The following is a 72089-nucleotide window of genomic DNA, read 5'->3' on the forward strand; positions in this document are numbered from 1 at the left end:
CGAGCAACGGGAGCTCACTCTGTTGCAGGGATTCAAACCACCAACCTTCCAATCAGCAAGCCCTAGGCTCAGTGGTTTACACCACAGTGCCACCCGCGTCCCCTCTTTATTTTTTACATATGTGCTTATCAGGAATGTGGATAATATACTGTAAACACCAGTTTCAGCTTGAGGCCAGCATGTAATACAATGAGCTTTGGACCAAATGTGGCCAAGGGCTGTCCAATCTCTAAAAATTGCCCAAGTATTCCAGTAACTGACCATCAGTCTTATTCAGTATCTAATGACTGATGATTCTGTCAAGCCCATTTTTGTGTCTTGTTCCAGACAACACACATGGGCCCTTTCAATGTATTTCCATGCATCCAATCAGTTTTCTAATTGATTAAACATGTGTCTAGACTGAGATACAACACCTCTTGAGGAATGTAGCACATTGTGCACTGCAAACCATTACATGCTGTTGAGTAGTCATTTGGAACTATGCTGACCTGTTCGTGAGATCCTTTCAACATAGGCAAAACCACTGAAAAGATCAAAACACGTCAAAGATGGTCCTAACTTTTTACCTCTTCTACTGTAACTAAGAAAGCCCTAGCAAAAGAGGATATGGCAAAGAATGACGTCAGCTCTTCATATAGTTCGAAGAATTCAAACCATATGACTTCAAACGCCACAGTCTCTTGTGGCATTGTCAGGCAAGAAAAGCAGAATCTAATTTGCGTGTTCTGTTTATTTTACAATTTAACAGACACAAAAGAACCTTAATTAGCACATCTCAGAGGTATAATGAACTGCAGAAGTGATGGTTCAGTTTGCCAACATACCATTCAGAAAGCGATTTTGCAGGTTCAGATGAGTAAAAGTAATAAACACCAAATCTGTCTGTCTTGATCATGCAGTGAAATATAGAAGAATCCTACTAGAATTCTCTATCGGTTACATCATGCTATTCATGTATCGTATATAAGAGTTGATGACTTTTTAAAAATGTAATCGTAGAAATTTATTTTCCCTTGGTATAAGAAAAAGACTGCAGCAGTCTGCTATACTGACACTTTCTGGGACTTGGGTTATACACTTTTTAAGGGTGGGGGAAAAACACAGTGCAGTAAGACCTACAAGTTCTACATGGAAATGTAGCTTCTTATTCTCAGTATGTATAATACATTGCTTTATAGAGTCACCAGATTGCCAGCAGTGGATGGGAAGGGAGGGTATGTACTTGCCAAACATAACAGGTGAAGTATGGGGAATATTTTCTAGATTATACTGTGGGACTTAAATGCTTTCTGACCATGGCAGGTGGGTGTCAAGGATAAAAGCACTTAGATAACTTCCTGATGAACAAACTAGTTCTGATCACAATTATGCTGGTAGTAACTGAGGCAGCAAAGGATCTAAAATTGTCTTGCCCCAGCTACACACAAAAAGCCTGAGGTCAATGCTCCTACCATCATCTAACTTATGTTGACTTGGGTAGAAATTTGTTTTATAGTTTAATGAGACCATTTCACCACTAGGAACATAATGTTTATATGAGCCCATTATGTGGCTGGTGGAGTGGGGTGAGGGAATGTTATGAGCCCAATGGCTGGGCCTACTTGTTTAATCAAAATCAATGAACCCTTGTCTTAAAGTAAGAGACAATGCCCTAATAAATTGGAATGGGTTCTATTATTCTAAGTAACTCCCAGATGCAGGGAACGCAGGTGGCGCTGTGGGTTAAACCACAGAGCCTAGGACTTGCCAATCAGAAGGTCGGCGGTTTGAATCCCCGCGATGGGGTGGGCTCGCGTTGCTCGGTCCCTGCTCCTGCCCACCTAGCAGTTCGAAAGCACATCAAAGTGCAAGTAGTTAAATAGGTACCACTCCGGCGGGAAGGTAAACGGTGTTTCCGTGCGCTGCTCTGGTTCACCAGAAGCAGCTTAGTCATGCTGGCCACATGACCCAGAAGCTATACGCCAGCTCCCTCGGCCAATAAAGCGAGATGAGCACCGCAACCCCAGAGTCGGTCACGATTGGACCTAATGGTCAGGGGTCCCTTTACCTTTAACTCCCAGATGCCCCCAGCAGCAGATGCTGAAAGGCAATGGTGGCAACCTTCCTTAGCTCTCCAGCTATTCTCTTCAGCAGCCTTTGCTCAGGTTTAGCAAAGGGTGCTATCTCATCACTAGGGTGGAAATAAGACTGTCCAGTCAGGCAGTGGGGCATCATCATGCTCTTTGCCTCAGGCTTCAAAATGCCTTAGGCCAGCCCATGAAAGCACCATTACATAAAGAAAGAGAGACTCAATATTACTACCTGGTTAACCATTAAACCATTAAACAATGGATTGGTTACGAAAAATGTAGCACATTTTATGAAAACACAGCTGATTAAGAGGGCAGTGAAGGAATAGTTCTAATATTCTTTGTCTTCCCAGTTCTTTTATAAGGAACTTTTACAAACCTCCTAAACGGGCGTCTCTGTGATTTCTCTTCCTTATGATCAGCATCTTTTCCCAATTATCTGCTTAACCATAATCTACAAAATCAGCCTTGTTAAATTAAACCATATGTTTTCCAAATTCAAAGATAGGACTTAGACTGCATGTGTCGACTGTACAGACACACACACACACACACACACACACACACACACACACACACAGGGTTCCTGTGGCTAGCTGAAGTTGTTCTCAATGTAAGGCCCAAGGGTGAAGAGAAGGAGATGGCTGGCTGCCATTTTTCCACTCTCGGAGCCTGGACCAGCCTTAGAAAGTCTAACATGATGATGTAATGGAGCAAAGGAAAGAGCTCTGCATTAAACATCTCAGTGTCCAAAAAAATAATTAAATAAATAGACACTTGGCACCCCAAAGCTCAAACACATTGAGGTTAAAAAGGGTCCAGACTTACACTATAAACACACCGTGAAGGAAGGTTGCTTGGAAATTAGTGCAATTTTTTCCTAACATATAGGTGCCAGAGACATGGCACTTGAGACAGTACGGGTGGGCCCCCAAAATCAAAATGGCACTGTTAAATGACACACACACATTGCTAAGAACAGGGCAGGCGTCACCCCTGGCATCCATGAGTCATTGGCAGGGTCAATCCTAATGCCTGTCCTCAGTCCCTAATAATAATAATAATAATAATAATAATAATAATAATAATAATAATAATGTGATCTTGCATTTTAAGTAGTGCTGGATAGACAGCTGGGTAGAGCTGACATTTTTAATTTTACATAGTGCTCCTGGTGTAGCATCACTCTGAGGCGTTGTGGAATATGAGAATGGTAGCCAGATCCAACCATCCAGTGCTGCTTGGATAACTGCTTCTGCCACCAGAAAATCCTGCTGGGACCCACTGATAGAGAGGAGCTAAAACCATAAAGCACTTTGCCCAGGAGCCTTGCAATCTGGATCCAGGCATGGCTCAGTGACAAAACGAGTGCCTCCTCCAAATTATCATTATTTTGCAGGAGGGATTCAAGCCCATACCGGAACATTAAAGCGATCAAAATGTTCTGTTGGCCTAGTGTAACATATACACTTAAAAACAAAGTCTTTTGGTGGGTTTAGAATAGGTATAGGCAAACTCGGCCCTCCAGATGTTTTGGGACTACAATTCCCATTATCCCTGACCACTGGTCCTGTTAGCTAGGGATCATGGGAATTGTAGTCCCAGAACATCTGGAGGGCTGAGTTTGCCTATGCCTGGCTTAGAAAGTGATGGGGGAATGCACTGAAAAGTGTAGAATGGCTGAATGGCCAATGAGAATATGTGCAGGTACCCTGTAAGGAAAGTAGTACAGATGCAGGATGAATTCTGGTGGTCCTATAACTGCCCCAGAATCCAATCATAAGGAAAGCTTGATAAAGGCTGGACCACTGCATGAGTGTTGTGCAAGCAAATGGGGGCACATGCTGAACAAACAGGTTGTCTGGAAGACCCCTAAGTCTTTCATTGCCAGATGGTGAGAGCAAACATCTAAAACAGTTGACAGCAAAGCAGTACTTTAAGACAGAAGTCCAGGGCCTGCTCAGCTGAATGAACAGGGGTTGGGAGGAGGGAATGCAACAGGGCTGGCTTACGGGATTAAATGAAGTAATGCATGCTATCATCTAACTCCTTCTACATCAGACATTTAAAGCACATGACCAAAGAATCATGGGAACTGTAGCTTGTTAAGAGTGTTGAGAATTGTAGCTTCTTTGGGGGAAGCTATGTCCTTTAAATGTGCTTTAAATATATGGTGTAGGGTGTGACCATTAAGACCATTATTAAGTCCAGAATCTCGATTTACCTCACCGCACCACTGCATGTACATTGATGAATAAATAGTAGTTTAAAATGCATTGAGGACCTCTAAACCTTATGGAGGAGCAGGCATTTAAAGCTGCAACCCCACTCTTCTGCAGCATCCAGTTCCAGCCTGAGGTAAGAAAAACTGTTGCCGAAGTCTGGGATGACAGACTCTATAGAGACTCCAGAATGCTTGAATACGTGGACAGCTCTGAAGTGCATCTCTGCTGCAATGTAACATTGTTCAGATGGTCTCCATGGAATCGTTCTTGTCCAAGCTGTGACAAATGTCATTTACTTCCCCCACTCTGACCATCCCTGCTAGTGAAAAAAATGAATTCAGATTTGAAAGCAAACCCTCCTAAAAGTGAGAGGCAAAATAGTGCAACACCGGGAAGCAGCCTTTTTTTTGCTATACGTATTACAAAATGGCTAACAGCCAAAAACTGTGGCCGATTACCGCACTAACATTAGGCACCCATAAAACATTGACATCAGTGGACGCAAAGCAGAAACATGTTATCTGTTTCAAACTTTGCCTGATCAGCTCCAGATATGGCTTCTTTCCAGGGCTGACCTAGAATGTTCCATAGCTAGTGCTGGAGATTATTATCATCTGGCGGCAACTGAGGGTATACATGTTGCCTTCCCCCGTCCCCCTTAAAATTTAGAAAGGTATATTAAAGAAGGGGGGATAGAAGAAAGCCACCAGTACTCTGAATTTGACATTTTTACAGTGCTCATAGTAAGCTCGCTGCCTTGCAGAACTCAGAGATGACAGGTCCACACCCATACAAAGACTAAGGACAGGGCCCAACGATGAGCATTCAGATAGTAAGTTACAATGCTCAGAGCACCACAGTCCCTCAGTAACCCTCACAACAACCCTCTCAGGCAAGGTTGAGGAGCTCATGGCTTTCCAGATGTTGTTGGGTTCCAGCTCCCATCACCACAGGACCCTATCTTTGCTTTAAGATATGCCATATTTCAGGTAGGAGACTGAAGCTGAGAGGTAATGGGTTGTATCCAATGCTGTTGCTGTTGTTGTTGTTTAGTCGTTTAGTCGTGTCCGACTCTTCGTGACCCCATGGTCCAGAGCACGCCAGGCACTTCTGTCTTCCACTGCCTCCCACAGTTTGGTCAAACTCATGCTGGTAGCTTCGAGAACACTATCCAACCTTCTCGTCCTCTGTCATCCCCTTCTCCTTGTGTCCTCCATCTTTCCCAACATCAGGGTCTTTTCCAGGGAGTCTTCTCTTCTCATGAGGTGGCCAAAGTATTGGAGCCTCAGCATCACAATCTGTCCTTCCAGTGAGCACTCAGGGCTGATTTCCTTCAGAATGGATAGGTTTGATCTTCTTGCAGTCCATGGGACTCTCAAGAGTCTCCTCCAGCACCATAATTCAAAAGCATCAGTTCTTCGGCGATCAGCCCATACATCACTCCTGGGGAAACCATAGCTTTTACTATACGGACCTTTGTTGGCAAGGTGATGTCTCTACTTTTTAAGATGCTGTTGCTAGAGACATTCATTTACACAATGGACCTTCCCGCCTCTTCTCCTCTCCCCTGCAGTGTTGGGCTGGGGGTCCTCCCAGAACAGATTGTGGAGCACACAGAGAGAGCAAAGGAAGGGAAAGTCTTGTTGAGGCTGCCTTTAGTATTCTACCTCAGGACTTCCAGACCTCCATGATGACCATGGGGCTGTCTTAACACACAGGGCAGGGCAGGTTCTTGCTCCAGATCAAAGAAGGGATGTCTGGAAATAGGTGTGATGGATATCACAATGAATTTATGACACTGATTCCGCTCTTGCAGGGGTAGTGGACCAATCTGGAAGCTCAACCACAGAGACAAATGGAATCTGATGGTTTCTTGAACTACCTAGGGGTACTTTTCAAATGGATAGAGCAGACAACTATGTTGAAGCATGTGTTGCAATGAGGAATAGTTAGGTATGGTAATCCCTGAGCATCTTGACATGTTACTTCCCTGAGCATCTTCCCCAGAGCCTATTCTGCACCTTGGTGTGCCACAGTTCTATATTCCCCAGGCTCATTGTCTGGATCATACAAGTGCCCATGTGACTCTCATTTTGTATTGCTGGTTGATTTGTGCTTATTTTCAATGTGCCCTTTTGAGGTAAAGGGAGCAGGGAAGGAGGAGAGGAGAAGCATGGAGAATGTGTGTTCTCTCTCACAATTCACTGAACGTTCTTTAGCACTGACCGCTAACAAGCAACCAAAACCATACCTGTCTCATCACATCAGACCAGTCAGCCTTCACATCTAGGTAGATCTTCAGCTTCTGCCAGAACTTTGCAACCAGTTATTGTTTTGCCAGATAGTACACACACACACACACACACAATCTTTTTGGGAGCTATGACCACCCACGTTGAAGCTGACATGCTAAGGAAACCTACCCATGAATCATCTTAAACTAGCAACAGCTGCTCTTTCTTTCTTTTCACAATAAAAAGTTCAGCTTGAAAAGTCTAGCTGCATCTTTCCAGCTCATATAAGCCTGGCAGAACAGTCTTACCAAAGTGTGTTCTCTATGATGGCATTGTAAGTGGTAAAGAAGAACTACCTGACTACGTCTAGCAGCACAACACACATCTCACAGGCGAAGGAGAACATGCAGATGGAGCTACTTTAAACATTTTTAATGCAGGTGCTCACTCAACTGAAGTTTTCAAGGGAAACGGTTTCAATGGAAAAGCCAATTATTCTGTGGGATAGAGAAAGCTGTTTTCTCTTTGGATTCAGCTGGGTGATCAGCTGTCACAATCTACCACCCAACAACACATTGACTTCCAGAAGTGCGCTCTTCTTCCCCGTCAGAATTATGACATTTTTGAATTGCAGCTGAAGAGATTTTGTCTACACTCCTTTGTGCGCTTGCTAGGAAGAAAGCTCCTTGTGCAATTGTCATCAGCACCCAGCAAGCATGAAAGAGCCTTTTCTGGTGGCTTAACTTCCAAGGGCTTGATGTTGAACACACTTAAAAGCCTATCTGCTATGAGGAACCTGTGTTATTAGGGTTCATGATTAAATAAATGTGTTTTGAAGGTCCCTTGAGATCTTTGATGTCAGACAGGAAGCTACCAAGGTAGCACATCAGCATCTGCCTTTGGAACTCCCTGTCTGGAGAAGGTAGACCATCTCCCTCCTTGTTGTCCTTCTGCCAGCAGGTCAAGACCTGCTTGGGGAGGACTGCTTTTAATGAAAGGGCTGGTGCCATGGTGTTTTTATTGTAATTATCTGTATCTTTTTAATAGATCTTAGAGGGAAAGAGAAATAGAGTTTTAAATCTATTCATGTTTAAGTGTTTTTAATGACTCCTCCCTATGTTTTTAGCTGTTCGTATTTTTTCTGTAAACCATCCTGAGTCCCTGTCATGGAAAAAGGTGGGATATAAATAAATGAAAAGTTTTAGTATGGTCACTAATTTATGTTGGGTGGGATTTAGCTAAGTTGTTGCATGCGTGGCATGAGGTCCACTCACTCAACAGGACCTTCCCTCCCTCTCCTCCTCCCCCCACATGATGTCAGTCTGACATCAATACCAGGGAAGATTCTGGAGCAGATCATTAAGCAAACAGTCTGTGAGCACCTAGAAAGGAATGCTGTGATCACCAATAGTCAGCATGGATTTCTGAAAAATAAGTCATGTCAGACTAACCTGATCTCGTTTTTTGACAGAATTACAAGCCTGGTAGATGAAGGGAACACAGTGGATATGGCCTACCTTGATCTCAGCAAGGCATTTGACAAGGTGCCCCATGATATTCTTGTAAAGAAGCTGGTAAAATGCAATCTTGTCTATGCTACCAGTGGATTTGTAACTGGCTGACTGACCGAACCCAAAGGGTGCTCATCAATGGTTCCTCTTCATCCTGGAGAAGAGTGACTAGTGGGGTGCCACAGGGTTCTGTCTTGGGCCCGGTCTTATTCAACATCTTTATCAACGACTTGGATGATGGACTCAAGGGCATCCTGATCAAATTTGCAGATGACACCAAACTGGGAGGGGTGGCTAACACCCCAGAGGACAGGATCACACTTCAAAACGACCTTGACAGATTAGAGAACTGGGCCAAAACAAACAAGATGAACTTTAACAGGGAGAAATGTAAAGTATTGCACTTGGGCAAAAAAAAAAAAAATGAGAGGCACAAATACAAGATGGGGGACACCTGGCTTGAGAGCAGTACATGTGAAAAGGATCTAGGAGTCTTGGTTGACCACAAACTTGACATGAGCCAACAGTGTGACGTGGCAGCTAAAAAAGCCAATGCAATTCTGGGCTGCATCAATAGGAGTATAGCATCTAGATCAAGGGAAGTAATAGTGCCACTGTATTCTGCTCTGGTCAGACCTCACCTGGAGTACTGTGTCCAGTTCTGGGCACCACAATTCAAGAAGGACACTGACAAACTGGAACGTGTCCAGAGGAGGGCAACCAAAATGGTCAAAGGCCTGGAAATGATGCCTTATGAGGAACAGTTAAGGGAGCTGGGCATGTTTAGCCTGGAGAAGAGGAGGTTAAGGGGTGATATGATAGCCATGTTCAAATATATAAAAGGATGTCACATAGAGGAGGGAGAAAGGTTGTTTTCTGCTGCTCCAGAGAAGCGGACGCGGAGCAATGGATCCAAACTACAAGAAAGAAGATTCCACCTAAACATTAGGAAGAACTTCCTGACAGTAAGAGCTGTTCGACAGTGGAATTTGCTGCCAAGGAGTGTGGTGGAGTCTCCTACTTTGGAGGTCTTTAAGCAGAGGCTTGACAACCATATGTCAGGAGTGCTCTGATGGTGTTTCCTGCTTGGCAGGGGGTTGGACTCGATGGCCCTTGTGGTCTCTTCCAACTCTATGATTCTATCATTCTATGCCCCTGCGTTGCTGCCTAAATCTGCTCCGAAAGGTTGAGGGGAAACCCTAAAACAGGTTTGGGAGCTGTAAGGTGCTATTTACATGGAATTTTTACTTGATGGGATATTCGCTTGTTGCTTTCTTACACTTGCTGGTGGTGGATTGTTGTTACACCAAAGGCATCACACATGAAATCTGATTCTGAAGATTAGAATCCAAGTTCTCTATGTAGCTCATGGTTAAGAGGTATCACATCAGAATTATCTGGTGCCCATGATGGAGAACACTTGAATGCGGTAGCCCAGAGGCCAAAAATGTCTAAGAAAGCTCCATGAGCCTGAAAAGGACAAGGTGTTACAAAACCTGGGTAAGCCCGAAAGACCATGCAGGTGTACCTCATCTGATGGCCAGAAACCACAAGGAGAAAACTTTCTTACCAGAAGTGAAAACTGAAACAAAAATAAGCATACTTTGTGGAGGATAAAAATAGAAGATAAAATATTTTGTGATAATCACTGTGATTGGACATACTTCATTACTCCTGGGCACTCTTTATATCCATTCATGTTTTCTACTTTATTTTAGTGTTGTTGATTTCAAATTCAGTGGTGACTACTACTCTGCTCTCCCCATTTGCAGAAACCCATGAAAAAGGTCCTAGTTATTCTCCCTAAATGGCTACCAACTGTGAGGCTGTCCTACGCAGTTCACATAACAAGAACAGCAGTATGCCTGAGCAAAATGTTCAGTCATTTGCTCTTCATATTTTGCTTACGAAAGGAAAAAAGAGGGAGTGCTTTCCAAATAATAAAGCTTTGTCATCACTAAAGGCTTCTTCTGTTTGGCCCCGTGATACCTTTGGGAGAAATTAGCTTCCTGACTTCTACTGGAACAGCTGCCATTTCTTGGCTGCTTCTTGGTTTGAAAATGTGTATAAAAGCATTTTTGTGTCTGCGTGTGAATAGTCATTATTTCCAGCATATTCAAGAACTTGGGACAACGAAAAAGGTATTCCCAAATGATCATGCATAAAACAATCATTTGGTGTTCATACTCCTAGATACCAATTGCCAATTGCAATAGAAAATTTTAAAATGTTAGTCAACATTGCTCACCCATATTTCATGTTCCTTCCCTTTGTCTTGAGGCAGGAATGGCCACTTCTCTTGGGATCTAGTATATCCACTGCCACCTATGCTGAATTCCCCACTAACAATTATAAGTGGAGGCAGTAGAGGTGAATGTTCAGGAGCATAGCTCAGTCGGTAGAGCATGAGACTCTTAATCTCATGGTTGTTTTCGAGCCCCATTTTGGGCAAAAGGGGTCTAGAGTAGATGACCCTCTACAATTCTAAATCAAGCTGCTTCGACAAGTAGGAAGCAGAACACTGCTTGACTAAAGTCTACTACTGAGGCTTTGGTGAAGTCAAAAACTGTTTGTAAGTTGTGTGTGTGTGTGTGTGTGTGTGTGTGTGTGTGTGTGTAGTCTACCAGATCACCCTTGTTGACATGCAGATGTACTGCTAAGCACAAAGTAAGCATTACAGAAATTGTGAATGGTGCATGTGACTGTATCTTTTGCAAACTGTTTTCCAGTCTTTTATTGTGCTGATGGTCCCACAAGAACTTCATCATGAGACAGGTCTCACTCTCACTCTCATCTCATAGACGGAGAACTTAAGACTGAATTGCCCAAAAGAATGCCTGGTTCACAGGACAAGCCTAGCCTTGGTTTAGTGAGACTGCACAATTGTATAGACTCAGGACAAGGAAGCCAAAGCCTTGATTACACCTTGTGATTAAGAGACAGCTGAACCATGAGTTCCTGTTTGCGAGAGTTGCAAGAGTTCAGCAGGACGTTATGGGGCATGCACAGACTGGAAACGAAGCAGATGTCTACCTAAAAACTTTTGCAAGCACACAGCATTGAAGGTGGGATTGCATGGAGCCACCCAGATATCATCCTGAGCAGAAGTCATCATGGGGAGGGAGGGAGGAGGGGCTCCCTGTCCTACTCTTCAAAAGCACAGTGGATTAGTAAATGGACCCCAACATTTTTTTAAAAAAAATATTTATTTGCTTTTTCAGATTAAAATTTTAGTCATATATCAACATAAAAACAAGATTCCAAAGAATCTCTTGGACTTCTCTCCTCCCCCCTGTGGGTCCTATTGTTAGTCATTTCCACCTGCATCTTTTATGATAATCCAAATCGTTTACATCTCCATTGTGTCCAAAGCTCACCATTCAGCTACAAGTGATATTCCAAACCTACTAACGATGTTAACTTTTAACAATGGTTTTTAAGATAGGTTATAAATTTTCCCCATTCCCTTATTAAAATTTTGGTCTTCCTGATTTCTGACTCTTCTGGTCATTTTAGCCATTTTGGCATAATCCATCAACTTGATCTGCCATTTCTTCTTTGGTAGGGACTTTACCTTCTTTCCATCTCTGGGCCAAAAACATCCCCGGTCCCATACAGAGTCTTTTCTGCACACACACACTCTTCAGCCCTTGGCTGAATGGGAGGGGTCTCCTCTGTCTTTCATCCCAGGGGGACAAACGACGGCGGGGTTCCGACGCCTCCTCCCTGTGGAGGGCTTCCCATGGGGCAGTCATTCAAAGGCCCAAAAGCAAAGCAAAAGTGTTCAGGGTCCGCTTCCTATCCGCAAACGGGTGCCGTTAACCCGAAGTGGAACAAATGGTGGCGGCAGGTAGCGGGTGTGCAAGGGAGGTAGCAAGGGACCGGAGATTTCTACCAGACCCCGGCAGGCCGAGCGGAAAACTTGCTCTGGAGTTTGAAGGAAGGCTGGAGGGGCCGACGGAGAGAGCCGCGAGGGCAGCTTCAGGTGACCCCACCCGCCTCCCGGCCTTTCCGCCCCCTGGCCTGCCGCCGCCCCACCCCCGAGCTCCGTCCCGCCGGAGGGGCCTGTCTCCGCCCCCTCGCTCCTCACGCCCTTATTTAACTCCGCCGCGCAACAGGGGGAGCGGCTCACTCTGCCGTCCCGCCGCTCGTCTCCTCGCGCCGCATCGGGTCTTCCCCCTCCGTCACGATGCGCTCGGGACTGCTGCTGCCTTTGGCCCTGGCTCTGTGGGTCAGCGTCTCTTGGGCTGCCACTCGGACCCCTTACCAGCAGATCTTGCATCACAGCCGGCTCCGGGGCAGGCATCAAGGGTAAGTCTCTGAGCTTAAATTGGGGGGTGGGGTGGAGGGAGCGATCTGGTGATCCACCCAACCCGCGGGACCCGGTGCCTCTTGCACGCTGGCGGCGACGCGCGTGTGCCTGGCTCGGGCAAAAGGCGGGAGACGGTTTCCACACGTTCGCCTTAGAACGGATGTGCGAAGGTTTGGGGAACGCGAAGCAGCGGCCACATGATGGGCCGTAGGTGTTTCGCTGCCGCCCTGCTGCCTCTCGAGTTTAGATTAATTTTTAAGATCTCTGTTTAGATTTTGGATTCCACAGAAATGGCTCTTGGTCCAAAAACGCGTCTCCTGTTCCGGTGTAATTCGTTTAAGGGATGGTCGGAGGGGCAAGCATTTAGAAAACGAAGAGAAAATCCCAATCCATGGAATTAAAAAGCAAGTTTTAAAAAGATGGGGGATCCACTTGGATTATGGTCAATGGGGATTAAATGGCTTGTGGAGATGAGCTGTCCTTCCCAAAAGAGTGAGGCTCTTTCTCTTGCCAGTTATTTATTCTCCATTAGGTAGGTCTGAAAAAATAGGAGGCAAGATTGTATCTTTTTGGTTTTGCATTTATTGCAATGGATGGTTCAGGTAGTCTGTTTTCAAGTTACATAGAACTCTTCGTGCATGGAGAAGAGTGCTGTATGAATTGAAGGTTGGCTACCCTTGAGGCACAGTATACTGGCACTAACCCTACACCCACCTTTTATAGACTGGCTGCACCTCTGACTCTCTCTCTTTAAGGAATGCATCCAATATTGTGTTCAGATGACTGAAAGTCAATCCAGTTTTGCCAACATTTGCCTTACATTTAAATGCACAAAAGTTCAGTTAGCCAAGTGTTTGTGAAATTGTTGATTTGTGCTCACCTTTCCAAACTTACCCCCACCAAGCCAGTTCTACAGATAAAGTGAAATAAGGCAGAACAATAAATGTGGTTGCTTCTCTCCCCCCCCCCCGAACAATTAAAATTAAGGTGCTCAGTGTCCAGGCCAGCTATGTTAGTTTGGCACCTGAGGCAGAAAACCCCACTAATGACTCTTTCCCCTTCCTAGCAGTAAAAATGCAAGCAATAATAAATTAAATGACACTCAAAATCAACTACCTGAGGTAGTCACCTCATTCTGACTAACAGTAGAGCTGGTTAATATTTCTGTCCTAAATGGCATGAACACGTATAAGCTCTTTAAGCACAGCTGCTGAAATAGCACATTTTAGGCTCATGCCACTAGTGAATTTAATAAGGCTGATGGCATTAAGGGGAACTTCAGGCATACTGAAACCAAAGAAATGTGAATCAAGCCAAGCTGATACATGCAGGAATGGAAAACCTCCTGGAAGGCTTTGAGTATGAAGGAAACAAATCACTTTAGTCATTTGGGGGTCAAATTCTAAAACACCTATTTGGGGACGTGGATGGTGCTGTGGACTAAACCACAGAGCCTAGGGCTTGCCGATCAGAAGGTCAGCGGTTTGAATCCCTGCGACTGGTTGATCTCCCGTTGTTCGGTCCCTGCGCCTGCCAACCTAGCAGTTCGAAAGCACGTCAAAGTGCAAGTAGATAAATAGGTACCGCTGTGGTGCGAAGGTAAACGGCATTTCCGTGCACTGCTTTGGTTAGCCAGAAGTGGCTTAGCCATGCTGGCCACATGACCCGGAAGCTGTACACCGGCTCCCTCGGCCAATAAAGCGAAATGAGCGCCACAATCCCAGAGTCGTCCACGACTGGACCTAAGAGTCAGGGGTCCCTTTACCTTTTTAAGTATTTATATAGCTTTTGCTGCACTACAGATCCCATCCTCCATGACGGTTGGCTATGCTAGCTGAAGTTCAAGACGTTTGGAGGGACAGATTGAGAAAGGCAGTACTACAATAGGAGCTGATAAGTCAGAGGGATCCGAGTGTTTATAGAATGCAGTTCTCTAGATTCTCTTTTCATTGGTGTGTAAACAGTCACAAGTGTGGTCCTTTTAGGGGCATTCAATTCAGAGAATTCTGGTGCAAGTAGGGAAGCAACAGGCAGGCACATGCTTAGCTGTGAATGGGCTCTGGGATTCCTTCTCTCGGGGACCTTTAGATAGATCATAATACTTATTAACCCATCAATGGTAATGCCCACTAGCATTTTTTAAAAAAACAACAACACCCACCCACAAATTAACTTAAAAACAAGGAAACAACTGGATGAAATTAAATACACAACTATCAAGGGCAAGTAGCTCTGATAGCCAGAAATGCTGCTTCTGTTTGGAATTGACATTGCTCGTTTCCTGCCTTTCTTCAAAGGAGTTTAGGGGAGCATATTATCCTCCTAACAGCTTGGTGGTGTAGGCTAGGCTGAGAGATGACTGCCCAAAGCCAACAAGTAAGATTGTAGCTAAGTGAAGATTTCAATATGGTCTTCCCACATCCTATTCCAGCACTGTATCATTGTTAACACAGGGACTAGATTCTGTATCTTGGTTAGATCCTGCATTAGCCACTGTTTTATCATCACCTTTCCTCACTCACAGTCACCCACACACTCACTCGCTCACTCACTCACTCGGTAGTATAAGATTCATTTCTCTTTGTTGTTGTCCCATCGTGTTGTGTGTGAATATCCCAAACAGATGGGTGGAACTGGTCACTTGCATGCTGACTTTTTAATATGAAATACCAATGCAGTCAGCTCAGTCCACATCATTGCTTCAGTTTTGCTCTTTCCTTCTTTCTCACACATGTCACTATGAGATTCCTATCACAGGGTGAAGGGGAAAGAAAAGCACTCCTCATGCAAGTAGCTCATCCTTCTATTGTTTGCCCACTGTGGTTACTTGAAGGAAAGGCCCTTTTCTCATTACTCAGTGTTTTTCATCGTTATCATGTCAGCTTATTCACAAGCAATGCTAAGCCAAAACCATAGCGTCGTGCAAATGCGTGAGTGTGCAGGATCCCACAGAAAGCTGCTTTGCTCCTCTGGTCCTGCTGATGTGATGTAAAGCCATGGTGTGTTATCTGAGCCAAGGTTTATGGTTTGTCGCATTCCCCACAAACCATGGGCTGTTGCCAGGATTTTCCTTTGAGTTTACAGAGGCCAAGATCTCCTCTCTGGGACCCTTCACACTTGTGCATTTGCGTCAAGCCACACAGAAGCCTTCTCCACCCCCAGTCTGTCTCTGTCTCTGTGTGTAAACTGTTCCCCATGAGCGTCCTTCTATCCATGATGAACTTTGATGCAGGAAGGTAGCAGGCAGGCTCTCTTCCAAGCCCCTGTCAATCAGCTGTCCTCCATATCCTTTTCCTCATCAAAACTGAAGTAGGGTTAATTTAAATTGGATGAAAATTTCTTCCTAAGTTATAACTCACATTTGATCACACACTCACTCAGGGGATCACTTGCCCTAGTGGAAATATACAAAGTCCGAATGCATTCAAAGGAAGGGTGCAATAGAGGTGGGGGAAATCTAACCTGGCTTAGTGAAGAGAAAGATCTTTCACATTTCAGCTTCATTTATGATTTATATTCTGATCTCATGGAAATTTAAACTGTGGGAGTAATGATTCCTTCTTTATAAATACAGTGCTTCTTTTAGGACTTATTATTTACAAGACGTCTTTGAATGCCAGAGTATGTATAGGGAACTCAGTATATATATTTTTCTCTCCTTTACCTGTAGTCCCAATGTGTGTGCTGTGCTGAAGCTCATGGGAACAAACCAGAAATACTTGCCAAACTGCAAAATGTGGTACCATAGGAAAATCTGCGGCAAATCAACGTAAGTACTAGAGTGGTTTGAAGAAAATACAATGCTGTGAAGCAGGTGGATCGTTGTTGGTTTTGGGGTGCTGTGTGGCAGGTGTCCTGTGTTTCTTGTTACCACCAGGCCAAACATAGTTTGCCAGCTTCGCAGCTTCCCTGTTTTCATAGTTCCAGGCATGCTGTAAAAACAAGAGGTCTATCAAGTCCCTGAGAAGCACAAGACACTTTGGGGTTTCCTTTCTCGGAAATCTGCAGCAAACCATAGTGCCATTTCCAACTCAGGTCTACAAACCAGATTTTGACTTTGGTTTGCTATCCTGCTTGCAGGATAAACCAAGATTGGAGGAAGTCAATCGCACTGCACGAATGGCAGCACATTATCCTAAATTCTCCCTTTCCCCTTGGGAACGGTCATTGCTCAGTAGTAAAATACATGCTTTGCATACAGGAGGTCCCAAGTTCAAATTCCAACTATCTGCCCCTGTCTAGGGAATTGATGCCTGTCAATGTATGCCGTATTGGATTAGAGTGGCCATGCTTCAAGTAAGTCAGTTTCCTAACACTGGTTTACTTCCAGTGTGACTTCTGATCCACCCTTATATAAGAACATAAGAAGAGCCTGCTGGATCAGGCCAGTGTCCCATCTAGTCCAGCAACTTGTTCTCACAGTAGACAACTAGATGCCTCTGAGAAATCCAAAAGCAGGACTTGAGCACAACAACACTCTTATCTTCCTGTGGTTTCCAGCAACTGGTACTGCCTCTGGTGCCCCTAAATCATTGCTTTGCAAGTTTTAGGGACCTTCTTAAAACCTGCTTTGTGTCTTTAAATTGCTGCTCTGACCTGCGTCTCCCTGAAAGATGGTGATTATGTGACTCCTTCTGGCAGAAGAACAGAATTCCAAATTTGCAAATCAATTTGTACGCCTGGTCATTCATCTCCTAAAATAAACAGTCCTTAGATAATGTTGTCTCAATAATGTTCTGTTGACATAAAAATATTTTCTGGGGAAAACATGCAGCCACATATGAGAAGCCTTTCTCAGTGTGGGCACACAAAGCACTACTGGATGTGCAAGGCATCCATTTTTATGTAGCATTTTGAATTCCTGGAGCCCCTTGAGTCTGGAAAGAGCTAGTGAGAATGGGGAATGGATGTGGTTGTTGTCAGAGGCAAGTTAGTGGACTGGATAGATTACTGGGTGACCCAGTCTATTTGCTCTTAACTAAACTTGAGTTTCCTAGTAATTCACAGCACCTCCATGTAAATCAGACACAAGATTTATCATGATAATCCCTTTTCCTGGGATTATTCCTTTTACTGCATAGCACAGTGGTCTCTTCTCTTCTTTTGAATTTATTGATGGTAAACTGAGAGGTGCTTTCTGGGGAGATCATTTCCTTGTAGAGAAAATGATTCACACTGTTATGTATGAAAGACATTTCAAGCCTGTTTTGTCATAATTACATGGGTTTGTGTAGATCAAGCGTATGCAAAACCAACCGGCCTTTGTTTGCAGCCCCTTCAGTCACACGAGGAAGACTTTCAAATCAGCCCGATGCCTGTCCCTGCAGATGTTAGCATTCAATAGACCTTGCATAAAGCACCCTAGGAAAGTGGCCTCAACACGTCCTCTTGGAAGGGGCAGTCTGCACCTAATTATGAATGTGTGCAGTGCTGGCTGGCTGCCAGGCATGAGTTGAAGCCTGCTAGTCTTCCAGGAAAGGTGTAACCTGCACGGGGTCACACAAGCTCCAGGAAAAAATGAAATTTTGGGAGGGTGGGCGGAGTGCGGAATGAAACAGTCTTTTTAAAGTTCATGGAAGACTCCAGACAGCTAAATTCACTTGAATGACTGTTACATTTGTCAGCAGTAACAGTAAGTGTAATTTTCTAGATATGCTTAGACAAATGCAGGAATTACAGCAACAATTTTCCAGGGAAACAGAAGTGGGTCAATGAAAGTTATGTGACCAAGTATCTCCTTTAAAATGACATTGTCTCGCAGCATTTTAAAAACTCAGTATCATATAGTGAAAAGAGTGTTTAGCTAAAATTAAAGGCACAGAGTATTTCTCAGGGAAAGGTTGAAAACTATCCCTCACCCCACCCCGCCCACTTTTTTTAAACTAGGATTTTTACCCCAATGGAGACTTAGGACCAATTTGAACGTTACCATAACAGTGTGCTTGCTATTTCTGCATAGTTGGAAACAGGGCCAGCCTAAAATGGAGCAGAAAATATGGCTGCTCCCTCCATCAGTCAAGGTGCACAGTACCCAAGTCTGGTAAAATTATTTTGAAATCAAATTATGTTGATACAGGAAGCCTCACAAGCCCCTCTCTCCTTCCCTGGCAGTAAAAATACAATAGCAATAAATTAAATAAACTATCCATTTGCTGTCCTTCCATGGAACCTTCAAATCTTCTACGTGAGGTGCTTACCTCACTCTGTCATGTGGTTGGGCCAGTCCCAAAGTTCATTGCTGGTGTGGATATTTAGCTTGCAATCCAGCCAACCTTTGGGGATATTAAATATGCAATTCAGCCAACCACTGTGAAGAGCAGAATCCAGTAACTAGAGTAAGCAAGAAGAAAAAATTCTCTGTGAACGGAAGTGGGAAGGCTATACTTTCAACCAATGACATTAAAATTAAAAACGTAGAGCAATTACAAGCAGGCCAGCCACCAACCTAGAGCTGGACTGAGGAATAGAAAAACAGTCAAGCAGTATGGGAATAGATACAGTGCTAAATCTAGCATAGCATTAGGCATGCATAAGCTCTTCAGTTTCAGTGGACTTAAGCAGACCTAACTTCTTGTTGGGTTTAGGCTGTAGGAAATGATTTCTTGACGGGATTGTCAAGCAGCACAAGGATTCTTATGGTGCTCAAATAGAACTATACTGCTTACAAAAGGAAAGTTGGAATATGTTTGTACTTTTTAAAATTTTGGGGTGATACATAACAGCTCCTCCTCCTGTTCTCTGTACCGTCCTATTATCCATGTCTTGCAATAATCATGACTCTAGGTTGGGCAACATGCTGGATGGAGCGACCTGCAATGGTTCCATCTCCCACTGTATTGAGACACATGCAAGAACTCAGGGACGTGACCTGGCAATGCTTTTCATAGGCCACTATTTCTTATGCATCTGGGAACTCCCATCAACCCAAGATAGCAGCCATATTACTGTTTACATGACCACTGATCCCATAATGATGAACATGTGAGTCAGCCATCCCTTATCTTGCCAGGGACTGTTTTGCTTCTCACATGTATAAACAAATCAGAAATTGGAGTGAGTTTGGAAACTTGATTAAGAAGTCCCTCTCTGAACTTTCCTTTGTTGACTGTTGAGTTGGAAATTCAAAAGGCATAATGTTATGCTTGATAGGATTTCAGTACTGTTTCTTGCAGATGGCCTTCAAAACATGAACTCTTTTACTAAGTAAGCCTTAGGAAGTAGCCCTGAAACTATTAATAAAAAAGGGTTATGGAATGCAACAGGTAGAAACACGACAAAATAAATCTGTTTTTGTGCAGAGTGTATGTTTTCCTTTCTCCCTCAAGCTTTGCCCTTCTCCAAGTTCCCCACACCGTCTGTCTATCTTGCATTTTTGGTGTATCCCTGGTCCTTTAGTCAGCACACTTTGTGGTTTCTCGCTTCCTCTATTAAGCCAGATCGCGGATGGGATCATATGTCCATTTACAGTAAGAGCGAGGTGGGAGGGGGGCTCTAATCTAATGGCTATATATGATATACCCATTATATATATGATATACCGAATAGCACGCAAATAATCATGTAAACAGAACTTTAATATCAGCTACCGTGTGTGTGTGTGTATGTGTGAAAAAAATAGAGAACTTAATTGTTTATTCCAGCAGAATAAACTGGAGATTCTATACTGCGCTTCTTTGTTGATGGGAGAAGAGGAGTAAAAAAGGATGGCTCTGACATGAGCCCTTTGCTTCCATTCAAAACCATAATGCAATTACTCTTTGATCCGAGAAGAATGTGGCTGTCCATACTGTGCAGCTGGAGGGTGTGTCTCTCATCATGTACATATTTTCCTTCAGCACGGATTTGCCAAACGCATTTGTGATGAGCCATTGGGCTAAAAGGGAATTTTATGATCATTCAGCAAAAATGTTGATACTAGAATCATAGCAGTAATTGTCTGTCTAGCATGGACTTGTCCAAGCTTTGATGAATTAGTATATTTAGAGGAGAGTGCCACAATACGAGCAAACCATTTTCGGGGACATTGAGCTGGCTGTAATTTGGGGGATCAGTTGAGCATTTCCATTCTCCACAATACTGATATGCAGGGGGGTGCTACAAGGCATGCTAGTCCTGCACTCATCAGGACCAAATTAGGTTGCACACCCCATATAAAGAGGCTTCCTGCATTTATCCATATCCATATAGACCCACAGGATTCAGACCACATTAGAGCATGCCTGAACAGGAATGTCTTAAAGCACCTTCAACGTGCCAGCAGGCTTGGGTAAATTTCTCAGGGCAGCCTTTCGCGCTTTAGCTGTGTTCTTTGGTACAGATACATGATCATAAAATGCATGTGCTGTGAAGCATACACATATATAAAGGCAACTGCCTTTATATGGAAGGAGCAACTGAGAAATGACTAGGCTTCTGTTTCTGTGTATTTTTAAGGATTGTGATGATTTGTACATTCTTGTACTCACTCATCTGTACTGACATGCTGTTTACATATTTTGCACTTGGGTAGAAAGAATAACCCACCCTGACCCGAACAAAACAAATAATACAACCCCAACAACAAAAGTACATGGCAGAAAAGACCTTCTTCCTAGGTCCCTGCCAAGCTGATCTCCCTAGCGTAGGGGCCCTCTCCTATATCAGGGCTCATATGGGAAGAGATGCTCTTGGGGCATTGGCAGTGGCATGTTGAGAGGTATATAGTGCACCTGCAGCTTGCTGATGTTCTCAGATGTACTTTAAAAGCAAACAAGCCCCTGTATCTCAGTCTCAATTATTTGGGCCATCAAGTCAAGGATATCTGGAATAAGACGTAGTTCAACATTATATAGGAAGCTGCCCTATGCCGTGTCAGACAAATAGTCCATCTAGGTCAGTATTGCTGACACTGATTGGCAGAGGCTTGCCAGGGTTTTAGACTGGGGACATTCCCAGCCCTACCAGGGCATGACAGAAACTGAACCTTGGGGCCTTCTGCATGTAAAACAGATGCTCCACTGCTTAGTTACAGCCCTTCCTGAATATTTGGTTCAACTCTATAAAGAGTTCTGTCTATTGTTGTTGTTGTTTTTTTTAAAAAAACCACTGTATTCCACCCTCCCCTTCTATTTTCAGACAAGAAGCTCATTTCAACACTTGTCTACTGTGGAGTCTCAACAGAGTCTAGCGGTTATGAATCACTGGCACAGACACAGCTAATGTAATTAGAAACATTTGCTTCAACAGGGTTGCCCTCTCTGTGTTTCCCTCTGGATGTCCTATTGCAGCATATTAATTTGGAAGGCATTTAAAATGTCTGCAAAGAAGAGTTGCTGATGATAGGTGTTTTCTCCTTCACACGTGAGGGTGGGAACATCTGCCAGCCCAGAGAATATTAAGCCAGAGGTATAGAATATGGGTTCAGATCCGTGCTCAGCCACAAAGCCACTTTGGTTAAGCCTATCTGGAAGAGCTGCCAAAATAATAAAACAAGTGGCACATTATGACATGCTGTGTGTGAGGTAGCACACCGACAATTCTCACTCCTGTCACCAGGTGCTGTGGGGCTCCACCCCACACCAAGCAATGGCACCATGTGGCACTAGGGCTGTTGGTTGGAACTGTGGACGGTTGCAGCTGAGACATTCACACAACAGAAACTTCATGGCCCTGATGAAGTGTCCCAAAGAGCCAGTCTCATGCCTTTGTCTGATTGGTACATTTTCCCATGTCTTCTGCATTTATTCAGTGTGGGGAACTTATCATTGAGGGAGGTACCATTTTATCTTTCTACCCTGCTGGACATTGGCCTCCAGCCACTTGCTTCCCGGCCTCAAAGTATTTACCCTCCAGCTTTCACATCTGCTACATATAAAGCTCCCTGAATCATGCCTTGTCCATCAAGGTGAGCAACCAAATATGTTTAATTACTGTTCCTACAGGTTTCCTGCAAAGCTGTTTGATGCTCAACCATCATCTTTCTTTCTCTGGTCAACACCACTGGTTTCATTATTCTTGTGCACATCTAAAAGCCCACCCCACATCTCACTTGCGTGAATTCTCCTACCCTCCCAGCCCATTTGATGATATTCACGATGGTCACCAAAGCATTATAACTGTCTCCATTCCTACCAGCCTTCTTGGATGTTACGTTCTGCAGAGGCGGCTTTCTTCATAGTTCCACTACCCTTAGAATAATATTCTAAAATGTATGCATAGTTGTATGCGTTGTGTGGCAAGGTCCCAAACCCTCCTGGGAAATGGAATACGTAAAGAAACATGAAACAGTATTTTAGGTTAATGGGTGAAAAAGGCCACAACTTTATTGGTTACAGAGTGTGAGTGGTACTTTTTTTCCATAACATTTGAAGAACTGCAAAGCTAGAGTATAACAGTGTTTTGATCTATATATTAAACTGGGAAGTGCAAATCAGAAGGGCTTGCTTAAAAAATGTGGGCCATAAAATAAAAAAATCCTTGGGCATCCCCAAAATCAGCTACTTTGAAATATGTAGCTATGTAGCTTCATAAGGCGCAGGACATTCTTTTGGATATTCAGCGTTTTGAATGTGCTCTTATGTTGGAAGTAGATCTGATACAGAAGTTGGTTTGTATAATTGTCAGCCTATGTTTGGATAAGTTCTGGATAAATTGGCCTTAGAGCAGAGGCAGCTTATGTGACATCATAGTGTTTTATTAACTGTACAGTGAAAGCAGAGCTCTGTTTGGTTAATTATGTAACTTTCCAGAGTTGGATACTGCAGGGAAAAAGAAGATCCCCCCCCGCCCCCGCTGATAGATTTATATGTGCTTTATGTTTTGTTTTGCCCGTTCCATAGCCAACCTGGAATTATTTGACAGCCTGTCCCACAAAAATGTAAACAAGCGTAGCTTTGCCACTTGATAATTAGAAATGAGATTTCATAAAACTAGAAGTGGATGGTTTGTCCCTTCTGTCATTAGGGCTACTTCAGACAAGCACCAGTGGTTCCCTCCCCTTCTACAGTCATGCACTTTGGTTCTTGAACATGTACAAAAAATAATCTGCATAATTTTATTTCTGCTTTAGGCATCCTTATACTGCTGCTGTTTCCAGAAGCTCATGGGGCCACCACTGTGCTCACAGGCAAGGCAGGTTCTTGTGTGGACTGCCATGCCTCCATTGGAGGAGTGCAAGAGTGGCTTCCATTATTTACATCCTTGCGGATGTGGCTCCATTGTTCACATCCCAGCCCAGTGGGAGCCCTGTGAGCTTGCAAGGCAACTAATGAACCAGCCCTGCAGCTGCTGCAGCCACAGACATTGTAGCTGCTGTCTCTATGCAAAGCACTTATCGTCATCAGCAAAGCTTCTTTATGTGATCACGTATTCAGGTATGTGGTTGCATGAAGAACACAATGGTTGCTTGTTTGTGTGGGAACCAGCCCTTGGAGTTTCATGATATTAGATCCTTTTTTAAACAAACAAACAAACAATGTGCTTCATTGCTGTTTTCCTGTTACTTTTGAATTTATAGCTTTTGAATTTATAAATTTTTGAATTTATTGAATTTTTAGCCACATGAAAGGATTTTTCCAGCCTTGGGGTGGGTGGTGATGATACTGTTTTTGAAATCAAAATATGTGGATTTTGTTACAACAAACTATTATTACTCATGGATCTTGACCAGGCCAATATGTTTAAGCTTATTTTTATTACTTCAAAATTTCACTTTAAATTACGGTAACTCTGAGATGCTAAGAATAACTGGGAGGGGAAGCAATGGCCAATAAAAGCAAGGATTTTCCACACATTTTGAAGTCAACGTCTGATTTACTAATGGAAAAAGATTTCCCTTAAAACCACCCACCAAATAAGGCAGGAAATGTGGGGTTAGAAGCCATTTGAGTATATAGACTCTCATGGTGTAAGCAGGTACTGATAGGGGAGTTGTTGACTTAGTTATATCTCAGTGGAGCCAAACATTCAAATTATCACTCATTGCTAATCAGACATCATAAGCATATATAAATGCACCACTGTTCACAGAATATACTAGTGATTTGTGCAGCTTGTTGATTCTGAACACTGGGTCCAGTGGTCCTCTAGGAACTGAATTTGGTGCTTTCATTTCATTTAATTGCTGGGGGGAAATGATGTTTCTGTAACCTTAAGAAAGAAAAACCTAACTTTTCTAGCCTCTGTTGGTTTGTATGGAAGCAGAAGAGAGCAAAATCTGTTTAGAATATCCCAGAACAATTGGGTAAATAAAACATAACAATGTTTTTATAGAAAGAATGTGAAGAAAAGAGGCAAATAGTGTGGAGTAATTACAGGTAATTATCACCCTTACATGCATTTTGCCTTGTGTACACACAGAACAATTGTGTGTCCAATCATGGGAGACAATTTGTATTCTTGTATTATTTGAAGTGTTCATTTGAGATTATTTACTTACTTCTGATGTGTATGGGCTTTGGAAGAGTGATGAGTGGCCAAATATGATTGTTATTGTGATTGGTTATGTTGAGCGTGCTCCAACTATAGTTATGCACTGCAAAACCCGCAAAAGGTGATTGATTTTATGATAAATTGGGGGGAGTGTTACTGTTGCTTAGCCTATGACTGAGAGAGGCAGGCTGACCAATTCAAAATAAATAGGGAGTAGAGAAGATCAAAAATATTGCTTTGTTTCTGTTAATGTTTTATTTAATGGTACGTATTTCTGGGAGCCAGGAGTAACCCGGAAACCAGAAGGTCAGTGCTCAGTAACCAGCATATCAGGCTGAGAAAGGAGGCAGGAGCTAAAGCCAAGGAAGGAGGGAAGGGAGTCAGAGGAGATAAGATTCTGACCCTAGTGGTCTGGAAACCATCAAGCTATTACTCAAAAGCAACCTTGCTATGACCCAGGGAACTCAATGCAGCACAGAGTTGGGCTGAGCTGAGAGCACAATATAATCTACAAGAAAGGCTGATTGGAGCCCAAACTCACCACAACTTGAACTGGGAATGTCTGAACAGCTGATCTAAGTGCTTGCCTTGGCTGTGATGATGTGCTGCAGCAGACATAACCAACATCTGTGTGGTCACAGGCTGCTCTCTTTGCAGATAAGGGTTTGGAGGCTGGAAGTACCATATATTTTGCTGCACACACTGGCTTGACCATTGGGTCAGGGAGAAGCTCCTTTAAGAGATGGGCTGGAAGCAGCAAGAAGTGAAGGGGTGTGAGCAGCTGCAGAGAGAGGGAATGAGGTGGGACAGGCTACAGGATCAACCCAAAAGGAAGTCTCCTGCATTAAATCAACAATGAAATGCTTGTCAGCCAGGAGCAACTGGGGGGGGAGGCATCCCCAGAACTCTTGGCAGCAGTATCACTGCTGCATATTGCGGTGGTTGAACAAAATAACACAACACGATGGCCAATAACAATGGCACTAAACACTATTTATAGACTAATGCAAATGAACAGAAATTACAACCAAAGTCTCTAAATCTTCTTCACCAGTTGCGGTAGAATCATACAAAAGTTTGATATATATATAATCTGTCACCAAATATCGCCGGAACAGAAATTATTAATTCTTACAAGTCTGGCTGATGAAGAATTGATCAAGATTGGCTGATAAAGCATTGAATGAAACAGATTGGTTATCCAGAAACTCTGTTCCGGCAATATTTGGTGACAGATTATATATATATCAAACTTTTGTATGATTCTACCCCGACTGGTGAAGATTTAAAGACTTTGGTTGCCATTTCTGTTCATTTGTATTAGTCTATAAATAGTGTTTAGTCCCATTGTTATTGGCCATTGTGTTGTGTTATTTTTTTCCAGCTTGTCTACATTGCAACACAGGCATCTGTTTACGGCATATTGTGGTGGAGCAGGGTGTCAGCAAGGTTGGGGTGCTGCAGGCACTCCCACCAGTATACCCAGACCACCCCAAACTCACTACCATCTGGACCTGCTCTCATAGCATGATGATAAGCTGTTTGCCAACACAGAGGTGGATCAGGATATGGAGCACACATTCACAGACACAGCATTATTCAAACAAATATGTACACCTTAATTTTACGTACCAGATTCAAAAGATATGTGACATAACTGTAGCGGCTTATAAATTGTTGCTCTTAGTTCTTTCAGGCCTCTTGCCAGTTGCTTTGAAGCTGAGGTCACTTCCACCGCTTCCCCTACCCTCTGCAGGGTCTTCCCAAGCAGATCCGTCCACGTTCAGACTGCCCTCCTGAGTTTTGTGTACATTAGGTTCCTGGCCTATTAGCCGCACTTCATTAACCTCCCATCTCTCTATAAATAAGCCTTTGGGAAACGACGTCAGTTCTCGAGAATTCTTTAGGTTAAACTTTGGGTGGACTTGCCTTTAATCATTCCTTTGTGTTTATTCCAGTTTTGAACCAAATTGCTGTCTAGACTTTGAGAGAATATACAATTGGCTCTTTTGTGTCCAAAAAGAACAATTAAGGAATACAAAGTATGTGTGTGTGGTTTTTTTTTCTAAAGAGAAAGTAGGGTAGATGAGATTGAAAAGTTGTACCAGTGGGGTGTTGAGATCTCTAGAAGTCAAAGAAAGCAATTTAGCCGTTTCCCACATGGAATATATAATGTCTAGACAATCAGTCTGGATTTTTTGGTGTAATTTTGCTTGGAAACTATGACACATAATTTATTTGCTTCTATAACTCATGTACAGGTATTTGCTACATGCTAAATCTTAATTACCTTGAAGAACTTTGTTTCATTCAATAGTTTCCCCTGTTCATTTTTATGACATATGAAATAGTTTTACCCTTGACCTTCATCCCCAGAATATATATATATAGAGAGAGAGGGGTGTGTGTGTGTTTTCTTGGGTATACTTCCTTTCAACCAATTTTACAACTCAGGTCAGCAGTCAACACACTATTATTCTTTGCATTTTTGTCACTGGAATTAAATTGTCCAGTCTCTTCTAAATGTTGTAAAGCTAAAAATAATACAACCCTAGGGAAATCATGAACCTGCTTTCCTTATGAATATTAAAGCATGGTCTGTTGCTGCCTTTTTAAAAAAGTGCATTAATGTAGGAAGCATTTTTTGTAAAGTGGAAAAAAAGGTTGGTACATAAATTGTAGCTTAATTAAAGTGTGGTCTACTATGGTGACTTCATTTAATAGCATTCAAGAGCAGAGAAAGAGCAAGCCAAGAGCTATTAAATCTATCAGACAGTTCATTAGTGTGTGCAATTGACCAGCTTCTGTTTTTTCTCCAAAGCCTCTGAACACAACTAATTGGCTTAGCTGCTTGGTTTATATCGCAGAAGAGCATTTGCTTCTTTACTTATCTTTCTGCTCACAACATAATTGATGTGTCCCCTGTGCCCATCCAAATAAGTACAGAGGATAAATGAGGCCATCTACATCAAGGGAATAATTAATTCCTAATGTTTAAGGCTGAGAGCTCTAATTTGATCCAAGAAAGCAAAAAGTCTCAAGGAGAGAAGTATTATTCCAGAACTGGTGGGCCCCATGAGAGAAAACACTAGGTTGCTTCGTTAAGATAATAAACATAATGGAATTACAATGTTATCTAAACAATGATTAAATGTGGTGTACAAGGCCAGTGGTTCCCAAAATATCTTAATGGGCTAACAAAACACAGCACTTGCAACTTCATTCCTTTTAAAGTGGACACAAAAGACTCTTACCAAACACTCTGCTTCTTCTTCAAGAGGCTCTGTACACCACAGCTAAACAAAATAATTGAAATCCACAACCCCATACATTGATTCTTAGAAGTAAGCAACACTGAGTTCAGTAGAACGTAGTCACAGCTAAGCAAGTATAGAACTGCAGCTTTAATACTTTTAAGATTTAAGAAGTAGTAGTGGATTGCTGGAAGCTCCAAGGCAGAGGTGAGGCACCTGTGGCCCTCCATATATTGTTAAACTACAATCCCCATCAGCAGCAGTCAGCGTGACCTAGTCAGGGATGATAGGAGTTGTAGTCCAGAGATATCCCTGCCATAAGGTTATCTCCCTCTTGGACTACTGCAATGCACTTATCCATGAGAATAAGACTGATACTATTACACTGGCCGTAGCAAAATTTCTCTTGGAGGGCTAAAGTTCCTCTGTTGGCCAGTAATGCTGCCCCTACAGCTTAATAACTGCTGATATATACCATCGCTGTACTGTTTATTTTGGGTCTATGGACCGCAATGAAGCCTATGTGTATGTGAATATAGATTGTCTCAGTTTCTGTGTTTATACACCCATGAAGGTGATGGATGGTTGGCGAAGGACCCTGTGTGAGAGGTAGGAAAGTGAAGATCTTCCAGGGTGGGAAACTGGGGGAAGAATGGGAAGCTCCCAGATGAGAGCTGAGAGGGTCCACCTCTTTCTGTGTGAGACAAGGATCAAGATCTACCTTAAAGTGATGACTCTGTGCTTTCTTTTCTCTTTCTGTTTTTGTTTAGATTTTTAAAATTGTATTATATTATGAAAAACCTTAATACAATTTTATGGGGGGAAAGGATTGTGTTTGTCTGTTTTCATGGTGAGGAAGTGGTGTATGAATGGAAAATACATACATACCTCATAGGTTGTTGCTGTGATTGTGGTGTCCCATTCTGGGTGTTGTCATGATGAGAATTGCAAGTAGAAAGGTAATTCCAGTTCAGATAGGTGTGAGCATGATTACATCTCCAGCTGGGAAACTTGACTTGTATGAGCCATCCCTATAATTGCAGGCAAGCATTTGGACCACAATATAAAGTCTATATATGAACGGTAGTCAAATGCATAGAATGGGGGTACCTGTGCTACAATTTAAAAAGTCACAAAAGTCACAGTACGGCCTGATTAAACTGTGCTACTTAAGGTTGTGTGTCTGATTGCCGCCCCATGCTCCAAATAGCCTTCATGTGAACAACTAGCATGTCAGGGAGGATTACAACCCAGCCTTCTACTTCTACTTTTCTACACACACACACACACACACACTGCATCATTTAAGCATGATTTACTTTAAATTACAAACAACCACACCCATAAATCAGTAAAGAAACTATCAAAACAGAGCGAATGAAACACAGCATAAAAGGCTGAAAAACAGTCAACTTAAATGCTTCAGCAAGTATTCATTGGCGGATTCATCACCTGATATGCTTGTGACAAACAGCTCACCATTCATGCAGATAGTGTGATATTCCATCTATAGTATGCTGTGGTATGGTCTTTTGGAGCTCTGTGCCATGCAACCAGTTGAAATTGGCATGACGGCTAGCCATTGCTTTGACTATGCTGCATTTCTTTCTCACTGCAGAATGATTACCTACGAATGTTGTCCAGGATATGAAGAAGTTCCAGGGGAAAAAGGCTGTCCAGCTGGTAAATCAATTGAAGTACAAACTAATACCTTGTGCAAATTTGGGATGGTGTGGGAGCGTCAGTGCATACATTGATTCAGCCAGTGAGCCTCACAGGTAGCTTTCAGTGAGGAGGAGATGCCTAGTATAGTTTCCAGAAATTATGATGGGAGTAGCAGCAGGTCATTTAATCCCCAGGCTGCTTTACTTATTACATTTTGGGAGTACAGAATGCAGTCAGTAACCAACAAGGCAAATTCAGTGTTAGTTATATGCAGACGAGACCCATTGAAATTAAGGCACTTAAGTTACTTAGGACTGTTGATATAAATGGGTCAACTAATATTGGATACAGTGGTGCCTCGCAAGACGAAAAGAATTCGTTCCGCGAGTCTTTTCGTCTTGCGATGTTTTTCGTCTTGCGAAGCACGGTCCGTCGCAACTGCGCCTCTTCAAGTGGCTTTTTTAAAAAAGCGCAAGACGTTTTCGTCTTGCGAAGCAAGCCCATAGGGAAATTCGTCTAGCGAAGCAACGCAAAAACGGAAAACCCTTTCGTCTAGCGAGTTTTTCGTCTTGCGAGGCATTCGTCTTGCGGGGCACCACTGTATCACTCTAGATGTAGTTCACTGATTAATGAATATGTGGTGAGCTACTACTCTTCTGGGCCCAAATTATATCTTGTCAACATCTTAAAATGTGCATGGTGCAGGCGAGTTCCTAATATTCAACCCAAACCTTCCTTGTCCCCATCATTCCTGTCACCATTGGGGTTGCTGTTGATGTCTGCATGCAACCTATTCCTTCCATAGACAAGCAGTCTTGGCAATTCTGCACATATTTCTTTCCCTCCCCCCTAGAGCTCCAAGATCCATTATTCCCCATTTATTAGTGACTATTACTCATGATGGCTATCTGGAATGTAGGGTGGGATGATGACTACCTGAGATCAAGGGTATCGTGCCTCTGAACATGAGTTACTTGGGGAAAGCAAGAGGGGTGGGGTGTTGCATTCTGTCCCTGCTTATGGGCTTGCAAGAAGCAGCTGGTTGGCCACTTAATTTTTTTTGAAAATTATATACCTCCCTTCATTTACAACATAAAACATAATGCACAATATATGTCAGTACATAATATCCATACAATATAAAACATTAAAAACAGCCAAATAAATACAGTTCATAATAAGAAGCAATATCATGGTACCTAATATAGAACAGACATCACGGATACATATGAAGCAGCAATATCAAATTAGACACAATATCTTTCTTACTTCGCTGAATCTTTATACAAGTATAGGCCATCATAAAACATCTATATATAAAAATTAAAAATATATACAAATAAACAGCCATGTGAAATATGTAGTAGCTAGGATTTTCATGCTCTGCATCTTCCTTCCCATCCCAAAACACCTTCAGGGTGAGTAGAGTCCAGTTTGTCTACCTCTGCAGCAGTAGCTGTTAATAAACAATGTCCTATGCACCAAGTTGCTAGTACAGTGGTACCTCGCAAGACGAACGCCTCGCAAGACAGAAAACCCGCTAGACGAAAGGGTTTTCCGTTTTGGAGGCGCTTCGCAAGACGAATTTCCCTATGGGCTTGCTTCGCAAGACAACAGCCCATAGGGAAATATCCGAGACAGTGGGGAAGCGCAGCGCGTCTTCCCCACTGTCCTCGGACCTCCTCCGAAGCCGGGCGGTGGGGCGGGAACACCTTCTGAAGGCGGGCGGGGGGGCGAAAGTCTTTGTTCCCCCCTGCCTGCCTTCCCGGGAGAGCGGAGAAACACAGCGCGTTTCTCCGCTGTCCCGGAGGGCTTTTGAAGGCAGGCGGGGGGGGGGGGAGCAAAGACTTTCGCCCCCCGCCCGCCTTCAGAAGAGGTCCTGGACCTCTTCTGAAAGCGGGCGGGGGGGCGAAAGTCTTTGTCCCCCCTGCCTGCCTTCCCAGGGGCTTTTAAATCGCCCCGGACAGCGGAGAAGTCCTCCGCTGTCCCGGGGCGATTTTAAAATGCCGCCCGCCAGCATTTTAAGATCGCCCGGACAGCGGAGAAGTCCTCCGCTGTCCCGGGGTTTTTTAAAATGCTGGGGGTGGGAAGAAAAGCCCTTGTCCCCCCCCCCCAGCCTTCAGAAGAGGTCCGGGGACAGACTGTCCCTGGACCTGGTCTGAAGGCGGTTTCCCTAGGAACGCATTAATTGATTTTCAATGCATTCCTATGGGAAACCGTGCATCGCAAGACGAAAAACTCGCAAGACGAAGAGACTTGCGGAACGAATTAATTTCGTCTTGCGAGGCACCACTGTAAATTAGCATTAAAAGTTAAGCAATGTTAGAGGGTAGCCTCAGTTATAAGGGGCAGGGAGTATGAGGTTTGAACTTCACCTGCCTTTTCTTTTCTCGATAACCTGGCTGCAAGTAAGTCTGTCATTGCTGCCAATATGTTTCCTTGTCACTGCCCACAGAGAGCCCAGCTTTATCCTTTATTAGGAATAAAATGCTGGACCAAGTGGAGCCGTGGTTTGATGCAGCAAGGCAGTTGCTAAGTTCACTGTATTCTGCACAAACATATCTATTGTTATCTCAGTTGCCTCCTCCACCTCCCATGCCTTCTGTCATGTCTGGAACATGCTGTACATTACTTTCTGTACATTACATTACATTACATGCTGTACATTACTAGTACAGTGGTACCTCTGGATGTGAACGGGATCCGTTCCAGAGCCCCGTTCACATCCTGAAGCGAACGCAACCCACGTCTGCGGGTCATGATTCGCTGCTTCTGCGCATGTGCGTGACATCATTTTGAGTGTTTGCTCATGCGTGAGCCGTGAAACCCGAAAGTAACGCGTTCTGTTACTTCCGGGTTGCCGCGGAGCGTAACCTGAAAATGCTCAACCTGAAGCATATTTAACCTGAGGTATGACTACATGTAACGGTAACAGGACAGCCCTTTTTTCTTTTTTGCCAAGGAGGGTGTGACTTGCAGCTGAGAAACAGCAGGAGAGGATAAGGGTGCTTAACCCTTTATCCACACATAGACTGCCGGCTGCAAATTGTCCCTCCTAGTGACTTCCCTGCCACCAAATTGTTTCAAACATGCATTTTCTAGGGCAGATGCGAACATGCCCTTGAAAACGCATTGGTTACAAAGGGTGCTTAGGAGAGCAATTTCACATAGGAAGATAGTAGGTGGAGAAAGGGTGAAGTTCGCTTTCCCCCTGCTATTTCTCCACTCGCAAAGCAGCTTTTTCAGTTTTAAAAAATGGGTCATTGAGCAATTCTTACAAGCACTTCCATGTAATATGCATTTTTATGGTGAAGTAGTAAATGTTAGGGACGCGGGTGGCGCTGTGGGTAAAACCTCAGCGCCTAGGACTTGCCGATCATTAGGTCAGCGGTTCGAATCCCCGCGGCGGGGTGCACTCCTGTTGCTAGGTCCCAGTGCCTGCCAACCTAGCAGTTCGAAAGCACCCCCGGGTGCAAGTAGATAAATAGGGACTGCTTACTAGCGGGAAGGTAAACGGCATTCCGTGTGCTGTGCTGGCTCGCCAGATGCAGCTTGTCACGCTGGCCACGTGACCCGGAAGTGTATGCGGACAGCGCTGGCTCCCGGCCTATAGAGTGAGATGAGCGCACAACCCTAGAGTCTGGCAAGACTGGCCCGTACGGACAGGGGTACCTTTACTGTTACCTTTAGTAAATGTTATGATTATGCTATTGCCTTGTCAAAGTGAAATGTCATCTGTATTATTATTTTTAAACAGCTTTGCCTCTTTCCAACCTGTACGAAACACTTGGAACTGTTGGGGCCTCAACCACACAGCTCTACTCTGCCAGCTCTAACCTGAGTGCTGAAATCACAGGCCCTGGAAGCTACACAATCTTTGCCCCAACCAATGAAGCCTGGGCATCCTTGCCTGCCGTAAGAATAAGTGCCACTTCAGTTTCCAAAACTTGAATGTGTTGAGGAAATCATGAAAAATAGAGGTGGTCTATCCACAAAGTGGGTAGGACACAGTAAGAAGATTGGAATCATTATTTTAAATGAAGGAATAAGAATATACAGACACCATAATTAAACATCATTATACGTATATTCAAATTTAAATATTGTTATATATTATTTCATTGTTACCTTTTCTAATATGTTGTTTTGTTGTTCCGTAAACCACCGTGATATTTCTTTGAAATGAAAGGCAATATACAAATTATTTAAATAAAGGAACTATTGGGATCACACTTCCGGAGCTCAGGTCCTGCTTCTCATAGGCATCCGGTTGGACACTGTGAAAGCAGGATGTTGCTCCACATGGGATGGGCCTTTGGCCAAATCCAGTGGGGCTCCTAGTTGCATGTCAAGACCCCAAGGCCTCCCCCTTATGTTGAATAAGAACACCTGGACACAGTATTTTGGGTTAATGGGCAGATAAAGGCCACAGCTTTATTGGTTACAGAATGTGAGTGGTATTGGCTTAGACACTGGAACTGAACCGACTATATCTGACTCCTGCCCGCCATGCAGGTAATCCAGTAAGGGTCAACCACCAATAGGGGGAGTCCTGTTGATGTACATCAACTAAGAACTCCCCCAGGGTCCCCAATGAGGTCATGGCATGGCCCTAGCCCCTACTCGGGCTTCAGACAAGATCCACACCCCTGGATCCTTTTAATGGAACACCCTTAAAAATGGAGGGGCAGGTGATGGCCACACCTCCCCTCCCCCAAACCAGGTTTTGCCTAACCGCCAAACCTTACAAAAGTTGTGATGATTGCTATGAGGTAGGTGAAAACAGGAAGATCCCTGGCCGTACGGCTGCTTAAATTAGCCAAGTCACGCCCACCCCCACCCCGCCAGCCGGATTGGCTGGCTAGGGCTGGGACGCGGCTAGAGACTCCCCAATGACCCGGGAGCTTGGCTCTGCCCCCGCTGTGTGCAGGAGGGCCTGCCCGCAACACTGTCACACCAGTGGAGCAGCTTTCTAATCTTAGTTGCTCAAGCTCCCATTCTGTGTTCTTTAACCCTTGCAACTTCCAAGAGCACTCCTGCTTATCTTTTATCCTGTTTCTTTTCCTGTGCCTCCCATAGCTATTCATAAGAGGGATGATTAGATGAAATTACTTCTCTTAAAGCAGAAAATACAAAAGGCTGCCAGTAGCTGAAAGCAAGATCTAGAACAACCTTTCTCAACCTTGGGTCCCCAGATGTTGCCAGAATACAGCTCCTATCATCCCTAGCTAGCAGGACCCCAGTGGTCAAGGATGTTGAGAATTGTAGTTAACAGCATTTGGGGACCCAAGGTTGAGAAAAGGCATTGTATAATTTTATTCACAGTGGGCTCAGTTCATTGGATGGGAGCTGTGTAGTGCAAGTAACACAACTGCTAGCTTGAGGGTGCATTCCCTTTTCACCTGGGGAGCTGTACACAAGAAGCTGCAGTCAAGGAATCTTCCCAGCAATTGTATGTTGTTCCACTGACAGAGTTGTTAGCCCTCACAGTGTAGGGGGGCAGTTGCAGTCCAAGCATATTTCCTTCCTGCTTGCGAGGTAGAAGCAGGTAGAAATAGTCAGGTACTATTAGTCAAGCATTGACATCTATGGCTTTGTGAGAATAAGCTCAGTGGAACTGAGTATTTGGTCTCATTTGCTTTTTCTCAGGAAATGTTGGATTCTTTGGTGAGCAACGTTAACATTGAGCTATTAAATGCTCTTCGCTACCATATGGTGAATAAACGAGTTCTTACGGATGATCTGAAACATGGAACAACTCTCCCTTCAATGTACCAGAATATTGATGTACAGATCCATCATTATCCAAATGGAGTGAGTATTTGGTAAAACTGCAAGGAAAACTGAAACTACAAGGGCAATTGATATGTACCAAATATTCTTTAAAGAGCTCAGGATATTATTTTGCTTCTATTTTAGATGGCCAACTTAATTGTTCTGCCAGATGTATTAATATGAGCTGGCTTTCCCCAATATAAGGGGTGGGTGATGTAACCGAAGGCTTGGGGCCAGCCACCATTTTGGCCTCATGTCCGGGAAATCAGTTGACACTTTTAAAAATACGAATAAATGAGTAACTTATTTATTGACTTATTAAAAGGATGAAACTTACTTTCAAACCACTAGGATCCTTCAAGGTGGCTCTCACAGATGCATACAGACAACCTTTAGAATTCTCCCTGTCCGTCTTAAGTATGCATAGACAATGATAGAGAAAATGATACGTGGAATTCTTTAAACCAGCTATTGACATATTATTACACTGACATAATATGTTAATCATGTATTAGCTTTAGTTTCTTATTTGTCTGGTCCCTGTGTTCCCCAGATTGTGACAGTGAACTGTGCTAGGTTGTTGGAGGCTGACCATCATGCCACCAACGGAGTGGTCCACCTGATAGACAAAGTCATTTCCACAACAACAAACAGCATCCTTCAAGTTGTTGAGCTTGAAGAGAATCTTGAAACCCTAAGAGTAAGTCCATTTCAAATATATATTCCAATATTTCCTTTGATGCCCATTTAGGGCGAAATCACTTTCTTGAAAACCTATTAACTTGTATCCCTACTGGATTCCTTCCTTTCTAACATGCCTAATTCCGTTTCTTTTGTATTTATTCAAAGACTGCTGTGGCAGCTGCTGGTCTCGACAGTCTTTTGGAAAGTGAAGGCCAGTTTACATTGCTGGCTCCAACCAATGAAGCTTTTAAGAAGATCCCACCAGAAACCCTAACCAGGATCCTAGGAGACCCAGAAGCTCTGAAAGGTAAACAGCTGTGAAAATGTCTATTGTACATAGATATAATTTGTAAACCACTTTGACTTTTTTTCTACAGTCAAGTGGTATACAGTGGACCCTCTGGATACAAACTTAATTCGTTACGGGGATCCGTACATACCCAAAAAAGTCCACATCTAGAGGTGCTGCTTTTGTGCATGTGAGCGATGCTATAGAGCGTTTCTGCACATGTGTGTGCGGCGAAACCCGGAAGTATAAACTTCAGGGTTTGCCGCGTTCGCAACCCAAAGGTTACGTTACCCGAAGGTAACGTAACCCGAGGGTCCACTGGATAAATTTTATAAAATTATTTTTTAGAAAAATCCTGAGTAGAAGGGCACTGGAAGTAGGGGAGCGTCTTAGATTATGTGTTTTGCCAGAAGTCTCCAGCTAGTATATGTGGTCTAATGTTAGTAATGAATCTGGGTCAGATGTATTTCTGGAACTTTGCTATACTTTTTCTTGGTGTGTAATTCACTGATGATTTTATAACTTTGCCATATCTTGAAAGGCAAGGTTAAATGTTAATTTTTCAGGGGTAAGGGGTGGGGAGAAACTTATATTTCTGTAATGGTTCAAAGTGACATACCGCTGACCTCAAATCTTTTCTCTCTCTGATTTCTCTCCTTAAAGTTAGTAGCAGATGGACATTGTGGTGACCTCGACAGCTGCGTTGCTGCTGCTTACTGGGAAGGAGAAGGGGAGGGACAAGGTGGTGAAGTCCAATTGGTGCATGTGTACCAGCAGGAGCACCAGATAGGCTCTGCCGGTGCGCTTGCACTGCGCCAACCTCTCTACCATCTCTCCCTCTCCTTCCCAGTAAGCAGCAGTGACTCAGGAGGTCAAGTGAGCACCACCACTCTGCTTTTAAGGACAGCTGACAGAAAGGTCCTCTAAAGAGAAGGCCGGTTTCAATCCCCATAGCCCAGTGCACTGTTTGCATGACCCGCTGCTATGGTGGTGGCCTTTCTCTGCTCATTCTCCACCGTCTGGTTTTAAGGCAGGAATGTAGAGACAAGGCCATGGAAAAAAGACGAAGCTGCATTTGTACTGAGTCAGTAGCCAGAAGGCAGACAGGGAGCTCAGATGAATGGAGAACTAGATAAGCAATAACAAGCTCATCAGCACTTTCCATGGGGAACTAGATGAGCAATAGCAAGTTGGTCAGCACTTTGAGCGATGTGCTAGATGAGCATTAGCCTGGTTCTACGTAGCAATAGCAAGCTGGTTTTAAAAACACCAAACCAAACTCAAGGCTACCCACTCGCCTCCTAAGCAGGAAACTAAAGCACAAATAAACCAGGTCTTTGTGGCTTGAAATGGAGAACAATGCTCAACACTGGCAGGTCTTGGTCAAATCTGGTGGGGGAAAGAAAATTTTGGAAATTTATTTATTAAATCACTCTAGCCGCCCCATAACAATTCTCTGGGCATCTCACACAATGAAATCAAACAGTTTTATATTCAGCATAAAGCAGCAAAAGTCACAATGAACTAATTTTGAAAAACCATTACACAATTTAAAAATCAATACCATACCTCCATTAAAAAGTGTGCATCTGCTTTTGCAGATGAGTGTCCCAAACTCATTTCTTGGCAAAGTGGAAATGTTTTTGGAAACCATCAGGGAAACTTTGTACATATCTCAAGAGTACAAATTCTCTGGCTAATTTAGGACATTACAATGATGCTAATTGGCTTCAAAGCTGTACTATTTACTTCCCTTGTCTCCAGCTTCTTGCAATTAGTGTGCATATGTACATACAATATGCATTTTGTTCTTTTGTGGGGGGCATGATCAGATTAAACGTGATACCTTGTTGTTTGGTTTAATTTCCATTCCATAGCCTACGACACACTGGTAGCAATTTTCAAGCCACTATATCTTTCCTTTTTAAAAATTTTAAAGAGGTTTTCCCTCTTTTCAAATCTGCTTGGTATATTTTGTTTCCACATAGACCTGCTGAGCAACCACATCTTGAAAACAGCCATGTGTGCAGAAGCCATTATTGCTGGTTTATCAATGGAAACACTGGAGGGGAACATGCTGGACGTAGGCTGCAATGGCGACGAACTGACTCTTAATGGAAGGCCCATCATTGCTAACAAGGATGTCATCGCGACCAATGGCGTGATACACTTTGTCAACGAATTACTCATCCCAGACTCTGGTAAACCTTTTTCTCATTATGATTTTGTCTCAGACAAGATGTGCTTGGTGAGCTTGCCAGTGTGAACAGTGCAGCTTAACCCCCAGGGCTGTTGTTTGGGGTTGACCCCCAGGGCCTCAGCTCCAGGTCCTTTGTGTTCGGGGCTGGACATCCTGCTCATTTTTGTAGGTTTTTTCTTTCCTTATAGCATGGCTGAGCACACTGCAGAGCAAAGTGCAGATGAGACACCAGCCAACTTGCCCAGAAGCATCTCTGCATATAAATTATACCCATTTTAAGTACCTTTTAATTATACCTTTTAAGCAACACCCCTCTTTATTGCCATCAATTGTCTTCTTTTATTCGAATATACGGAGAACGCACTACAACAACCTGACCCAGTTGTGACTGGCCTAATTCCATGTCAGTTCAGCTGATGTTCCATCTGAGTCACTTGTCTTCCATAGTGTATCTTTCCCACTTCTAAAATGAGGTTATATATGAATGTATTTCACAGAGAGAAAAATATTAAAAATAAGCTTAATGTCAACAAAATTAAGAATCAAAATGCCAAATCTTTCTGGGTTTGTTTTTTTGATAGAGGAAGCACAGCATGAGCGTTGAAATGGAGATGTAAAATGAACCATAAAGTCTCATTTTAAAAAAACACATAATGAATCTGGCATAGAATACACATATTTTTGTTGCATATTTTAATTTAATTTCAAGCTCTGGTCCATGGGTAGGCAAACAAAGGCCCAGGGGCCTGATCCGGCCCAAACAGTGTGTTTTTACATGAGTAGAACGTATGCTTTTATTTAAAATGCATCTCTGGGTTATTTGTGGGGCATAGAAATTCATTCATTTTTTTCTTCAAAATATAGTCTGACCCCCCACAAGGTCTGAGGGACAGTGGACCGGCCCCCTGCTGAAAAAGTTTGCTGACCCCTGCTCTGGTCATTCATCAGTTACCCTTTCTGTAATAAATAATAATGTTGAGACTCATGTTAACACCTTTTCTTTTTAAATTGCAGCTAAAACTTTGTTGGAGCTCGGGCAGGATTCCGACACTTCAAAGGCTATGGACCTTTTTAGACGAGCTGGCCTCAGTTCGCATCTCACTGGAAATGAGGGGCTGACAGTTCTTGCCCCCATCAATTCTTTCTTCACAGGTAAGCTCTGGCACTCATCTGCACTCTAATCTGCTTAGTGGCAGAACCAGAAGCGTCAATCAACTCAGGACAGAATCCATACTCTGGTGGGCACTGCTGGTTGTGTGTGACAGCCATGACTGGAAACGAGGAGAGATTATAATCCCCTCTGCATGCATGAGCTGTCCCTAAAGCTTCATTTTATTGTTGAAAGTCAATTTGAGCTCGTAAGGTTGCAAATTAAGGTCACATCTTTTTCTTTTTTTGGTGTTATTCTGGTTCTAATGCTGTAAAAGGTAATGTAAAATGCAGTCACTTTAATGCATGCAGGATATGCCCATCAAACACAGGACCAGCCAGCCCGGGTTACAGAGTGATATTGGCACTGTAAAGGCATGCTGCTTCCCCAAAGATCATCTTCATTTGCGCTGACTAGTTTCTGGGGAACTCACAATTCTGCCTGATCGAAAGAATCCACATTCATCTGAATGTATTCATATCAGTGGAATAATTCACATTGTTTCTACAGGGTCACCTATTAATTCATGTACAGTATAGGGGTACCTGGTGTTGATTGAATGAACTTTACAGTGTGTGTGAAACCACTCTGAAATGATAGATATGGGGGGATGGGAATCCTGCCTTTTGTCTTGTCAACATAACACCCAGTTCTTGTCACAGGAGCTCATTGTGTGTTTTGGCTTTGGGGAATGAATGGGTGGTGTTCAGCAGAGGTGGGGAAACCAAGGCTCTCCCAATTTCATTGGACTACATTTCCTGTCATCTCTGACCATTTGTTATGCTCGCTGGGGCTGATGGGAGTCCAGCAATGTATGGAAGGACACAGGTTCCTCACTACAGATTTACACTGTGGTACCAGTTGCTCTGACAGTAACTCTCTACTTAGATGTTACCTTTAGATCCAGCTTTTCCTCTCAAGAACTCTGAGGCTGTCATGTGGACCTCAGGCTACCTCTCGCCCAAGGCGATTAAAAAAATGAGCTTGATCAACAATTGCTAGAACTTTATGACAATGTGATGCAAAAGTTTATGCTTCAATAACATTAAGTCTTTAAAGTGCCGCAGAATTCTGTGTTGCTTTTGTTACAGAAGCTAAATGCCTATCTCTTTGGAATTGAAATACATTGGCACTAACATGGAGGGAGAAAGAGGCAATGGAGTATGCTTGGTCCTCACACTGTGGAACCATGAGCTACAAAGGAAACTGTGCATGCTGCACTGAAATATTGAAATTGTTGACTCGAGCAGCATTTTCTCTTTTATAATAATAAGCACTTTTATTATTTTTAGTTTCAGGAACTATCAGAGTGGTGCACAAGGATGGCACTGGTGTGAATCACAATTGTTCCCTCATCAAGTTTTCTGTGTAGCCACATGGGTTGCAGATGCAAATTTTGTTTTTGCAGACACTGACTACATTTTAAAAGAAAGCAGTTCCCGGCCCTTTCTTTGCGGTGGGGGAGGGGTCGCGTAGGGGACTCACTTTGAAACTTGCGTTTTGCAACAAAATTCTACACAACAGCATGCTTTAGATGCCTTGTTATAAAACTATGACTCTTGGCTTTCTTTTGTTCTGCAGATCAGACACCTACACCAGGCAGGAACGTGCTCCGGGATCACATTATTAAAGAGCAGCTTTCCTCTAAATACCTTTTCCATGGACAGAAACTAGAAACTCTGAGTGGCAAGCAGCTGAGAGTATTTGTGTACCGCAATGTACGTTTGCCATTTAATTACTTCTCCCAGTTTGAGTTTTTACTTTTAAAACAGGGTTTGTTGCTCTGGGTTCCTTTGGGAGGAAGGGTAGGGAAGTAGTAGTAGTAGTAGTAGTAGTAGTAGTAAAAACAATCAGTTCAAATAAAATCCTTTCTCCAGGTACTCATACATAGCAGTTTAAATGGGGTTATTTCATTTCTGTCCTCGCAGCAATCCTGTGTTTGACCTAAGATTATTCAGTGAGTTTCACAGTAGAACAAGGCCTGGTGTTTCTGTATAGATGAACAAGCTGGGTCCTTCGTTTTCTGCACTGGAAAGTTCTTTTCACACAACACTGAATTGATTCCACTCTAGTGTTACACTGAGCTGATTTGTGTGAATGCTCTGCCTTTTAAATCACTTGATCAGCATGCAGTCGACAGACTGTTAGCCTTGTGGGAATGTCCGATTTACTAGTCAGTTGGTGTTCAAGTACTTCTAGGCCTCATGCCACAGACCAAGATGTGCAGGATCTCTAGTGTAGAAACTTAAATCGTTTTAAACTTCCGTGATGCTTTTAATTAAAACCCAATCCATCCTGTAGACTCTCTGCATTGAAAATGCCTGCATTGCTGCCCACGACAAAAGAGGAAGATTTGGAACCTTGTTCAGTATGGAAAAGTTGGTGACTCCCCCTCTTGGCACCGTTATGGATGTGCTCAAAGCGGATGATCGTTTCAGGTGACATTTTTAGTTTGTATTGTTAGCTTGAGAACAGTGACGTGGGAGAAGTGAGAACTTGAGGCTGATTATTTCTGCATATTTAATCACATTTTGAATTTTAAAATCAATTATCTGATTTAAACCTTTTTTTATATAAAAAAAGGATGGAAGAGAGACATAGGAAACTGTCCTATACAGATCCAGACCATTAGTCGATCTAGGTCAATATTGCATATACACTGTATATTGTATTGTATTGTATTGTATTGTATTGTATTGTATTGTATTGTATTGTATATACACTGACTGGCAGAAGTTCTCTGGTTTTTCAGACAGGAGTCTTTCCTGGACCTGCCTAGTGATATTGGGGATTGATTGATGCATGCAAAGCAGGTGCTATGCCACTGAGATATCGTGTTTAACAGCATGGATTTTGACTCACAAATAAATAAATTGACACCATTATTATAATATTAAGGACACGATTTTTAAATTATTTTTATTTATAAAAATACTTATGTCACTATTCATTACCACAATTAAACTGAAAACCATACAATAAAAACCATGTAAACATTTAAAACTGGAAATCAACAATTGCAAAAGGATATTTTATTAATGGCCAGCATACATGTGGCAACATAGAAAAGTTTCTGGCTGGTGTTTAAAGGTTAAAACAGAAGGCACCTGTTGTACCTCCTCTGGATTTTATTATGTTTTTAAAAAATAAATGAATCAAAAGTCCTGATGGGCACACATAGTTGTGTAGTTCTCTGTCTGTTACTGCGAAATTCTAATTGTGTCTCTCCAGTTCAAGCCTAATTCATACATTGGCAAAGCATTTAAAATTAATCTGAGGCTCTTGCTTGAAAGCTTTTCTCAATGGCATTGTAGACCTGACTTTTATTTGAATATTTAATCAAAATACATTTTTATCGTTTTTGTTCTAAATGATTACAGGGGATGGAGGCAAGGAGGGACAGACCTGGTGGGGACCAAGGATCTACTAGATCCTAAGCAGCTTTAGTGAGCTGCAGATTGTGGCAGGAACTCCAGTTCAAGCCCATTTGCTGCATCTACCCTGGTTCCGCCTCTCCTTTAAGGCTCAGTGCTACCCAGCCAGGGTTAGGATTGCCCACAAGTAATTCAACACAGACCAATGCTGCAATTTAATTAGATCCTAACTTCATTATAATTCTTTCCGTGTTAGGTGTTTGCACTTTATCTTTTCCTCTTTAATAATAAATGCAGCAGGCCAGTAGGGCAGTATTAATTCCCTTTTGCAGATAAAGAGCTCATGATTAAAGACAGCAGTGGTCAAGGTTTCTAAGCTGATTGAACTGTGTCACCTGAATGCAAATAGCACCCAGTCAAGCCACTGGGAGGCTTTTGCTCTAGTACTGCAGTGAGGAACTTTTTGCAAAGTAGCCAGATGCAAAAGTGGGAAGTGCGATGGTGCGACGCTCACCTTGGTACAGTAGGTTATATTCCAGAAATGCAAAAGTCAGAGGTTTCAGCAAACCGCACACATTCCTCTGTCCTCCTTCCAGGCAAGCAAGAAGTATTATCAGAGTTCAAGAACATATTCCGGCCAAAGAAAAGAACCCAGGAGGGTGTGGCCTGTGGCGGGGCCAAAGAGAGGCGCCTGGAAAGCCATCTTTGGCTCCTGGGCCTGAGCGCCTCACCCTGCACTGCCGCTTTAATGGGACATGTGACCTGCCAACACAAAGGTCTTATAGAATCCTGTCCAGCAGTGTCCAGCCAGTTCCCTTTGGGAAGTCTTTGTTTAAGAGCTCCTTGCTCCTCCCCAATAATATACTGCAGGCACATCAGGTTTCCCTAAACACAGCAATCCCTTCTGGCGAAAGGAACCGAGAAGCCCACTAGCTCGGGAGTTCTATGTACACGTTGGGACATATGTGGAGCTCTATGCTGGACCTCTTTGTTATTTCAGCCGTGACATTTTAAACTGCTCTTTGAAAAATGCTTGAGCGTTAAATGCGTATTTTCTCTGTGTGTTTCCGACAGCACTCTAGTGGCTGCCATCCAGTCTGCAGGCCTCACAGAAACGCTGAACAGGCCAAGGTCCTTCACAGTGTTCGCACCAACAAACGAAGCCTTCCGAGCCATGCCACAAGGGGAGCTGAACAAACTGATGGGTAAATGTCCATAGATCTGGTTGGCTGTGGTGTGAGATACTGAGATTATTTACACTGATTTCCTTGGATAAGTGAGCTTTCCAGCATTCTGTGCTATTAGTCTCATATTCAGCTTCTCTTTTGTTTGCTTGTTGGAGACAATAGGTTACAAAAGTGGTGGCTCTGGTTTTCACTGATGTCACGAGGAATGATTTGTCCATGAGGTGACAGTGACTTACTGTCTACACCCATGGTGAGACAGTTCAGGCCCTTCAAACTTTGTGTGGGTGGGTGGGTGCACTAGATCCCAACAATTTATCACAATGAAAAGAAATATTTTGCAGAGTTGCCACCCACTCTGCTGAACTTCCCTCCCCTGCTCATCAGACTGCTGTTATGAGGAGGGGGGGGATGTCCTGTTTTTCTGTATGCTAGCATGTGTGATTGCAAGTTTAGTTGTGTGAGAGAGAAAGAGAAAGAGCTGGTCTCTGTTCTCTCTATGTGTATGATTATGTATGTGTGAAAGAATGAGTCTATGAGAGAGAGGCAATGATAGTCTATCTGCCAGTCTCTCTGTCATGTGTGCAGTTGTCTGTGTGTGGGGGAAAGACATAGACAGTCCAGAGATCCCTTATGCCTCAGTCCTTGAAATTTCCTAGTACTTTTATGGAATATTGCAGGGGTAATGAAGGAGTAGAAAAAAGGCAAAGAAAGAAGAGTATCAGTCAAGATTCAGGGTTGATAAGATGGACAAGCAGTAGTAGTGGTGTGGGCTGTGGTGCATGGGTACATATGCTACACTGTTAACAAACAACTAAAAAGAGGTTAACAACCAATATCTAAAAAACTACTACTAATATGTCCCTCAAGCGAGAGAGGGAAACCACGCCTGGGCTACTGAAGGACCTAAGTAAGAAAAATGTCATGTCTAAAAGAGTTGCCACGAATCATAGCAGGGAAGATGGAAATCACAGATGGCCATTAATAAATGTTGATGAATGTTAGCTGGGCTGGTAAGGACAGGGGTGAGATTTTCATAGGCCCCAGGCCCGGGGGGGGGGGGAGCTTCAGCTTGGAAGCCCTATAAGGAAAGGGTATGTGAACTTGTTCAATTATCTTTCATGTAAATATTGAAACATTCTCTTGCCTGATGTGGCTTAGAAAAGAATATGAGCTGTTCTAGTGCAATGACTTTTCTCAGTTCATGCCCATCCCATTTGTGACATCATAATGCAACATCTGCTGATGGGAGCTGGTTATCCTTTTAAGTTCGCAGAGCAGCAGTCTGCACATTTGCTCTATTGCTTAATGCACAAATAGTTCGTAACTGATTTGTAGCTACCGTAAGTAGCTGTGGAACTGAAACATCCCAGATGTGAACAGTCAAAATGTTCTGAGGCTTTGTAAGCAAAATATTTAGCTTACTCCTCTGAAAGCAATGAATCACCATTGATGGGAATATATAGCAAAGAGCAACTTGTGTAAGAGGAAAAAGGGAAGAAGAACTGTAATTTCTTGTTTGATCAGCTTTATCTCTTGGATGTGTTACTCGTAGCTGCAGCTGGATTTGGGACAATATACAACCTACTTCTATATTTGCTCCAAACAATTCAGTAGCAGGGGGTTGTAGTCCAGCCCCCTGCTACTGAATTGTTTGGAGCAAATATAGAAGTTGGTTGTATATGACTCTTCTGGTCTTTTCCAACTCTATGATTCTATGATGGCAGTATATATTATATAGATGGTATAATGTCTGACTGCATATCATTTCTGCATCTCAGAAATTTCAATTTTATTCTGGAGCTGAGAAAACCTGGACGATCTGTCCAGAGTTAAGGGTCACACACAAAATCCTGAAATTCATTACCTCCAGTGTTATGCCTTTGCACATGCTTTGCAAAGTACATATAGAAAAGTACTGAATTCAATACCAAACCAGTCCATAGATGCATGAGATATGAGAGTGAATTTTCAGCAATATAATTGCAATGCTTCCTTTGAAATTCTGGTACTGTCTTTTAAATGAGGAACTACTGATTACTTTCTAGCCTAAAACTTTGCCAGAAAGTATACATATTTATCTCATCCAAGCTGTGATTCCAAGTTCACTGAAGACTAACTGAAACACGAAATCCGTTTTTCATAGTGAGGCCTTGAACCTTTCTTGAATGGATTTATCAATGTTGTGATAGAGAGCAAATTTAGATGGGTGTTTTGGGGGGTCATGATATTTTCTGTTTTACAAATGTGCCTTTGTTGGTCAAGGCACAGAGGAAAAGATCAGTAATGCGTAAAGGCTTATCAAAACAGCTTCAAACATTTTGGTTCAGTTTCACCTGTTTCCAAAAACAGCATCGGGGTTTTCTTTTCCAGTACGTCTTCTGCCACTCTTGGAAGCACTTGCCAGATATCAGATTTATAAGCTGCTATGATTCATTGCCAGTATATGTTGGCATCCTCTTCTGCTTATGGAAGAAACAGATAGAGACAAAGGCATCATAAGCAATGAAGGCACCAGCTGCAGCAGCATAGCAGAAAAATATTGCAAGGAAATGATGTGTTGTCAAATGAGCAGTTTTACTATTTTAAAAAACCCCAGAGCACTACGGGAATCATTGCTGCTGTTAAAAGATAGAGGTTCCAAGTATTTTTTAAGTCCTGTGTCCCCTCCCCCAAATTGCAGATCACTCAGATCACACATTCATGCATTTGAAGAGCTAAGTCAAATAACTTCAATACATTCTATGTAATACAGTATAGCTGTTTATACTGCATCCTTCCTCCTGCTGCACAAAACACTTCAGCTGCTCAGTGCTTAAGAGTTTCTTTGCTGGAAGGAATACTTGCCAGCATACGTGAGAATCTGAATATGGGCACTCTAGAGATATATGGCTGCATTCTGACTTCATGGAACAACTGCATACTGTTAGTGGAAGGCGGAATACTCCTGATATTGTCCTTCGTCTGTTTACCTCACTATGTGATACTTTGCTTTCTTTCCTAAATACCACGAAACAAGTAAAATGAGCTGTAACACATATGTTGGGTCTCTTTCACACCCAGGTAATGCTAAAGAACTTGCCAGCATTCTGAAGTACCACATCGGGGATGAAATATTGGTTAGTGGAGCAGTTGGTGCAGTTGTAAGAATGAAGACCTTGCAGGGAGATAAACTGGAAGTCAGCACTGTAAGTTCAACTCCCCCTTTATCTCTTGTTGTGAAATTACTGAGTTGTTTATCTGCAAATACCTTGAATTTCTGAAAAGCAGACAATGGTTTTATTGTTGCATGTCACATTTCTGTGCTTGTATAATATCCTCTTATTCTTCCTTCCCTGTATTTTCGTAAGAAATCATGCAGGATAGTTATAAATACAAAGACATACTCCTAATATTAACCAGTTAACAATGTTCACACAAAACTTTACCTCCCTGGGATTCTTTTGTGGGAGGCTGGGAGGGGAAGAGAAGATTAGAAGTGAGCCTCAATTTTGCATACTCTTTCTCCCTCTTCTCCTCACCATGGAGGAAATGTAGGCTTTATCTCACAATGACTGAGTGATCTCGTTCAAATCTTCTATCCCCTATCCATTCATTCACTTCTAGAAGTGAAAAGAGTAGTGGAGATAGTTCAAGGTTTGCCCTGACATATAATCTGAATAGGTACAGGGTTGTCATGGAAGGTTTAGAGGAAACTAGACAATGATGTTTATCGTGTCTCTTAAACAAGAACATGAACCTTCAGACTTCAAACCTAAGTTGGACAAAACTAAGTCCCGTGACATCTATGACAAAGCTACATAATGACACTATCCACAGAGGAAGAGAGGCTGGAAGAGAAAGTCCAGTTGTGTGTGGTTAGCAACTACCAACAAAATACACACACTGTCTAGACACTTGTACTGTTACATAATAACGTTATCTCATTTTAATAACCTTCTTTTCACTTGTCAAAAACACATCCAGTGCTGTTAGGAATCATGGCATGAACAGCTTCGCAATGAGCTTCTACTGATACCCTAATTGTGATAGTTTATGCATCAGTTTCCTTGATCCATGGCAGTGTTTGGGGGATTAAGCACAGCCTAGTGCCCCTCAAGACTTATGCTGGCCTAGCAGAGCAAGGGTCAACCTGCAGGAAAATAGGAGTCTGTTTGTGGCTGCCTGCAAGGGAGGAACCACAAAAAGCAATCTTACATTTGTTTAACATAGTCTGCATCCACATTCTTACTTATTGGAATCCCAGGCCTCTGAACACAAAAGTTTGCTCAAACAAACAAACTGCTTGGGTGCAGCAGATTTCAGTGCTGGGTCTTTTGGAGAAAATTAAAAAAAAACAACTTCTGCATATTTTCTCCTCTAGAATTATTTCTCCTAGCATATGTTTCTGTTGACTTATCTCTGCTTCTTTTTTTTTTTCTTAAGAAAAAACACATCGTAAATGTCAACAAGGAACCTGTGGCCGAAGCTGATATTATGGCCACTAATGGTGTGATTTATGCTGTGAATACCGTTTTACAACCACCAGGTAGGTCACGTTAGGTTCAGGAATAAAAGAGATCTCCACCCCCTCCCTCAGGTTTGCTTCTCTTTCCTAAGGAGTTAAGGTCACATTATTATTACTGTGGAGCAGCAGCGAAATGCACATTTCCTGTGCAGCAGGAAACAAGTGGGTAATTCTCATCTTCCTGAGAAACATTATATTTTCAGTCTCCAAAGCCCTCATTCACTTCAACAGGGCGCACATGAAGCGTTAGGAAAACTGCATGTGCCATATACGTGATTGGAAACATTGGGAGGGAAGAAGGGAAAGTGATTTTGCAGGACTGTGAATCATACTTTCCTTTGACAATTTAACAAAAAACATACTGGACACAATATTTTTGGGTGGGTGGGAGTCAGCTTACAAGCAGGCTGCTCCTGGTGAGCCAGCTCAAAGGGCTCCTTTGCTCATTTGAGAACAAACAGGATGTTTGCCTGCCTACTCATCCATGAGAATGATGGCAGTGGTGTTGATTTGAGCTCCAGGCCTCTTTACTTAATATGGAAGTGCTGAAGACAGCAGAGTTGGAAGAGAGGCCCCAGGATCACCTAGTCCAACGCCCTGCAATGCAGGAATATGCAGCTGTCCCATATGGGAATCAAACCTGCAACCTTGGCATTATCAGCACCACACTCTTAACTACAACTTCTATCATCCCTAGCCATTTCCCATGCTTGCTGGGGCTGGTGGGAGTTGTAGTTCTGCAAAATCTGGAAGGCTAAAGGTTCCCCACATCCCAACCTATGTTCTTAATTGTGTTCTACTCGAAAGTCTACCAGTTTTGGTGGATGGAGGGCAATGATAGGAGCAGTGGACAACTCCTAAAAATACAATGTACAATCCAGCTGTAGTATTTTCCCTTTCCTGCATATGGCAACAAAGCATTTCTCTTAAGGAAGTATCTAGGATAGTATGTGGAATTTTATGGGTTTGCGCACAGAGCAGCAATGTCTGGTTTCTTGGACAGACTGACAGCAGAGTTCGAAGCACTGGTATAGAGTTGTTTCCATTGCATTTAGTTCCTTCCATAAATTTGTGTCCTGCCTGTTCATTTGATGCTTAAGGTAGCTCAAGAAACAAAACACCAACCCAAAATAAAAGCATTACAACAGAACGCTGTAACTTGGTCTTCTAAATTAATGGAAGCAGAAAACACCCACAAGTGTATTTGAATGTTGTTTGAACGTTGTTTGTGTCTTTTAGCTTCCAGGCCTAATGAAAGAAGCGATGAGCCTGCAGATCCGGCACTGGAAATCTTCAAGCAAGCCTCTGCATTATCCAAGGTAAGCATAATGCTCAAGCAGCATATCGAGACATTTCTGATGTCCCTGTATTTGGACATGGACAACATAGATCATATCACTGGAACCTACATTCAGATTAAATTATTATAATTTATTTACTTGTTCCACTTTTAAACTGTCCTCTTCAATTAAGATCCTGGGGCAGCTTGTAAAATATCTAGTTGAAACTATAATAAAACCACTAAACCTTTAACCACTAATTTTATAATCATCATCATCATATTCAGGCTCTCAAAATCAACACAGCAGAGGGCAATGTAATCACAACAGACCTTGAACACATCATTCTCCTGCAAAGGCCAGGGTAGACAGATGTGTCTTAAGCTGCTATCTTCCAGATCAGTTATACTCACATGTTGTGAAGAGGGCAGGGAGAGAGCCCATGTGAGTTAAGGACTTGGCCCACTGACTTTATGTCACCACACATAGAGGTTTGCAACAGGACGTACTCTTTGAACATATTCAAAAATGTGCTTGCTTGGAAAGATCTCCCACTGATTACAGTGAAATTTGCCTGTCTGCAGGCCCCTCCTAAAATCACAATCCCAAGTATGTAGTGAACCATACAGAACCAATGGAACTGGTATCCATGGATCAGATGTGAAATACTTTGTACCAGCTCCCTAAATCATGCTATGCAATCTCTCATTTGGCCATATTTGAATGGCCTCCAAAGTAATGGCTGTGGTGCAAATGGCCTCCCCCAGGCACAGCCTGCTTCTCCCAGTTTTCTTTCCATCTTTACAGAGGCTTACGGTGGTAGCAGCTGAGGGCTGAAGTTAGACCTACAGCAGCTTTTCAAGTGGTGCAGGGGGAACTGCAGGGCACACCGATGCTGTTCTGACACAAGCTGCCTTCGGATTAGCCCACTGGTCCCTGCCCCCAGCCCCACAACACTGCTCTAACACGGGCAAGACCCATGCTTACTAAAGGGGTGTTTTTGTTTGGGGTTTTCAATTGCACACCAATTTGCTATAAAATTATATAAATATTATTGATTTGTTTCATCTGTACAAATGTAAACGTTCTCTCTTTTTTCCCCCTTGCAGATTTCCCACAGGAATGTTCGATTAGGTAAGCAAAATTTACATGCCACATAACTTAAATGGTTCCTCTGTTGTGTGGCAGCTACCGGGATTTGTAGTAGCATCCCTTGCCTCACCCATGAGAACCATTTGTGTTCTCTCAGAACATGGGTATGTTTAATCCACTCACAGGGACCTCCATATATTCCAGGCATCTTCACTTGATACCCTATGAGTGCTGTGTGGGTGCTTGCCAACGGAAACATTTTTAGCCACACTCTCAGTGGGGGTCATGTATACTCTGGACCCCCTCTGAATTTGCCTGCTGATGTACCCTTCTGGGAAGCAGTGCCATTCCCTCCTTTCTTACTGAGGCTTTCCTTCTCTTAGTTACTTGGAGGCTCTTCAAGGGCAATTCGCTAAGGCTGAGTTGAACTATCAGCTATGAAAAAACGTTTTGGATAACAAGGAATGTGAAATGCCCCAGTCAAAATACAAACATGTGTTGGAAGTAGGGAGATATGCTCAGCCATATTTCCCTGTCTCCCACTGCTCCTTTCACTGAGACAGACCACTGGTCCATCTAGGTCAATAGGGATGCAGGTGGCATTGTGGTCTAAACCACCGAGCCCCTTGGACTTGTTGATTGGAAGGTCAGCGGTTCGAATCCGTGTGACGGTGGTGAGCTCCTGTTCTGTCCTAGCTCCTGCCAACCTAGCAGTTCGAAAGCATGCCAGTGCAAGTCAATAAATAGATACCACTGCCGCAGGAAGGTAAATGGCATTTCTGTGCACTCTAGTTTCCGTCGCAGTGTCCTGTTGCACCAGAAGCAGTTTTGTCATGCTGGCCACATGACCCAGAAAGCCGTCTATGGACAAACGGTGGCTCCCTCGGCCTGAAGCAAGATGAGCACCGCATCCCAGTCGCCTTTGACTGGGCTTAACTGTCCAGGGATCCTTTACCTTTTACCATCTAGGTCAGTACTGGCCGCACAGGACAGCAGCTGCTCTCTAGGGTTTCAGTCAGGGTTTCTTCCCAGCCCTACCTGGAGATAGGGAACATTGCTTGGCTGCTTAGGCAATGTGAGGGACAGGTTTCCTTTCCTTTGCATAGCAGGCAAACAATCCCTCTCCTCTTGTCCTGCCTGGTCTAGACATGCAACAGAGTGAGGTGATAAAATCCTGAGGCAACAGAGTGGTCTATGCCATTGCAGCCTGCAGATGGTAGATTATATTTTTTGAACACTTCCCCACATTTTAAAATACACCTCCTTTTAAATAAAAGCTAGGTTCTGGCTCAGTCTGTTCCCTGCTCTGCTACAAGGGAGGGCTTGTGGGGTGTTGTTTTAACAGAGGAACATATTTTATAAATGTAATTCCCCCACCTGGAATCTGAAGTGGTACTCTTCATTCTTCCATCTCAGGATGTTGCCACCAAATTCACAACAAATTATGCTGTGTATGTAAATATAATGTATTGGTCAGGAGACACCTAGATGTCTCAGTGCATACTCAGTCAAGGGAATACTATACCCCACTGTGAAGGGGATAGTATACTATTATATCATATCACCCCATTCTTGCAAATTGCCATGTGTATGCCAGAGCACTGTGGCATAGGCATCCAACTTTGTTTAATGAAGCTTAGCAAATCCAGTGGAATTAAGTATCTGGGAATGAGTGCCTGATTGCAGTCAATGTTCAAAACAAACACTGTAGGCACATTCTAAAGCATCTTACAAGCAATTCGGTTTTCATTTGGCTGTGAACAGCTTTAGAGAGGAACAAAATAACATAGTGGTAGTAAATGGTTTACTGATTTTAATTTGAGAAGACCTCTGACTATCTTTTTGATGCAGCCATAGATGATTAATGCAGTTGTGCTTATGACAGCGTCTCCTTCTCTCCTTTTTCAGCTCCTGTGTATTCCAGATTGTTAGCCAGAATGAAACACTAAAGCAACAGCCATTCTGTATATGTAAAGCACAACCAAGGATTCAACTAGCTTTTGCCATTGGGTTGCTGAAAAGAAGGACTTTGTTTTCTACAAAACAACAACACCACCACCCACACATACACACATGCCACCATGTATTACACAAAGGTTATGTTTTTTTTCAACTGAAATGAAGGAGAGAAAATAAAAGCCATATATATTTAAACCATTGTTTGATAAGCCTAATTTTGTTACAGTTGGTAGTTGAGAATTCAGGAAGCCTCAGGTATGTGTGTCTACTCCAAAATTATTTAGGCCCAGCCTCCAGTTGTGCAAGAGCTAAAAATGACTTTGATTGCAAGACACGCTAAAATCAATCCCTCTCTGGTTAGTATTTAATAAAAATGTTTAAGGTTTGCATGCGCTGTCAAGAACTGCACACACTGCCTTATGCTCAGAATCCTATTGAATATCTGAGGCTTTGGCTTTAGAAAAGGGAGTTATTCAGAAATGCAGCCTGGTTTTCAATTGCTACAGTCTGTCTACATGGTTTTGAGTGCAGGTACGTAGACTGATCCTGCACTTTTGCACACCGTCACTGCTAAAACCAAGATTTGTGAAGCTCATTTGTCCAAATTGGCCCTTCACATTCTTGAGGGTCAGTGAGATGAATGGTCCGTTTTCTATAAGGTGCTAACAGTAGTATTTTCCTACTTAACAGAGTTTTGTCGTGAAATATTTTAGAAGATAGCCACAGAAGCATTTATTATTCATTTCTATATGTATATTGGTAGGTACAGATGGATCATGAGTGGTCTCTGTACTGTGGTGCTTTTCTTTTTCTTTAAAAAAACAACAGAGTTTTTAAAAGAGTCTTGCTTTAGAATAATAATCCAACTTTGTGACTTTTCCATAGTTTATGGCTTGAGGCTTGCAAGCTTACAGATAGGATATTCTGATTTGGTCTCTCATTGTTAATGGGGTTGGTTGGGGCTTTCAGCTACATTTTGAAAATGAAGGCAACAAGCTTCATAGCAATTACATAAAATCTTAATACCGTTTTTCAGAGCACACAGCCTAGGCATGACTTAGACATAAATTTGTATGTGGACATTTTAAAGGATGTAAAAGTACACCTTGTGCCTTCAATTAAAACTGGCTATTTAGGTCACAATACAGGTGATACAAAACTAGCTGCCTACATGCTGTGGAAGCTTTCTCATTCATCCACCCCTAATAGAGAACAAAACCTGTCAGAAATTCAGGAGATTTTCTTTTAAAAGGGGGGAGTTTCGATGTAACGTTCCCTTACAAAAAGCTGCCTGTGTGTGGACAAACTATCACACATTCTAACACAAGCTCTCTGAATTGCGGCCTGTAGTCTTAAGAGACTTTGCTAGGCACTCTCTGAACAATGCCAGTTGTGTACTTCAGCAAGAACATGTGGTTTTTATTTTCTTCCCTCCTGTGCTTTGAAAATGTTCCACACAATTCTGTGTCTTGGCTTTTTTTTTTTTTTAAGCCTCATTGATGATATTAGGGAATTTGCATGATATAAGCTATGGATTGATCAGTGCTGTCAATTAGCTTTTGTTTACACATATGGTTCTAACTTTAATATCTTTTTTCCTTCCTGAGCCTGACAAGACATCCTCTCTGTAATGTGGTCATAGAGCAATCCCTCATCAAAACCTTCAAATAAACAATTCATTTGTGATAAAACTTGGGTTTTCTTTTAAATATATAAATTGACTGTGTCAGCAATATTACAAGTGACATCAGCATACTTTGTTTAGGGACACAGTTTTACCTCAGATAGCTTTTAAGAAATCTCTTGAGTACCACCCCAAAAGTCTTTCTGCAGATTTTACACATTGTGAAGCTTTTCTTTCAGCCGTTTACCTCAGAGTATTACCTCACACTATCCTGGCAGTGAGGAAGTAGGACACTGCCATCTCAGTTTGCACATGGTAACTTATTTGTTTGACAGTATCTCCATGTGAAAATCACACCCATTTCTCTTTTTTAGAAAGAAGGTTCAAAAAGCAACTTTCCTTGATATGGCAAGTTTTGATACAAAGCAGTCATTTTCAAATGTGGACACTTTCAAGCATTCAGATTCAGATATGGGATGGCACAGAGGCCTGGCAGAATTGGCAGGGCTGGGGGGGGAAGAGAGAGAGATTGAAAGTGTTGCATAAATATTTTACAATATTCTTTGTTTAAATTTTGGACATATTCATGAGATAGCTTAAAGACGCCCTTCACCCACTATTTATTTATTTGTAACTATTTGGACTAATTAATTATTTATAACTCAAAACAACTACAAAAATGTGATTAAGAAAGTTTTTTTGAAAAATAAATAAAAATAAAGTAGCACATGGTTGGCAAAGCCAGGCTTTCAGCAATTATCAATAATAATAATAATAATAATAATAATAATAATAATAATAATAATAATAATAATTTATTATTTATACCCCGCCCATCTGGCTGGGCCTCCCCAGCCACTCTGGGCGGCTTCCATAAAACCAAAAATACAGTAAAATCACACGTTAAAAACTTCCCTGAACAGGGCTGCCTTAAGATGTCTTCTGAATGTCAGGTAGTTGTTTATCGCTTTGACATCTGCTGGAAGGGCGTTCCACAGGGCGGGCGCCACTACCGAGAAGGCCCTCTGCCTGGTTCCCTGTAGCTTTGCTTCTCGCAATGAGGGAACCGCCAGAAGGCCCTCGGCGCTGGATCTCAGTGTCCGGGCAGAACGATGGGGGTGGAGACGCTCCTTCAGGTATACAGGAGCTTTGTGAACATGAAACATAGTTGGAGAACAAATATTTTGTTCCCGGTGTTTTGTTATCTGTGCATCAAACTATTCTGTTGATTGTGTAGGTGCCATATTCATGAACGTGCTATGGTAATGCTACCAGCTGGCACCATTAAGAGCTCATTTGCCAGGTACCCCAGTAAATGCCTACTTCTCCCAATGACACTCCCAGCTGGCACCATTAAGAGCTCATTTGCCAGGTACCCCAGTAAATGCCTACTTCTCCCAATGACACTTAGTTCAAAGGACTTTTTGTGCATTTGTAGTCCTTCCAAGAACCCAGTAAAGTAGGGCACTATTAACATCCCTGCAAAGCAGAGCACTATCAATTAGTAATCCTTGCAATAACCCTGGGAAGTAGGGCACTGTTAATCAATACCAGCTTACCCAAGATTGCCCAGCCAGCCAGTCAATGCTCCAGCAAAAGTGTGATTCTCTTACTTGCCTAATTCATCAGTCATTACGGTGGAGCACCACCTCTAGATTTCCACATTTAATGATGGTGCTGGATTTCTCAGTGACACATGTCCCTTCCTATGTATAATTTATTGGCCTTTGAGCTGCTGTTCGACTCCACTGATTATGCTTCTGGGGCAGATGGGAGTCAAAGTCCAGCAACATCTGAAGGGCCACAGGTCCCCCACCCCGTTTTAAAGCATTCTGGTGTGCACAAGAATTGGAATCAAAGGGAAATATTCAGAATCCTATATAGAGCTAAGCACTTCAAACAGGAGTCTGCAAGCCACATCCCAATGCCTCCCTTGCCATTGCTCATGCTAAGCCCTGGGAATCTTGCCCTTTTCCATACCCAGCGAAACAATTTGCTACGACACAGTTTGAGTTAGTATTACGCATCCCATTCAAGGGACTCCCGTGCTCTTTTTCAATACAAGATGCAGGTTTGTCCAATCATAGAAGCATAAGAACAGCCTGCTGGACCAGGGCAATTTCTAGTCCAGCATCCTATTCTCACAGCGGCCAAACAGATACTTGTGGGAAACCTGTAAGCAAGACCTGGGCACAAACACACTCCCCTCCTGTGGTTTCCAGCAACTAGTATTCAGGAGCATTGTTGCTTCTGGCTGAAGAGGCAGAACATAGTTCTTGATAGCCTTATCCTCCACAAATTTGTCCAATTCTCTTTTAGAGGATCCTCTTTTAAATCAACAACAGGTGAACAGGATCAAATGGTGATGCCTTCCACGAATTTCCATTTCTGGGGTGGTGAAGGTGACTTTTAAATTGTGGTCTTACTCAATGGGAAGGGAAACCCTTGCCCCCTACCATAAACTAGGAGAGGAGGGAGTGTCACAGAGTAGGCCAGGCTGTTGTTTTTCTTCCACAGGGGAATATTCAAATATAAATGACCTCATCTGAAGCCTGAGTGGCACCACTTGGTTCTTCTCACTGTATAAGTAGACCTAATGTTTACACAGGAGAAGTTGAAGCATTTCCTTCAAGAGAATACTTCTGACCTCTTAGAGCTACTTTTTTTCCTCATATCCCCAGGAATGGGGATAATAGCATGTGCAATACTGTGGTTTGGAACAAAAAGCAATGGTGCACTGAAGCACAGCGCTATTAAGTGCTAGAGGGATTCCGATAAACAATGGGCGTGAAAGAAAATGCTTCAATGGCTTAAAATAAGAACCGAGTGCTTCCGAAGAAAAACAAGCATCCCAAATTCTCACAGGAGAAATATACATTTAAGAGCAGAAGAACTATGCCAGAACAGCATAGTTTGACAGAGAGGGCTGCTCTCCAAAAGGAGAATTCTCAAAGTCTTCAGTGTTCTGTGCTCTGGATTAGGGGTGAATAGAGACAAGGTCCAGCCAGACTTCACAAACAAAAATCAAGCGCAGCACAGCAAAACCAAGCTCACAGATGTTCTAAAGGCAAACAAGGAAATGAAAGAGGAACTTTTGAAAAAGGAAGGATTATTCACATATTTCAAAACTAGTCTTAAACATCTATTGTACTGCCAGCTCAGGAGAAAGCAACCTTAAATTATTACGGTGAAATATCAAATCCTATTTGGTTCTAAGCAAGTGAGTCACAAATCTGAAAGTCATTTTTACTCACCTGCAATAAACTGACAAGACAATCCTATGCAAGTCTAGGTTAAGGGACCCCTGACCATTAGGTCCAGTCGTGGCTGACTCTGGAGTTGTGGCGCTCATCTCGCTTTATTGGTCGAGGGAGCTGGTGTACAGCTTCTGGGTCATGTGGCCAGCATGACCAAGCCACTTCTTGCAAACCAGAGCAGCATACGGAAACACCGTTTACCTTCCCGCCGGAGCGGTACCTATTTATCTACTTGCACTGGACGTGCTTTCGAACTGCTAGGTGGGCAGGAGCAGGGGCTGAGCAACGGGAACTCACCCCATTGCAGGGATTCAAACCACAAATTCCACTAAGTTCAATAGGACTTACTCCAAGGTATAGGTTTACAGCCTAACCTGTCGGGTCTATTCAGAGTGCCACTATTATGTCTGTGGCTCATTGCCTACATATATTAACAAACTCCATCATGGGACCTGGCAGTTTTGTATAAGCATCACATTTGTGACTTGTCTCCATTTGGCACACTGGAAGAACTCTGTTTTTTGCTTCCATTTTGTATCCATGCTTATGAGCTTCCTTACTCTATGAGGCATCAGCAGCTGATAGCATCTCCACTTTTTGTTCATGTAGAATTTGTTATGATCAAATTCACGGCTGATAAAATTCATGCTCCCTAAAATGGCAAAACCCTCTGGGTCAACACTGTTGCCTTTTTAACTATACTTCTTACCACTCATCTTAACCCTGATGTGTGAGGGTATTCATCTTACCACTTGGGAGGATAATACAGGGGCCATATTCACTCCCATCCACAGCAGTATGGAAGTGGATCCTCTGCCTTCTTGCTAAATTATTATTGGGTGGACATGACCCATGTGACCCATCCTATCCACTGACATTCACCTGAGTGGTTACATCATTTGCATGGTAGAGTGCAGTTGTCATCTTCTTTGGCGATCACTCATAGCTGAGTAAGAGTAGCAGCCACACCCTTTTAGCACCACCACATAGATAATGCTATCTATGGTACTAGAAGTCCACCTAGATACACAGTTGTGAAAATCTCAAATTGTGCATTTTTGCAATTTTAAATTTTTTAAGAAAACCAAAACAAGTGTAAATAAATTATGCAAATCTTCTGGCCATGCGCAGTGCTTCCCACATGACATTGTTTACATAGCAGAGAGGAGCAAAGAAACATGGTAAAGACTGGTGGCACCTAAGAATGCACCACCTCATCCTATGTTAATGTACCACAGAGCAGGACTGCACTGCCCTTCTGACCTCCATCTGGTTGAGTCACAGCAGCATACCGGGATCCAGGACTGCAGTGGTGGTGAGATTGTTGTGGTACAAACACACCTGTGCCCTGCACTGGCTTTGCCCTGGCTCTGCCCTTCTCCTCTCTTCTCCTCTCTGTTTAGCGTTCTCCTTTCTTTATGTGATGGCTCTCCACCAACATTCATTATAAGCCGTCTGTCGAAAACCAGGAGGAAGCTCCATTTGTTTAAAGCATTGACCAACAGGGGGAAAAATGTAATTCACTCAGATCAAAACAGCTTCTGCTATTGTGTTCTCTATGAGAGGATTCCAGAGATTTATTGAGGATCATTCCTTGCCAAGTTCAGCACTACCCCAGGCTCCATGCCTGTGAAATACTTTGTTCTTGGCACAGGCACCTCCATCAGGAAAAAAAATAGCTGGAAACCTTTATGCTCTCAAGAGGAGCACAAAATGTCAACTGTTGCTAAAGTGGACTTCAGTGAAGCAATCTCCCCACCCACCCACCCACTTTTTCCTAACAAGAGACTAGATTTGTCCAGAGACATTTGTGAGTCTGGGCTACTGACTCCTAACTGCACCTAGACAGAACCATTCGTAACTTGCACCCTGACCAGTAGCTCCAAGCCTGACTCCCTGAACCAGGTGAAAAGGGGTCAGCAGGCAGCAGCAGAGCAAGCTGATTAGGGGCCTGGGACCAGCCGGGGCAGGATGCTCCGTGGGGCCTCCGAGGAGTCTGTCTGCCTCCTCCCACTCAGACGCCCTACAGCTGAAGGGGAGGTGCGAGCGGACCGTTTGGGGCAGTGTGGAGCCTGCGAGTGCCCAAGCCACCACGTCACTCCCAGGAGAGATGTGTGGCATGCTGCAGGCCCCGTGGTGAGTGCCGCTCAGCATTTTGTCACCCCTTCAGTGGTGACACATGGTGCGGACCGCCCCCACCGCCCCCCTTCCTCCGCCCCTGTCAGTGGGACCAGCTGCCCCAGAGGCAGAGATGCTGGATACTCAGACCTCAACATCACGCTTAAGGCATATTCTGGAGCCCGTTAGCTGGATACATCAACGCTTGAACCTCCCCTTCTGCAGAACTGGCCTCGTGCACACATTCTAATACCTTGTCTATTAATGCAGGGAATTAACAAGAGAGAAGATGCTTTGATAATCCCTGACATCTTGGCTTCAGCCATGTTTCTCTCCACACACCCCATGCCACTCTCTTATAACCTCGTTTGCTGTTTTGTAGCTCTTTCAGTTAGCCCCTTGCCAGCATCCCCAGGGGTCCTGCTGCCCTGTAAATGGAAATTTAGCAAAATCCACGAATGCTGACCCACTCCTACCTATTTTCTTTCACAGTTCCTCTCCATTGCAGCTTTTATTTTTTCAGATTTTTTGTGTGGTACTAATATAATGATAATATAATTATCACTCTTGTTTAAAGCAACCCTAGATCAGGAATGGCCCTTCAGATGTTGTTGAACTCCAACTCCCATCAGCCCCAGCCAGCTTGGTCATTAAGTTCCTTATCCCTGATTTGGATGTTCCTGGGAACTGGAATCATTCTGAGTGTCACTCATTGCAGGAGATTGCTGGGGCTGCTGCCTTATCATCTCTGCAACATAATAATTGGCATGGTTTAAATGCCAAATGGAAAAGTTCATATTTCAAAGTGTTAAAAATTAAAATAAGTTCAAAGAAGCGAGAATTTTGAAAAATGGCTGTATTGTGGTTCACATATTGTTTCAGAAAGGTGTGAATTAGGTATGTCTGCCTTTAAATGCAAACTGAAGTGAATTTCTCCTCCATCCCTATCAGTGACATTATGTGCCCACTGATATATCTAATGTATATGTTTTAATATGCGATTTTCAGCCAGTACATCAGGATCCAATGGTGGATCATCAGTTATCAGAATATTGTTACCAGAGGTAAGGACGAGGGGTGGGTGGGGGGCAATATGTAGGATCTCTAGGCTACTGAATGGGATAGTTGAAAGGGCTATCAAAAGGGAACATTTCCAACAATGAGCTTTCTTAGTAAAAAACACACACCACAAAAACGATCTAGAAACAACCATCTTTAAAACTGCATTAAATGAACTCTTTTTATTACAGATGCTCTCCTCCCTTAAACTTTTCACTGCTGTTCTGCAAATGAATTTAAATACAGGGAAAGAAACTAGCACAGTGTCCTGTTCCAAGAGAAATTCCATACACAGGGGACTTCGATTGTAAAGTGTGCGTTTTCTCAGCCGTGTGAAAAAGTGGAACATTGTTTTCCTAGTTTACAAAGAGGGCTTGGAGTTGATTTGACCCATGGGCTGATGTTTGGGTGGTCGGCCGAAGGAAACCGCGCAGCAACCTCTCTAGCAGATGCACTATTGACATGTGCGTGCATCTCATTAGGAGCCTTCTCAACACTTTGTTGTCGAATGTGTAACAGTGGGAGCATTCATTTGTATTTGGAGGCCACCCAGGGTAAAATAGTCAGCAGTAGGAAAAAGAAAAGGAAGGGCCACAACAGAGGCACAACTCCCAAGATCTTTCAAACAGACAATGAGAAAGGCAAAGGTGAAACCACCCACATGCTATTACAGTGGTACCTCTGGTTATGAACTTAATTCATTCTGGAGGTCCGTTCTTAACCTGAAACCATTCTTAACCTGAGGTACAGGGGCCTGCCGCTGCCACTGCCGCCGCGCTACCGCCACACAATTTCTGTTCTCATCCTGAGGTAAAGTTCTTAACCTGAGGTACTACTTCCGGGTTAGAGGAGTCTGTAACCTGAAGTGTTTGTAACCCAAGGTACCACTGTACTGAGAAACATTATACCACATATATCACACACAGAGACAAGCAACAGTCATTATTATGTAGTTGCTATAAATGACCAATCATATCATCGTATAAATGACTGGAGGCGTGTACCTTTTAGGTTGGACAGCAAAGTGGGGATGGTGGTGTGAAAATGGGAGAAGGCTAAGAAGAAGGCTGAACCAACAGTATAGCGTTTCAGTTCATACAAACAACGAGCACTGTGGTGTTTAGCTGTCACACAGTCGCTAGCCTCTTTGTCCCATTTTCCACTGGGAACAGGAAAATGGCTTGCAGAATAAATTCCTAGAGAGAAAATAAGTATGAAGTCACTTCTAGTACTGTTGGTTGAAAGGCAGGACATAAAAAGGGAACATAAATAACTGGCATGAGATTGTGTTGGTTTTAAACAATATTGTAAGATGCTATGTGATCAAGGGGTGGGGCGATATGGGTGATGTGCTGATAGGTCTCTGGATGATTCACACTGGATCAGGAAGGATTTTTGTTTTACAATAGCTGCAACAAAATTGCTTCCTGAGGCCTTAAATTATACTGTCCAGATGAAGGGATAACCAGGAGTGGGGTTCTGTGTGGAAAGATGGTGAGTTCTGTTCAGTTCCATTAAAGATTCCAGAGTCCAAATGAGACAGGACTAGTTAAATTTCTCGGTACATTTAATGTGCACATTTCCACCCCTGCTGTGTTTCAAATGACAATAGCTGGTCTGAATCTGCTATTTAGATTGGGATGAAATCTCCCTTGGTGTCATTTAGAGGGATTCAAAGTCACATCTAGCTTGGGCCTAAGGGAAGATTGTGAAATAAAGTCTGTGGTTTTCTGTAGAAGTTGATTCATCCCATGCTCGTAACAAGGGGTCACTCCCATAGTCACTGTGCTTAGGGGTGCTGATCTCAGTGGCTAGACATATCTTTAAACACCACAGGTACAATCCTTATTTTATTGCTCATTGAGACTCAGGTTACAAATTCAGCAAAACTGGAAAGCTTTTCCTGGATCGTGCTACAGCTGGCTGCAAGTAATAGTTGGTGGTAGTGGTGACTGAACCCATACGAGAGCTTCTCCATTGGGTAGGGCATATGAAACTCCAGCTTCTTGCACGTCACACATGTGACATCATGCACACGACATTGCCCCCCCCCCAACTGCCTTCGCAAGCTGGTGCCTCTGGGGCCAGGAGTATGAGGTTTTTTGGGGGGGGACTCCTCCATCTCCTCACCTCCCATTAAAGCTATTGCAAGGGGCAATAGAGTAAGCAGCTCTCTTTTCCAGGCCAATTTCCTCCCCCACTGCAAAACCACCCTAAGATAATAATAAAAAGAAATAGTATGCTGAATTATGCACACAATTGACAGCACACTGTGAGCTGAACTTGAAGTAAAGGAAACAAATATGGAAAATCAACATCAGAGTTCCTGGTGTGACTATAGTTCTCTTTATTGTAGCTGGATAGATTGGAATTGTTAGTCATCACGCAGCATTTATATTAGGTGCTATATTCCCTTGGCAGCGGCAGAGTAAACTGATGATGAACTGGTTGTGTTCCCTCAAATTTCCTTACGCTAATGAGAGCCTCTTAGCATTGTCTTGGATTTTCTTTTATCATAATGACATTTTCCATGATTTGTGAGATGTTTCCAATATGAACAATTCAGCAACTTAGAAAGCAGCTGGCAGGAACTCCTGCTCCCACCCACCTGCCTGGGAATAGGATTGGCTTTTCCCTTTCAGGAAATAGATGGATGGCTGGTGCCTCTACACAGCCCTGGAGCATGGCCTGAACCACATGGGATGCCCTAGCCAATGACAAGGATCCATTTCTCCTACTTCTGAGCTTCCTGGTACATGAGCTTTTTGCCACTGCAAAACCATATTTTGGCCCTGGAACATAGCTTGAAGACTGGCTAAATTCAAAATATATTGACAAAGCATTTGAGAAGTACCCTTTGAATTCATCTTGCAAACAACCCCTCCTACACAACTGCCTGGCTATCTATTTTCAGAATGGACAGTAGCATTTTATTGTACAGACATGCATTTCTTTAAGACACCGTTGTTGAAAGATATATTGTGCAGAACACTTAGTGCCTGCAAAATATTATGAGTCTCCAGTTGGATCAGGAGATTTTCCAAAACAAAGAACACATTGCTAATAACAAAGAGCTGTGAAAAATAAAACAGAATTTTTTTAGTGCCTTTAAAAAACAGTTTGATGTATTTGTTTGGAACAGAGGCATGTTTAAATAACACCTAAAGGCATAAGGCTAGGTTAAATGGCTTAGATATGGAATTGCACCAGCATATTTGTGGGTTTCACCTTTGGGGAGATGACAGGAAGATGATCCTTGGAAATGACAGAAGCTTAAGTTATTGCCAAAGGTTCCACAAATTATAGAAGTTGCTGCAGCCATGTACTTGGGCCTATTTCACTCTGACCAAGCATACCTCTCTTTTGCAGTAGCCAACTGTTGATGAAGTACCAGAATGGCTGTTTTGTTAAGCAATTGCCTGATGATGTTGTCTTTTCCCTGAAGGCCATCTTGTCCTCCTGGGAGCCTGTCCCTTCAAGAGCCTGCCTTTCCCAATCCACAAAGCCCAATGTGAATAGCCTCTAGTGTTTAACTGAAACTGTTTTATTGCCAAATAGTTTAGACCTTTCAGTCACTACCCAAGATTCCCTGAGATCCAAATACATGGAGCTGTGTCTATGTCATAGAGTCAGACCCATTGAAAATAATGAATTTAAATTGCTCACGTCCATGGATTTCAGTGGGTCTATTCAGATAGATCCAACCCACTGCTCTTCCACTGTGCTTTCAGCACTGCTGGGCACAGGAATCACCTCAGTATCTTCAGGTGGGAGACAAAGACATTTGTATGCAAATGAAGGATCGAAAGTGACGTTCAGTGATTGGATAGTTTTAGAAAGTTGCTACAGTTACGTTGTTCTGGAGCTCTATATAAGCAGGCTGACGGAGCTCTTCAGTTCAGTTCTGTTGTGGCCTCTGAATAAAGAAGAGCTGTTTGAAGAATCGCTGTGTCGTCTGATATGTTCACCCACAACTTAACATTTACCATGTTCTTTTAAAGATCCAGTTAGTTTGATATCTACCCAAGATTAGACATTTGAAAACTACCCTGGAGTTTAAAGCTAGGAACAACAGTATAACGGTGTCGATATGCTTCTAGGAAGCAACAATATTTAGAGGGCATTTGAGTCACAGCCTTGTACAAATCGCTATGGTCCAACAAGCTATGATTCCCTAGGTTGCATACAGTGCCAAGGAAGAGGTTGTGGTCTGTTGCTCCTATTCACACTGAGGGAGGAGCAAAATGGTAAACCATTAAGCATAACATGCAATTTCAACCTATGTGTTTTCATATTGTCATTTACTTAAGCCACAGGAGTAATTCTATTGCCTTCATTCGTAAAGGCCTGGCAAGCGAATTCTGATGTTCCCCATTATGGGTATTGATCTATGTCTCATGTGCTCTGCGCCTTTATAAGTTAGCACTTTTTTCTTTTCTTTTTTTACAGTGGAAGAGTTATTTTAAATAAATACATTTCTCCTAAACCCAAATGATTGATGCACTTGGGATCTCGCAAAGTTTATTGTTGCAGCAGAAAGACAGAGTGGAAAGTTTATTCACAGCCCCTGCTACCCTCCTGCATGGAATCTTGATGGTTGGACGTGAAGAGTAACAGATCAGATTAGTTGCTGCCTGGTGATTTATTAATGAGGAGTGCATGATGAATGGAAGCCAGGATTTATACCTAGTATAAGAGCAACAAGCAATATTTATAGCGGCTTATGGCAGATTCCATCTCTGCATCAGGCCGGATGCTGATGATGTCTTTCACAAATCATGTGTCTGCTGTACATAATCATGTGAGCTTAACGTTATAAAATCTGTAACCATCAAAATAATGTGAACTGGATTTTTTTTAATTTAAAAATCTAACCTCCCCAATTCATTGATAAGTCACTTTATGGGTTCTTTGAACTGAATGCTTTTCTAGCCACCCCAAAGTCATGAGCACCAAAACAGCAATTGTACTTTTAGCACCAGGCGTGGGTGGTGGCAAAACTTTGAATATGGCCTTGAGCAATTTCTTGTGGCAAAGCTTCTCTTTCTGCATAATATACGGACTTTAGCAGTTGTGTCTTAACTTAAATTCTGCCAATTTCAAGCTCTCTCCACCCCCTACTCTGCCCCAATCACATCCCCAAAACTACTTTGAAAGTTGGCAAATACGTAGGCCTTAGATGCTGCATTCAAAATTTGATTAGATGGTAACGTTTGATTGAATCTGGCAGGTGTTCTGAAGTTTTGTTCTGAAGTAACAGTGTGCAGAAAAATAATTTTAAAAAATCATTCTAGGTTTCTGGATGCCACTGCTTCATGATATGCTCAGTGCTTGTTTTGTTTCCATTCATCTACTTGCTGATTTTATGGGTTGTTGTTGGCATCCGTTTGTCTCGAGAGACAATAGAGTGTGCCTCCAGGGGTGAAGTCAAACCATGGAGAATCAGAGTGCCTGCAGAGACCAGTAACTTGCAGCTGCTGCTTCCTGTGTTGTTTTTGCTGCATTAGCAGCACAAAAGTGACCTTCCTGGGGCACAAACCTGGGGAGTGTGTATGGAGGCCCTGGGCTGCCCAGACAACAAGACACCCTTCTTGGCCTCTCTGATGTGGTCCAAAGGAAAGCAGAGCAATACATTTGGCACCAGCTTGGCTGCAGGAGCTGCCAGAAGGAGGTGTACAAGACGCCATCCAACAGTCTTACATTTCTGTAGGGTTTACTCCTTAGCCTTTTTTTCTCCTGAAGGTGTCCCACAAGACAGTGGTTAACTTATGTTTCTTTCAACAGCCTTGGAAGGCATACCAGTATTGCCATCTCAGTATTATGAAAGCCAGTGTGTTGCAGGAGGGAAAATGTTAGGTGTGCCCTTGGTTCAAATCCTCCCTCGGCCATGAAGCTTTTGGTGTGACCATGGGACAATCACTATCTATAACCTAACTAATTCACAGGTTTGCTGTGAGGATAGAATTAGGGTCACTAATATAAGCAATGGCTAGGGCTCAGTGGCTGCAACTTTCATGACCTATCTTTCTGTTCCCCTCCTAAATTCTTCAGTCAAAAAACCTCTCCAGAGGGTCAGTGGGCATCATGAGCAGCATGAATCTGCAGTATCAAGGGGGAATTGGGCTTCCACAGAGCAGCACTCAGTTGGCACAAGATCCCTTCACTGGATCTCAGGCTAATCCTTTCTCACAATGCAGGTCCACTTGGACAGCTGCTGCATGCGATGTTGCATGATGCAGTGGGAGAGTTGAAGCCAAGAGATAGGAGCTGTTTGATGTCTTCCTCGTGACAGGCAAGAGCAAGTCTAATGCCAACCACGGGGTGGGTTTATCTCTCCACACAGTGTGATGGGCTGCAGTGTCTCCCCTACTCCACATCTTTTGGATCATGCACAAAAGGAATTGGTAATACTCAAGCACATAATGGATTGCTGCAGGAATTCCGAATCCTGCCTGAGGTTTTGGCAGAATGAAACCATTTTGGAGAGGAGTATAATGTTTCTGCTCATACATCCTTTCTCTTCTGCTGCTCATAGTCCTCCATTTCTACCAATCTACTGCCTCAGAAAAGAGTCTCAAGAGACTGAGTCACACAGCAGGAAGCCCCCCCCCCCCCAACTAACTATTGTTGCTGTCAGGGACTCAGCAAGGTGACCTTAGACAAGCCACCGTCTCTTGGCTTCAGCTCTCCCTCTGTGCCATGTAGCATCGCATGCATGGTGCTGGAACTGAGTTCCGGCAAGTTCCAGCTGAAAAAGAAGCCTTATGACCTTCAGAGACTGGGGTGTGGATCCCCACTCAGCCACGAAGCTCACCCATGACACCAAGACTTTGGACCAGCCACTATCTCTCAGCCTAACCTACGTCACAAAGGTAGCTTTGATGATAAAATGAGGAGGAGAGAACCATTGCAACAACTTGAGCGCTTTGGAGGAAAAAGTGGTATATAAATGTATGAACAAATGTGTCAGAGCTGCTCCCAGATCCTAGCTCACAGAGGATCACGCTAGCCAGCGTTCACTTTATAAAAGTCTTTATTGAGTTACCGTCTCCATTTCCAAGCTGCCGCGTGCAGCTCTACGTCTTATAAGCTAGACCTGCGAAGCTCCGTCTGAGTCTCCGCCCCTTGTACACCAACTTAATACCCTCGCCTTACTCCACCTTTTCCGCCTGACCGTTCTTCTCTGGGTCCCTCTGCCCCCCGTGGTCTCTTCCTTCCTGGACTCTTCTGACGCTGACCCCCCGGACCCTCCTGTCTCCTTGCGTCGGGCTTTAGGACCTGGCTCCCTTTCCGGGCTGCTTACTGCGCCGCCTTCCTGTGCATTTGAACTTGGCGCGCGCGCCCAACCTTCCACTTTCCGCTTGACCGTTTCTTCGCTCCCCGATGGAGGTGTGGCCACTCCTGACTCATGCCCTCCCCCCTGCTGCGAGCTGCCAGAGCTCGATACCTGACGCCCTTGCTCTCCACTGCGCTCTGTTGGGGACGCTGGCCCCGATTTCCCACTGCTGCCCTCTGAACCCCCTCTGGCTCCTTCTTCCTGGGGTGTCCCCCTAGGCTCCCCCCTTGCTCTGGCCACTGGCGCTCCTTTCTGTGAATCTTCTGATTCACTGGAAAGACTCAGAGATCTCGGGTCGTCGTCATCACTCATCTTTTCTTCGGACTCCTCCCCCTCGCTCTCTGTTTCCTCCCTTGCCCTTGCCCCTGCTCCTGAACCCCTGACAAAATGCATTTTTGGAGTGGATCTTGAACTCACCAGAAAAGAGTGGGTCGTGGTGGGCCTGTTCCAGAAATGCTGCTTATTTTAAAATGATTCATTCGCCATGCTTCTAATTGAAACACTGCTATCAGTTGTGAGCTGTTGAGTGCAAGTTGGGTTAAAACCCACGGAAACGAGCAGCTAGCTAGTACGTGCACATCCTGAGGGGAAAGCCTTGACCGCCCTGCTGCACTTCAATTATTATTTTAAAAAATGTATTCTAAATTAGATACCTTGTAAACATAGAGCCTAGGGTTTGCCGATCAGAAGGTCGGCAGTTCGAATCTCTGTGACAGGGTGAGCTCCCGTTGCTCGGTCCCTGCTCCTGCCAACCTAGCAGTTCGAAAGCATGTCAAAGTGCAAGTAGATAAATAGGTACTGCTCTGGTGGGAAGGTAAACGGTGTTTCCGTGCGCTGCTCTGGTTTGCCAGAAGCGGCTTAGTCATGCTGGCCACATGACCCGGAAGCTGTATGCCAGCTCCCTCGGCCAGTAAAGCGAGATGAGCACCACAACCCCAGAGTCGTTCGCGACTGGACTTAATTGTCAGGGGTCACTTTACCTTTACCTAAACATAGAAGAAGAGATATGATTTAGCTATAAACTTTAAATTACTCAATTTAAAGAATACACCTTATTGTATGAAGCCCAAGAACCACCAGTTAATTGGCTGGCTGTAATATTTATTATAAGTGGCTTTTTGCTTCCTCCCCCCCCCCCCCCCGTGGCAGATTAGATCTGAGCCACCTAGCAATTTCATAAATAATTTCCTCCCGTTTACTGCAAATCAAATATTTCATTCTCTTGTGGGTTTTCCTTTTCAGGCAATTCCCATCTGCAGAGTGTTTTAAATGTGGTTGCTATTCCTTGGATCTATTATTTCCTCAACAAGGAATGTTTCACATTAAGCCAGAAAAAAGAGAGAGACTCAGTTGAGCACTGTAGTTATAAAACTGACAAAGCCTCCATCCAGAAGCTGTCAACTCCATCTCACCCCTTCTTTTTGGGAGTCATGTCCATTATTTTTACTCAAGAAACAAATAGAAGCTGTTGTTTCAGTGATGTCGCTTGACATTCAGTCAGTTCCAAGAAACCATTTTTTCCACTGTAAGCTAGTTCACAAAATGCCAGTAGCTCCTGTTTTCTTTTCTTTTATCACTGGAAGAAAGCCATGTGTGGTGAGAGAACTGGGAATCAAGGCTTTCTGAGTTCTAGACTAGCTCCAGCATGAACTCTGGGTGCCTTTATTTTTGCAAAATGATCAGGAAATGTCCTGATCAATTTGCAAAAATAAAGGCACCATATTTGTGTCCTAGATTTGCATCCTGCCATTCCTTCAAGAATGGTGCACGACAGTGGTGTAGCGTGGGTTGCCAGCATCTAGGGTCGCGTGGGGTGGGGGTGAGATAGAAGAAAACAGATATGCACGAGTATTCAACTGCCTAATGGCATCCGTGCACCACTTCCTGGTTCACATGGAGAAGCTGTTTTCAGTGGAGCCCAGCAATGAAAGCACACAGCTGTATTGAGGCAGCACCAGGTGTTGAAATGTTGAACCTCTAAAAAATTTGCACCTGGGGCACCCGCCCCTTGCCCCTGCCAGGCTACACCAGTGGTACACATTAGGTTAATGCATTTTATCCTCACAACAACTCTGTGAGGTAGGTCAGGTTACAAGAGAATGATTGGCCCAAAGTCACTCAGTAAGCTCCATGGCTTAGCTGGAAGTTTAGTCCAATTTCTCCTTGGATCAAGTATTTATCCACATCGCTCTGCATGGCCTTTCGATACTGAAATGGCAGTGTTTCTGAAGTACTCCTCTGTGTGCGCACAACAGTTTATTGAGTGAAATTGCACAGAAAATGAAAGCAGTAATAAAGGATCCATGTGCAAAGGCAACTCAGGCAGGGGGCGTTAGTTGTCCTGTCTTCTGTAGGCCTCAGACATATAGGCATCTAATGCTTTTCTTCTTTATAGTAATGGCTCTTCCCTCCCTAGCTGAGAAATTATAATTGGTTCAGCAGCAGTGCCATATTCCTTCCACAGCTGAATGCCTTGATAGCCCTTGAGCTGAAGGAAGGAACTAGTACAACCACATAAAGCTCTTTGCCTTCTACTTCCCAGCAGGCATTAGTTCAATGAGAGAGCTGAGTTCATGTGGGAGAGGGGAAATGATTATTAGCCCACGTGGGCTGTCAATATTGTATTAGTTAACTCTATGCATTCTGTGACATCTAAATGAATAATCCTCTAGTAATGTTGGCAGTTGATGACTTCACAGGGCCTGAGCACTTAGGCCGACAAAATTAATGTAAGCTTGTTAATTTTGTGCATGGAATCACTCTGCCTGTGTTGCCAATATGTCCATACTATTTGCTCTATGTATCGTGTTCAGAGGGCTTCAGCATCCATTACACAACTTGCAATACACCACATTTTATTAAAGGCCTCCTATCTGTTCAAATTTCCTCTGTGATGGGAAAATCACACTGACATTAGGAAAATCTGTTTAGTCTCCAGCGGAATTATTGCTGCTTCAGCTCTGATGGCATCGTGAAATCTGGCCTTCATTTGGAATGTGGCTTATAGAACAAAAATAACACTGACTCAAAGTGAATGATAAGAAAGCTTTTAGCTTTCTTCAGTTCCAAACAAATGAGAATAGAGGAAAAATTATTCGTGATGGAAAATGATACCTATTTACAAACACCATCAACCATTATCAGAAAAATGACATTTATACACAAATCAGGGATAACCTCAGCCCCTACATTTACCGACAAAGAAGTTCCAGGATTTAAATGTTTTGAGTAAGTCAGAAATGTGTTTTAATTAAGTAATCTGAAATTTTCCCCAAACTAGTTAAGCCAGAGCATTTTGATCTTTAGGTCTTTAGGGGCATTTCTTGCCTAAGGTCAAGGGGAGCTGAGCCAGATCAGATACGAGCAGCTCAGAGTATGTTCACACAGGGAGGTGTTAAAATGAGACCTTGGAAGTCTTTCCCACTGACCGTGCCATATGCAAAGGTTGTTAATGTTGGATAGAGTTTGGGAGACACATCGGCCATGCTTTGTGGCAAAGGTAGGGTTCAACATTATGGAG

The 72089-nt window shown here is 43.2% G+C and overlaps 1 protein-coding gene across 1 annotated transcript; it reads left to right on the plus strand.

Annotated features, from left to right (window-relative positions):
• The first annotated feature begins 11670 nt into the window (after window positions 1–11670).
• On the plus strand, window positions 11671–54866 carry TGFBI (transforming growth factor beta induced). The gene is made up of 17 exons (XM_083488117.1): window positions 11671–12353; window positions 16025–16123; window positions 29635–29699; window positions 33439–33596; window positions 35331–35495; window positions 36010–36156; window positions 36306–36447; window positions 38418–38630; window positions 39644–39781; window positions 41361–41497; window positions 42081–42217; window positions 44228–44358; window positions 47401–47525; window positions 48763–48865; window positions 50084–50163; window positions 51234–51258; window positions 53125–54866. Exons 1-17 carry the CDS (start codon window positions 12232–12234, stop codon window positions 53163–53165), a joined length of 2028 nt encoding a protein of 675 aa, XP_083344243.1. The 5' UTR covers window positions 11671–12231; the 3' UTR covers window positions 53166–54866.
• Window positions 54867–72089: the final 17223 nt, after the last annotated feature.

Source organism: Podarcis liolepis (assembly GCF_965112155.1).
Source record: "Podarcis liolepis genome assembly, chromosome: 2".
In the NCBI taxonomy this organism is placed as follows: Eukaryota; Metazoa; Chordata; class Lepidosauria; order Squamata; family Lacertidae; genus Podarcis; species Podarcis liolepis.

What these genes read in the sequence shown, in the direction of transcription:
- TGFBI (XM_083488117.1), top strand. Translation starts at nt 12,232, where the DNA reads ATGCGCTCGGGACTGCTGCTGCCTTTGGCCCTGGCTCTGTGGGTCAGC. An exon ending in CCTGGGCATCCTTGCCTGCC is followed by an intron (nt 33,597 to 35,330) that starts GTAAGAATAAGT and finishes GCTTTTTCTCAG; the next exon opens with GAAATGTTGGATTCTTTGGT. An exon ending in AGAATCTTGAAACCCTAAGA is followed by an intron (nt 36,157 to 36,305) that starts GTAAGTCCATTT and finishes ATTTATTCAAAG; the next exon opens with ACTGCTGTGGCAGCTGCTGG.